Source organism: Pipistrellus kuhlii, unplaced genomic scaffold (genome assembly GCF_014108245.1).
Source record: "Pipistrellus kuhlii isolate mPipKuh1 unplaced genomic scaffold, mPipKuh1.p scaffold_m20_p_12, whole genome shotgun sequence".
NCBI classification, from domain to species: domain Eukaryota; kingdom Metazoa; phylum Chordata; class Mammalia; order Chiroptera; family Vespertilionidae; genus Pipistrellus; species Pipistrellus kuhlii.
The window spans coordinates 14,381,654-14,448,284 of NW_023425427.1; the positions used below are offsets into that span (position 1 = coordinate 14,381,654).

Below are 66,631 nucleotides of genomic sequence, written 5' to 3' on the forward strand. Positions count from 1 at the left end.
GCTTTTATATACAGTAGGTCCTTGGGTTACATCAGAGATCTGTTCCTATGGTGTGATGTAATGCAATTTTTGCCGTAAGTCAGAACCCATCTACACAAACACCTACATCACTCACATGGAGCACATACACAGCAGTAATGAAGTGAAGCAGTAAAAACAATTTAAAAGATAACAATTCCTGACCTTTATTTGTGGTAAATAAATAATAAAAAACATGAAGCACATATGTACACATGTCAAAATGACAGAATTTTTTTTTTTAAATAAAAAAAAGGGAGATGGCAATGTAACCACGAAACGACGTATGTAGAGTCTGATGTAACCCGAGGACTGCCTGTATATAAATTGCCTTTTGACACCTGCACAAACTTGAAATCTGGCTTACCTTCCACCAGGAGCAGGGATTACTAGCAACACACATACACAGTCAGGATGGTATGGAGATGCTTGGGAAAGTCTGGGCGACAGTTTAAGACATGGAGTTTGTTCACCACAGCAAAGAACTGATCCAAGGACACAGCCTCATTTCTGACACGGCCGAAGTGGACGGGACCCATGAAGAGGAAGGACAGGGTACGAGAAAGAACCTTTAATAAGTCTTGCTTTCCAAAAATAACTTGTCCAGTGAAATAGTGAATGCATCCCTGGTCTCTGAAAATGGAAGAACAGTGGGAGTTCCAGAAAGAATGCTGGTGTGCCTGAGTTAGATTACATGGCCAAGGCATTCAGCTCATGTTTTGGGATAACTTGAATATACCAAGGAGCCAGAGTCCAAGAGGAACCAAGCTGCATCTGATTAGCCATCTTGCCTACCCAACCTGTTAGCAGACATTGGATTTGCATATCACACTTATCCATAAAAACCCAGGCCCTGGAATCTAATAAACCAAACTCTTGTACCTTTTTAAAGTAAAGGTTGAAAATATCAACATCCCAGTAAGATCAAAGCAACCTTCATTCACTTATGGGTTTAAAAAGGGAACACAAAACAAAACAAATAAAAACGCCACCGTTATTAGAATTACAAATGTAGTGGGACAGAAAAGACTTCCAAAATCATCTGGTTCACTAAGCTCATACCCTGGACTGCTGTAAATAAGAATTCTTCAATGTAGTTGTGTTGTGGTGTGTGTGTGTTTTGGAAGGCTAATGTAAGAAATAGGAAAGGGGGGTGGTGGTTATATGGTGATATGTACAGGATGTTATCTAGTCAATGCTTAATAAATATGTATTGAGAATGTAAAAATGTTTTTTCACATTAATTTCAATCGAGCTCCAAACTTCCACTTTATTAAAAGTTGCTGGGTTCTAAGGAGAGCCAATTGTTTTAAAGAAAACGACATCAAGTATGAGAAAAATACAGATTAATAAGACAACAGAAGTAGAGCCCTTGCTGGTTTGGCTCAGTGGATAGAGCACTGGCCAGTGGACGGAAAGTTCCCAGGTTCAATTCTGGTCAAGCGCACATACCTCAATCACAGGCCAGATCCCCGGGCCTGGTTGGGGTGTGTGTGTGAGGCCACCAATGGATGTGTCTTTCTCACAGCAATGTTTTTTTCTGTCTCTCCCCTTCCTTTTCACTCTCTCTAAAAACCAATGGAAAAATATCCTCGGGAGAGGATTAACCAAAAAAAGAAAGAGGGAAGCCAGGTCCTCCACCTGGAGAGCCCCAGTGTGAAAGACTTGCTCCTTTAAAGTGAACATCCAGTCCACAGCTGCACTCAGCCCCATTCATGCTCATTTAGGGTTCCTTTAGCAGGATTACCTTCGTTCAAACTCTCCTTGGGCCTGCTCTATCCAAACCCTGGGCTAGGCAAGAGGTTCCCAGAAATGAGTGACAGGTGGTCCCTGCTCTTGGAGTCTTCATTTCCAGCTGCAGAGGCAGGCCTCAGAACCATTCAAGGATACAGAATTTGCATAAGGGCTCAAAGGGAAGCATGTGTACAATATGACATGGCTTAAGAGAGCTACATAGACTCCTTGACAGGGCACCTCAGACATGCCTGGGACCCTAGAAGACAAGGGCCCCAGCCTTTGTTACATCAAATTTTTCTACTCATTTCTCAGAATAGCCCCATTTTGTAAATCCTTGATTAGAAAGCCAAAAAACGTGCAGTTGCCAGATATGTCTAGCAGGCCATATATGGAAAAACACTTTTCCAAATCAGGAAACACCAGAGGCAGAAGACACATATATAAAGCTAATCAAGCTGTTTTTCTGAATCTATGATGTTTTAAAGAAAATGTCAGCTTTTCCTATGAAAAGAAGTGTGTCTTATTTTGAAGAAATAAAAAAACCTTAAGTCCAGTCTTTGAGTTGAAGTGACTAGTCTCTGCTTCTAGGGCAATCTAAACTGCAACCCTCTGTCCCCGCCAGTCAGGGGGTCAAGCACACCTCCTCCAGCAGTTTTTTAAGAATCAAAATAATAATACCGCTCTAACACAAACTTAGCAAACTTGCTGCGTCAGAAGCAAAACAGTTCCCTGCAGACAGGTCCCATCCTGACCACTGGCAGTTCAACAGCCCCCAGCAGATGGGAAGAAGCCAGCAGAGATGCTCCCTGGACAGGCAAGCACTTATCCAACATGTTTCGATATTGTAATTTGTCCTGGGTAGGTATCCAAAGATTCTAGTCTCTAACTTTAGCAACTACATTTCATAACAGCATGGCTCACTAGGACAGACACATTTCATTTTAACCTAGAAGCTCGGTGCACAAAATTCATGCATGGGTAGGGTCCCTAGGCCTGGCCAGTGATCAGGGCTGATTGGGGCCTCCTTACCCCAGCTGCTGGCTGCTGGCTGGGGCCTTTCTTCATCCTGTGCCACCCCCTGATGGGTTAGTGCATGTCATAGTGAGCGATTGGTCTCTTGGTTGAACTCCCATGGAGACAGTTTGCACATTAGGCTTTTATGTGTGTGAGTGTGTGTGTGTGTGTGTGTGTGTGTGTGTGTGTGTGTGTATACATACATATATATATATATATATATATATGGGTGATGCCACTGGCACTTGGGGGAAAAGTAATTTATTTGCATTGCTTCCATTGTTCTACTGTAGTGTTAGGACTTGACATTAAGTATCACTCTTCTACTTCCTATTTACAATTCATTCAAAATATTACTACAAATACAATATACATACTTTAAAAACTTATGAGGAAATGCAGTTTTTGTTTTTCTCTCCTCTTTACAGGTTTCTCAAAATCATTCAAATTAAAGGAAAATTCATATGGACATTTTCTGTACATATCTGAAAGGGCAGAGATTACATGATAAAAGCCAAAAGGATTTTGCACAAATACAATAAAATACAGGAAACAGAAAGTAAGGTGATGTTATTTGGGGTACAAATATAAACAATACAGTACCATTTGAGTAATGTAACAACATAATACTCACACTTTATAGAAATAAAACTGCAAACCTGGAGAATGCTCTGACAAATATTTAAACATATATATACAATGAGGTAAATGTACCTTGGTCTCTTGAGAGGTAATTTAAGTTTAAAGCAATTGACATTTTGAAGCATCTCCTTGACATATAAAGAAATAGCAAATACCCCACTCCATTGGCACAATGTGAAAAAGGGATATCAAAACACAGTTCATCATATTCATTCACAAATCTAGTTAAAAAAATAAAAATAAATTCAATGAAGTTCTTTCTAAGCTTTAAGAAACAGGTTGAATGTTATTAACCACAATTTTAAAGTTTACAATTAAAAATAAGGTTGCATGATGGGATTGAAAACTTTTGAGTGTACTGACAATCCTCAGAATGTTCTAGAAGTCCAGCATTCTTAGACAGAGGGCCCTTGGCTAACCCAGTCTTCCAAACAGACATAAGAAGCTGTACCACATTTCTGGAGCTATTCCTAAGATCTCAAAAATATGTGAACGGACATTTTTTGCCAACTTGTAACAGAATCATAATTTGGAATCTCTATTATCTGGAGCCAAAGCACTGCCACAATCAAGAAACAAACAAACAAACAAAAAGGTGACTTACAATCGTTCTTTCAGTGTGAGGATAAAAATTAACTCTTGATGTGACATGTCTAATGGGATACTGATTCTGTTGTGCATTTTAATTAGCACTTTGCCATCATGTTTTACAAAATTCTCTGTGACAGTTCTCAGAAGTAGAGAGAAATAAAAGGTAACTCACACATAAGCCACAAAGCGGCCCAGTGACCAGTTATATTTTATAGTAAGAACTGAAATTTGGAATTCTTGATGGCATGGCACTCTACACCAACTCAAGGCACTTCCTGAGCACTATTATTACAGCAAAATTATAGACTCAGCTCTTTGGGCTTCACCCTGTCCTATAGGGGATACAACTGGCCATGGCTTCCGGCATATCTCCCACTGCCATAGCTGCCACTCCTTGGCCAAGGCTGAAGTCAAAGTAGGGCAGCCAGCAGGACCATCATCTGCCTGATCTCCAAACTTGGAGACCCTTCTCAGTAACATCTAATATTCAAGGAAATGAAAAATGAAAGTATGTCCCACAACTTCCATCAACCATTTTAGATATTATGATAGATATCAAAATCAGCTATTTAGTTGAAAGGCTGCTGGGAAAGGGGAGAGGAAGGTTGGCAAGATTATGGTCTCTGAGTTAGGGATCAGCGGGAAGGCAGGTTGAAAGAAACAGAGCTGAAGTTATAAAAGGAAGGAGGACCATGCACATCTGTGCCCCAGGAGGCCATACCTCCCGTTCTCATTCCTACAGGGTATTGACAAAATGGATGTGGACAGATAATTAGCCTGAAGGTATATATTAGCCACGTTGAAACTTAAAAGGTGAGCATCTGAATACAGGCAGTATAAATAAAGGCTTAAGTTTTTAAATGACAAGATTAATACTCTAGTCAAACTTAACTACAGTTGATCTGTTTCATTTTTTAAATTAATTTCATTTTCAATATTAGCCAATTGAGGTTTATCAAACTGTCATTAGCCAAACAAGAAACTAACTGCAGTAATACGTACATCAAATTTATAACTAAATTTCAACTTAAAAAAAAAATTCCCTGACTCATGAAAAATACATTTTATCAACTTAAGTATAATTGTAACTCAATCTTTGATTTAATAAACAATATCATCAGCAAAAAATTGATTCCCATGCCGAAACCGGTTTGGCTCAGTGGTAGAGCATCGGTCTGCGGACTGAAAGGTCCCAGGTTCAATTCCAGTCAAGGGCATGTAGGTTGGTTGTGGGCACATCCCCAGTAGGGGGTGTGTAAGAGGCAGCTGGTCGATGTTTCTCTCTCATCGTTTCTAGCTCTCTATCTCTCTCCCTTCCTCTCTGTAAAAAAATCAATAAAATATATATTTTTTAAAATTGATTACCTTGTATGAAAGTGAGTAATTATATATCACAACTTTAAATCAGATAAGAACTTTTGGTAGGTTCTTAAAATTATATAAAAATAGTTTTAGTGATAAAATACATTGGTCCCCTGGATTTCATAAAGCAGATCTGGGTAGATTTAGAAATGGCAGGGAAAAAAAGAGTGCCTAGTCACAGAGCTAGGGATTATTAAACAAATTATGTAACACAATTATAAAAACAAACCTGTCACATATTTGCTTTGATGAAATTACAGAAACTACAAAAATAACTCAAATTTGAAGTCAAAATATTAACCTCTAAGCACATTTCTTCTGACATTTTTAAACACATGAAATTGACACTAAGTTCCTGTGTAATGTCATTCTTTCTAAAATTACTTTGGTTTTAAGACCAAATAGTCTTAAGACATTATCAGAACGCAGTTCAGTCAGAGTCAATGGCCACTATCTCTTACTGACCGTGAATGGCCACCATCTCTTACTGACCTGAATACTGTAAAGGTTATTCTAACCCTTTCACTGGGAATCGACAGCACTGTAAAGTCAGTGTCTTTCTTCACAGCTAAGATAGTTTTGCCCCCTCAGAATAAGATCACAGTGATAAAGAAAACTTTAAAAATTGTAAAAGCTCTGCAAAGACTTCTAGCACTGGAAGTAAAACCAGTTGTTATAAGCTTTTTCAACTTAATGTGAGAAGACCATGACCAGTTTATTTTAAACATTCAATTTAACCAAAAACACCTGTAAATGGAAAACCTTTACTCAGAATATGCTTTAGCTACCTCTCTCCCAAATACCACGAGTATGCTGAATTTACTATAAAACCATGTAAATCAGCAGTTAAAATATCTGCAAACAGAAGGAAAGACTAAATTAAAAGCTGCCTTCCTCAAAATGTAGTGAGATCTCAAAATCACACTAACTCTAACCTCAGCTGCAGACAGAAAAATCCACCAGTGACTCCTACATAACAAATGTGACTCTTGCACATCTGTTATCTACTCAAATTATTAACTACCTTTATCTTCCTAGAAAAAGGCCTATCATTTAACATTAACCATATTCTAACTTTAAACATAATTCATCTTAAAAAATAACACTGTCTTTGATCAAATACAGAACAAAATGGCTTACAAAATGCCACACAACTTTCCACAAGCAGCTAGACAAATTTTCCGTTTTAAAAAAATTAGCCTGTATGCTACCAATTTTAAATTAAAGTACTATAAGCATCTAGAGTGCCACTTGATATTTTTTAAAGTATACTTAGACGACACAACTAAAATGCAAAACCCTGATGAGAGACTATTCAACATGACCATGATAACAATTTACCAATTAATGCCACTTCATTTCTTTAGTGGTTTAAGCACATTCTGGTAGAAAGGCATTTTTAAATTGGAATACTAAATGACATCACAAAAACTCTTAAAAAAAGAAAAAAAAGCAAAAACTAAAATGTCTGGTTTACCCCGATAAACTATCTGAATTGAAACACTACAGGTTTTAACATACAAGCAGACTTTAAGCAATTCTATTCATTTCCATTACAAAGACACAGAAGTGGCACTTACTGGTATAGTACAATCCCATTTGAAGGCATGTAATATTCTGAATATGTGAAAGAACAATAATTATTACAAAATAAAATTGCATAAATTATGTTCTTCACTATTATATGAGGTCATTTTTAGACTCAAGCTAAGAGTTTTTTAAGTGTTAGTTTTAAGATCCTGAAATTTACAGAACAGTACATTCAGCGTCTGAATCAAGGAAACTCTTTAGTGGTTCAGAATCCTCTGAGAATGTACTAACCAGGAGGAAATTTCTTTAAAAAAAAAGAAATGCTTCCGTATGACTCAACTATCCAGCTCCTTTACCCTTAAAGATGATCTTCAGCACAGCAGAGTTGCCTAACGTTAAGACCAGAAATTTTAGCTTTAAAAAACAAAGAGTTTTGTATTAATAAAAAATAAAGGTAGACTATGCAACACTTTGTAACTGTCCTGGGAAAGAAGAGTTCATAGTGCACAGAGAGGGCCCACATGGCTGATTCCTGGGCCCAAAGAAACCCTGGGAAGCTTTAAATTGACCTATGACACTGTTGCAAAAGGAGCAATATCCTTCTGTTCCTCTCAGTGAGGTAGAACAAGTGACCTCCCAAATTAGAGCCCAGGAGCAGATCTGAAGAAAAGGAGAGTTCAGCAAAGCCGCAGAATTACATTTTGATGCCTTCCTGTTGACTGAGTTGTGACAAAGTTTTCTTAATCCGCAAAGCTGTAAGCCTCGCTGCTCCATTGGCATACCAACATTCTCTCATAATTTTAGCCATTACTCTCAAGGCCTACAAGAAAAATAGAAGAAAAAGAATTAATGCATGCAACCCTTTCCATCAATCTAGATAAGGATATAATTTATCTGTGAGTTTTCTTTTCTAAATGACGTTTCTAAATGTACAAGTGTTTTGTTTGAGCATTTGTAATACTGTGTGAATAGAAATAACCTAAATTTCCATCAATGAGGTACTGATGCCAGCAGCTGGAAAGGAGACACAGAGCGACTCACTCTGCACACCTGAAAAAGCTGAATCCTAAACCAGAGCAACATAAGGCAAAGAAAGAACGTGACTCACACTAATTTAGAATGAAATTCAGGCGAAAAATAGGAGCATTAGCCAGAAGAGCTGGAACCCCAGATAACTGCCCCTCCCCCAGTAATAGACTACAGCCGTGGTCAGCAAACTCATTAGTCAACAGAGCCAAATATCAACAGTACAACAATGGAAATTTCTGTTGAGAGCCGAAAACCGACTTCTGCGCATGGGCCACGAAGTTTTAGTTGCACTGTATGTGTGCACCCACACGTGCTATTTTGTGGAAGAGCCACACTCAAGGGGCCAAAGAGCTGCATGTGGCTCTTAAGCTGCAGTTTGCCGACCACTGGGCTAGAGGTTTGTATCTGAGAGAGTGAAATAGCAATTTATGATCGGGGGAACATAGACGAGAAAGTTCCATACTGACAATATACTAAATGCTAAAACCACAGACTTTCTCCCCAAAACACAGTCAGCAACATGTACATTCTACTCCAGGGAAGAGCCTTAAGAGTCTTCCCCGGAGCATGTGAGCAGCCCAAAGGGAGAGACCGGAAGGGACGACATCAGTGGCCCCTGTCAGAGCGCTTCAGGATTTCAGTCAGAAAGCTCCATCCACGTGCACAGAGCTTCCTATAAGCATTCAGCGCCTTGTCCTCAAACAGAATACGAGTCTCATCAAACATCTGAGAAAAGTCTATGAAATGCAGAAGCTGACACAAACAGAAAAAAAGCAGCGTGGAAAAAACGGAAGCTGTATACAGAGGGAAAAAAATCAATAATCTATTACTAACATCCTCAAAGAGGTAAAAAAAAAAAATTTATGGTATTGGATTTATCATTGATAGGTTTTTGTTTCTGAGGTCTAACATTCATAATCAGAGTTGAAAAAAGAAACGAGAGGAAAATGAAAAGAGAAAATCAAATAAAATATTTCAGAAACATTTCCTAGAAACGAACATTTGTTTTCAGATTAAAAAGGACCAAGTGCCCATCACAGACATATATTCATTTAACAAATGCCTACCACGTACCAGATTCCATCCCAGGTACTGGGGATACGACAGTGGACAAACACAAAACCCCTGCCTTCATAAACCTTATATTCTAGAGCAGTGGTTCTCAACCTTTCTAATGCCGCTACCCTTTAATACAGTTCCTCATGTTGTTGTGACCCCCAACCACAAAATTATTTTCGTTGTACTTCATAACTGTAATTTTGCTACTATTATGGATCATAATGTAAATATCTGTGTTTTCCGATGGTCTTAGGCGACCCTGCTAGCAGTTCTCAATCTGTGGGTTGCGACATAATTTGTAAGTTCTTTAAATTTACAACTACAAAAAAGATTTCTAAAACTTTTTGTCAGAGCTAGGGTTGGAAAGCTCACACACTGTGGGGAAAGCATTTCCCCCAAATTTCTGGTGAGTGATCATACGGGCAATGAAATGAATAAGATATAAAACCATCTTTATAATCATCTTATCCAAGTTCTCCATTTTACGAAAAGTCATGCTAAAGTTCATTTGCCCAGCATCACTCTGAAATGGTATCCAGGTTTGACCTAAATACTGGTTTCCTGATTCCTGTCAGCACAATCTCACTGTTTGGGACTGCCCAGATTGAAGGAAAGTATTCATTTAAAATGCAGGTGCTCTGGTTACTGGCAGATCCGAATAAACACTGTTCTCATGGCCGGTGCAAATACATTATGGCCCTTTCAATGTGCTTAAAAATTAACACGAAAAACAAATTATTCTCTTTACTCAGTTTAATTGCTATGAAAAAGAAAGAGAATTTGTGTTTTCCTTAAAGGAAAGTAGCAAATTTGCAGTTACTAAGCAGAAGTAGTTTAGAGAACTGCATAGTATCTAAAAGAAATACTCACTTCACAGCTCTGCCATCTGTTTGGAATATTTGGCCTCAACTTCTGTTCACAAACAACTTTTCTCATTTCTTCAACTGATGGATCAGAAGGTACAAGATCATAATAAGGCAGCTGGTAATCTTCATGAATTCCTATATTGATTTAAAAAAAGAAAAAGAAAAAATTGATTTTATTTGACCAGACACAAAGGAGGTGCTGAGCATGCTACTACAGTGTCCCATTACTAAACTAGGTGAGTGAACAGGGTTCACAGCTTGCTGTCTCATCCCTATCTATATCAACAACCCACCTCCCTAACTTGATTGGGCTCACACCTGGAAATTAAATATTACTGTGGGATCATAAAGGCTATTTGAATGATGATGAATTATGAGCTATGGGGTCTAGATTGACAGTTTCCTCTAGAACTCATAAGAGTTTTAATGGATTTTCCTTCTATGAGTGCACAGCCTCTCACTTGGTATGGGAATATATCCTCTATCACTGAGATGTGAATCCTACAAGACAAGCTTAAGGTACAAATCCTATCCTCTACTTGCATCTGTCAATAACCTGTTCTCTCTGTTACAATGCAGAGACATACTCTGCCTCTCACTGCCTCAAAAACCTAAGACCCTAGACTCAGCCAAGTGTGGGCTCCCAGATAAGAGCTTTTCTCAAGGAAATATAAAAAGTACTCAATCTAAAACTAAATTTAAAAGTTAAAACAAACCTGGTCAGCATGGCTCAGTGGCTAGAGCATCAGCCCACATACCAAAGGGTTTCAGGTTCAATTTCCGATCAAGGGGATGTACCTGGGTTGCAGGTTTGATCCCCGACCGTGTCAGCGAATAAGGAAGGCAACGAATCAATGTTTCTGTCTGTGTCTGTGTGTGTGTCTCTCTCTCTCTCTTCCCTTCTGCTCCCTCTTGAAAAACACACACACACACACACACACACACACACACACACACACAAATGAAAAAATATCCTCACTCCCTGAGGATAAAAAAAAAAAAAAAAAAAAAGTTAAAGCAAACTTACTTTAGAAAGTAATGTAATGGTGGTGTAATTGTATTGTACTCTGTTGAAAAATTTCCAAGTTGGAAAAAATAATCTCAGGGGGGAAAAAATCATTTAGACTCAGGTGCATGCTAGACAGTTTCCTGGGTGGCCACCAAAGCAGTCATCCAGTCAATGTAACTCTATTTCAAGATAATAAAAGGTTAAATTTTGATGCTTTCCAAGATTCAAGAGGAAACAGAAAAAGAATACATTAGGATAAAGCTGTGCATTAGGTAAAGCATGTCATGTTGTTTTCCTCTCATTACAGGTTTTGGCTCCATTATTTTCTTGGCACTCTCCTGGTCACCTGGTGAACATAATTTCAGACCGTTGATGTGTTTAATTTCATTCAATAAAAGAGAAAGCAATTCTTAAACAACTTCTGTTCATGACAAACTGTTGAGGAAAGGGGAAGAAATTTACCACCAATAGAACATCTTCGAGCTATTTCCCAGAATACTAAGCCCATTGCATAGATGTCAGCACGCTTGAAGGATTCAAAGTGTTTCATATTTATGGAATCATCTAGAACTTCAGGGGCCATGTACCTAAAAAAGAATTCAGTACTTTATTTTATTGAATGGTGGCCATATTATTTTTGAACTTTTTCTTTTACCCCTGAGAATTAAAAGAAAATTTTATGGTTCTGCTGATTTTTTTAATGACTATTCTTATAGATATTTTCCCAAAGTACATAAAGTACAAAGTGAAAAATCATTTCATTACTACCACAAAGTGTTAACATTTGATGAATATGCTTTCAGACATTTTTTTTGTCACTAAATCATTATTTATTCATTTATTGAGATTCTCATTTCAGCTTTAGCAAATGTACTCTAAATGTCTAAAAAATGAAAAATGCACCTAACTGAAGCACATCAGATTAAGAAGAAAATGAGAGTAGAAAGCACTTAGCTTTGGTATCAGATTATAAATGTAAAAGCAAGTTAGGGCAAGAGAAAGACCATCAAGTCGTTAAGATGTCTCATATTTTCAGTGCAGCAGAGAGAAGTTATATGCCGCCAAAAACTCAGGAAAATTACAAACTTAGTACTATGAATGTCAGATGTAGTAGTTTGCTACCACTACCATAACAAAATGCTACTGGCTGGGTAGATTCCATAACAGACATGTATTCTTTACAGTTCCGGAGGCTGGAAGTATAACATCAAGATAGTATCAGGAAGTTGGTTTCTCCTGAGGCCTGTCTCCTTACATGTGTTCTCCCTTGCCGTTTGTCTCTGTATTTTTCCCCCCCAGACATTTCTTATTCATACAAATACAATATTATATAACTTAGATCATATTAAATTTAAGAAAAGTATTATATAACCATACTGGTTTTCAAATTAATGATGTCAATTAAATACTAATTGCTATCTTAGTTTTCAATGAAAGCCACAAGAAATAACGGTGACTGTTAACAAATTTCCTAATGCACACCACCTACTCTAGTCATGTACTCTTCAAGAATTACATATTTTAATCTAGAAGCCTCCTCATTAAAATTGGATGGACAACAGGGCAGGGACATATCCCAGGAGAGAAAATAGTAGGTTAAAATGAAAATGAGCCGAAACCGGTTTGGCTCAATGGATAGAGCGTCGGCTTAGGGACTGAAAGGTCCCGGGTTCAATTCCGGTCAAGGGCATGTACCTTGGTTGCGAGCATATCCCCGGTGGGGGGTGTGCAAGAGGCAGCTGATCGATGACTCTCTCTCATCGATGTTTCTAATTCTCTATCTCTCTCCCTTCCTCTCTGTACAAAATCAATAAAATATATTTAAAAAAAAAAAATAAATAAAATGAAAATGAATGCTAATTTTCCTATCGATGCCACATTGTGAAGTTCTGAGGTTTCAAATGCCCTACTAAGGTTACAGATCAAGACCTACAAAGACCTGCGGCAACCACTGTACTGTAACCAGAGTTTAGAATTCTGAGTCCCTGTTGAATCCAGAAGTCATAAATACAACTTAGATAGAATAAAGCTTGGCTCACTTCAAGGCCAAGACGGCAGTTTGAAGATATGTTGTAATACAGAGCAAGTTTGTGTTCACAGGTTCAAATCTCAGCTCTGCAGCTTACCATCCATCTTAAGAGGTTGGCCAATTACATAACCTCTCTGAGGTGTATTCCTCATCTGTGACTTGAGAATAATGACAACTACCTAGTTAGATTATTTTGAGAACTTGTGGATTCAAGAAATATTTACTGAGCATCTACTATGTATTAGGCACTGTGATGGATGCTGGGAATACAGACTACTTCCAACTGGCCTACAACCCAATGGAATATACAGATAAATAAATAATTACACCATTATGTGTTAAGTGCCTTAATGGTCCAATTTCAGCATGCTATGAGAGCTGTTGGCAAGAACACCTAACAGTCCAGAAAAGGATTCCTATGAAAAAGAAAGGGTGAGCACAAGTTATGGAAACAATAGGGGGAGATGGGTTCTAGGTACAGCACATGCAAAAGTTCTAAGGAAGAAAGGCAGGCATATTTTCAGGAACTGAAAATAGTTGGAATAGCTATAGTACAGCATTTGAGGAGGGCATCAAATGAGATAATGTATAAAAAATTTCATTAAAATGATTGGCACACAGTAGGTACCCTATAAACATTAGCTCCTACTGCTATTATAATTAACATAACTAATGAAAATATTTTCTAGCCGGGACCAGTTTGGCTCAGTGGATAGAGCGTCGGCCTGCGGACTGAAAGGTCCCGGGTTCGATTCCGGGCAAGGGCATGTACCTAGTTGCGGGCACATCCCCAGTAGGGGGTGTGCAAGAGGCAGCTGATCGATGATTCTCTCTCGTCGATGTTTCTAACTCTCTATCCCTCTCTCTTCCTCTCTGTAAAAAATCAATAAAATATATTTTTAAAAACAGAAAATATTTTCTGGAAGGACTATCTTTCATCAGCAGGCTTCATTTTAAGTCAGGTAACCTTGCTTTCAGAGCAGACAAAACCATAAGATCTTCCACCTATGGCCAATCTAATAAAGGTCGAGTTTCAGAAAAAATATATATATGCAAATGAGAAGGAAAAGAATTTTGTTTTTAGAACATATTAAATACTATTTATTCGCAAGTATACCGTTTTGTCCCCACTCTGTGGTTTGGAGCAATATCAATTGTATCTGTGGCTGAATCATGCCTTACTGCCAGTCCCAAGTCTGCAATACAACAAGTTCCATTCTTCTTTACCAAGATATTTTTTGATTTCAAATCTCTGTGAGCAATGGCTGGTTTTCCTAAAGAAAATAAACATAATTGCTTAAAAGGTAATACAAATCACAATTTTTACCTGGGTCATTAACAATCTCAAGTGAAACAGATAGCAAGTCAATAATCACTAGACCATAGAGATTCATTGGTGTCTGATATCCTACATGGCACAAGTATCATAGCATAAACATTTCATAACTAAAACATAGTATTTAATTTTTCAACTGTAAAAGGGTCTCATGGAGTCTTATCTCAAAGTCAAATATAATTTTGTTAGATGGCAAGATAACATTTATATAGCATGTTGACATTTATAAAGCATTTTCACTTTCATTTGATAAATAAAACATAATATTTAATGTTTTTGATAAAATGAAAGTGAAAATATAATGAAAAATTAAAAAAAATATCTCTTAGACTTGAATTTTAAAATCAATATCTTTAAAAATCACAAGTAGGAAACTGAATGCTATTTTTAAGAACACACAAAAATATCAGTATTGTTACAACGACTATAGGCTCTCTAAACAAATTCCCAGATTCCATGTGAGATTTTCAACAGAAAGATAACATTTCCAATTAGCCTGACTTCTTACAAAAATGTTCTAAACAGACACTAGATCCATGAAAGTAAAAACAGGATTGCTTCAAGTTACCTTGAGTACCAACAATCTCCATATGAAGATGGGCAAGTCCACTTGCTGTGGACAGAGCAAGTTTTATCATTCCTTCCACAGTAACTGTGTATCTGTTCAAATAATCAAAAAGGGATCCATGCTCATGATAATCTGATACCAACCAGAGCTGAGTCCATGTACCATTGTCTGCAAAGTATAACAATATTTCAGACAGTCTATAGAACATTTTCAATTTATTTGTTCAAAAGTTATCACTTTACTCTCTATCCCAAATCCCACAACAATATGATTGAACCTTACATTTGTAAATATTTCTTTCATATTTTCCTGTATTTTTTGTCTTATACTTTTACATATGTATCCTTTAGTTCCTCAGAGTAAGCCTCATTTCCTGAGATAAGGCTGGATGACTAATCCCATTTAAGAGACAAGTAATCAGTGAAGGGCTGAGGAAGGGGAGTGAGTGAGGTGGAGGGGGCCAATGAGGGGGGAAGGAGACAATTTCTAATGCTTTCAACAATAAACATAAATTTTTTAAAAAGAGAGAAAGACAAGAAATCACAGTTCAAATATGGTAATCTTGAGTCTACACAGACTGTGGTAGAGTTGGGAACTCTTTAGTGCCTAGAAAAATGCCTGGTTCAGGTTAGGTGCTCAATGATTGTTTCTGGGAAGAGGTAAACAATGAAAGAAAGCAGCAGGAAAATAAGAAGTATCAGGATCCTAGTGTGGCCACAGTATGGAATGGAGCAGTATGGAACAAAACTCAAAGTAAGGTGAAATGAAGAAATGCAAGCTTCAATGAGAGGCTCTGAATATAGTTAGTTAACAAAGAAGCCACACAAGATGACTATGACTATAAGGCTTCATAAAAGTATATCACTGACACAATGGAAAAGCTGAGACAGAACTGAAATGTCAGGAGAAGAAAAAGTTGGGACTGAACCCAGTTTTACACATACAAGGTGATTTTAAACGTCAAGAAATAGGAATGTATGTGCCATAAGATCACTTGTAAACTGATGCATGAATTTGCAATGTGTTTTCCCATGGGGATCAAGGTAAAGGTTTTGGATAGGCTGGACCACAAAAGCCTATTTAACCTATAAGTAGCTAGAAATATATGAAAAACCACATTTCATGAAATTGTGAGCCCTAACTGGTTTGGCTTAGGGGGTAGAGCATCAGCATGCGGACTGAAGATCCCAGGTTCAATTCTGGTCAAGGGCATGCACCTTAGTTGCAGGCACATTCGATAGGAGGTGTGCAGGAGGCAGCTGATTGATCTTTCTCTCTCATCGAAGTTTCTAACCTATCCCTCTCCCTTCCTCTCTGTAAAAAATCAATAAAATATATATTTTTTAAAAAGGAATTGTAAGAAAAAGTATTACAATATCAAGAGGCAGCACAATTCAGTAAAAGATGCACACCTGAAGTCATTGTGACTTGAGTTCAAATCCAGAGGCTGTTATTGACTTAGTGACCTCAAACAAGTTTCCTAACCAGTGAGCCACAGTATCTCCCTTTACACAACAAGGATACCTTACTTTGTAAGACCATTAAGAAATTTTAAAAAATAGAATAACCGATTTTTTAAATGCATTTTATACATTAAAGCACTTAGTTCCATAGCATGGAACATTAGAATTTAAAATGTGTTGTTTCTTTCTTCATTGGTTATAATACAAAAAACAAAACCCAAATTGACATAAAACAACTTATATATTTTGAAGGCTGCTATCTGATGGAAAGATCTGATTAGAAGAGATCAAGAAAGATATTTTCAGAAGATCTGGAGGGGATTTTTCAGTACTTTCAAAAGGATTCAGAGACTCATGATACTAGTTCTTTACAAACTTATTCTTCATAAATTGATTCTGTTCAAATTGTACCTTGTCTCTTCCTTGACACAGATATATCACTACTTTATCTGCCTGCTTATTATTATCCATGACTGAATTATGAAATTCAAGAAATAAATAGGAACACAGGCAGATTTTTCTGAGGTAATCGACAAGAAAGGCAGAAGGAAAAAAGGTATATAAAAGGCTGTGCATATATAAAAAGGTGTTTGGGTAGATTTAACTAAATCAGGAGATGAAGATAAAGAAGGGAACTGGGGTAGAGGGGCAAAGGAAGAGCCAGCAAGGTCATTAGTTCCCATGGTGACCACCAGATGACAGCACCAGCTTAGCTGCTGCTTGAGCAAATGCAAAGAGAAAGCTCAGCACACAGCAGCAGGAGCATTTTGTACCAGTTTGCGACTTAGAACATGCCTAACACATGCTGGGCTTGGGTGAGGTTTGAGCCCCAAAGTGCAGATTTGAAAGTCATCACCACAGTAGAGTTTGAAGCCATGAATGTGGGCAAGTTCTTTAAGGGTGTAGTTACTATTTGTAAATTTAGATCCTTCATAAAAATCCGTAAGACAAGTTCCAGAAAACAAAGACAACTATTAAAGTCTAGAATCATAGACCATAATAAAGGTTGTATTAAAAATTGGGGGAGAAGCTAAATGATGTTAGAGACAGAAGAAAATGAAAACTAAGGATTTGGTCAGACTGCTTTTATTTATGTTTTGTTTTTAAATTAAATAACATTCAACTGGGAGTAGCCACTGATAATCACTGCCCATTATTGACTCTTAAACCACACACACACACACACACACACACACACACACACAAACAGATAATCAAACATTATATGTCTCCTATGTGATACAACAGAAAATATAGGATATACAGAAAATATTTTCAGGAAACCAATAAAATGCAATCAGATTCAATCTCTAATTCTAATTACCAGTTTTCAAATAATACAAAAGGAGTAAGTTCAGAGACCGTGTAGGAATTCAATTAGTAAAATCCAGAATGTGATAAGCCCTACAGGACAAACAATCTATTTTCTTCAACAAATAAACTGCAAGAAGAATAAAACAAAAGATGGAGAAGGAACCTAGAGATTTTAAGGGACTTAAGATTAAAACCAACGAAATGCAATGTGTGGACTGTGTATCCTAAAATGAATAGCCATTTATTTAAAAATATTAATAATAGGAGACAGTTGCAGAAATTTAAAATTGACTAGATATTTGATATTTTTTTAAAGTGGCAATCGTAGTATGATTATGTTTCATTAAAAGTGCTTTATAACCTAAAGATACAAATGAGAATGTTTATGGGTAAAAAGATATATTATCTGGAACTGGCTTAAAATAATTTAGTTAAGGGGCAGTGTAGGTGAAATCAGAAATCAATGAAGTAATAATTATTAAAGATGAGGAAGTTCATTATACTATTCTTTTTTATATACTGGAAATTTTCTCTAAATAAAAGTTTAAAAAATAAACAAGTAATAAATGCTTGTTGTATTTAAATTTGAAAATACAGAGAAGCAAAATGAAAAATCAAATCATCCATAATTACCAACTGAGTTTAAACACTTTTAACAGTTTGGAGCAATAGTGTTGGGAGAGAAGGGAAGGGAGAGAAGGAAAAAGATAACTCTGGTTCTGGTCAATCTGTATTATTATTTCACTCAATAACTAACTGTCCAGAAGCAAAATAACAAAGCAGGTGGCTTTTAAAAAAAAAAAGCTGTTATAAAACAATTAGAGATTTAGGAACAGGTTGTCAAGAGTCAAGGAAATCTTTAAGGAGTTCTTGGTTCTAAATATAAGACTTCTAAATATTCCATTTGACCAAATGGGTCTAATCTACTAGTATATGACACACATCTATTTTTGTCATTAAATCTGAAAGTGCTTAGTAGCCATATCTGTAAAAAGGCTTTATTAAGTAGATTTTGTTACACTCAAAGGAGAAGTAAATGTTACTGACCTTTATTGTCTGCTGCTATAAATCCCAAGATGTTTTCATGACGTAACATTACAGTTTGATAAATCTCTGCCTCACGGAACCATGAACGTTCTTCTCTAGAAGAGAATATTTTCACAGCAACTTCTTCTCCTCTCCACTTTCCTCTCCAAACTTCTCCGAACCGACCTTTGCCAATGCTTTCTTGTAACACAATAGTTCTTGCAATTGTTCTCTGAACGAGCAATGGTAAACCTGAAGATAAAAATAACTAGTAGTCAATACAACCAACATCACCATAGGAAGGTTGTAACTCTTTTAAGCTCTACTTTTAAGGAACTTACAATCTCAATGAAATAAAGACCACATTTGCAAACACAGTAATTCATGATAAAAGATAAATAATAAATACAATGAAAGAATTCAGAAACTCCTGCCTAGAGGGTCAAGGTAAACTTTATAAAGTAAGTTGAATTTAGACTGACCTTTGCAGAGAGATAAGACCTAAGGAGAAGAGAAGGAGGTAAGGTATTGAGGTAAGAGGAATATGCGAACATAGGTAAAAGAGGAAATGAATGATACATTTTTAGGGAACCGGCTTAGGTAAACAGAAAGGAGGTGCATGTAGTAAAGCAGTGAAAGAGAAGGTAAACTGTCACCAGTATGTGACAAATACTAGAGATGCCAAGCTCAACATGACCAATGAGAGCTGTGGGTTAATAATTATTAAAAATTTCTAAAAGAAATAATTAAAAACACACACACCTGATTTTAGGAAGATGAATCTGATAACAGTTTTAATTGTGGGAGGAGAAAAATATGTGAATACATATTTTTACACAAAAATAAATTCTAACCCAACTTTTAATAAATCAGTAAAAATTATCACAGAAACCATTTCAAGATAAGCAATTTACTTGCTAGGAACTGGCTGTCTCTGCACTTAAACAAGTGTCTAGCAATTTACTTTGGTAATTTTTTTCACCAATTGAACTTGCCTTACTCTAAAACACATTTTTTGAAATATTGCCACATGTATTTCATTTATAGAAAAGGTTTACTAACTACCTACAGTATTTAAGTAACATTATATTCGGACTATACCAGTTCACCTAAATATCTGACAATTCAGGACCCATGTAAACGGGATGGACAAGATAGGCTAATGGGACAAGAAAAGTTTTTGTCATCCAATCACCCTTAGATTCTAGATGCAGACCTAAAATTAAAAACCACATCTAGATTCATCATATTATCTATATTTGGTTACCATAACCCACATGAATACCTGAGTATTTTCGAAAAGTAACAATTTTTTTCTAAAGACAAATATAAGTCTAATTTAGATCTCTATGTTCTCTGCTTTATTTTTCTGTACCTTGAAAAGAGTAAATTTCAATGGGGAAAATGCTTCAATAGTGAACAGAAATAAGACCTAAATAACAGGCATACATTGTAACAGATCATAAGCATGAACAAGATATAAGGAACACTGGTATGATACTCACTCTCAAACACTGGCACACATATGCATGCTCACACATATTTTACGATCCAATGACAGCTTAAATATGGACACATGCACAACCTGAGATTCAAGTTAATGCAACAGGGATTAGGTTAGCTCTCCACTGTCTTCCTTGCAGTTCCCAAGTTAAAAGTAGTCTCTGAGAGAGATAGGACCTTTCCTCAATTATGGCCACAGTACTGAGTAATAGGCATGTAAATTCATAATATGAAATGTTTGGCTTTACCTTTTCCTTAATGAGTAAAAGAACAAAAAGAAGCATTATGTATACACATTTTATTTACTCACAAGCATGAGTCCCATCCATGAGGTAGCAGGCAACATGGCTTTATAATGAACAGAGGGGAAAGAGATGGCATTCCCTGTTGTCATTCAATAGACAATAGCTTCTGTCTGGATTAATCTGTAGGCCATTAGGCACCCAATGAACTATGACAGGGAAAGGAGGCCTTAAACTAAGCTTTTTTGTACAATGCAGCAATAAATACTGTGTGTCAGATTTTTTCTCCCAATGTATTTTCAGTAAGGGTAAAATTTGAACATACGTTACCATTTACCATGTTTTCACACAAACATCTTTGTCCCATTTGAACCTCACAACAATCTAATTACTTTCATTTTAAAGATGAAATAATTCAGACACGAGACATTAGCTAACCGTCCCAAACCACAGCTACTAGCAAAAAATGTAAACAAGTTTTTGCAGGGTAAGGCATAAAAGAAGAGAGTGAAGCTTTCACAGAGATCACAGAGCTGTAATCCCTGATGAATCTATAACTATAGATAAAATGGGGGAAAATAACAATTCAATTCTTTACTTCATATCTATATCTTTAAGTTAAATTAATGCATTTTAAAAATATATTTTTAATTGATTTTTTACAGAGAGGAAGGAAGAGGAAGAGTTAGAAACATCGCTGAGAGAAAAAGATTGATCAGCTGCCTCCTGCACACTGCCTACTGGGGATGTGCCTGCAACCAAGGTACATGCCCTTGACCGGAATCGAACCTGGGACCTTTCAGTCCGCAGACCAATGCTCTATCCACTGAGCCAAACCAGTTAGAGCTAAATGTATTCTTATTGGAAAATCCAACTGCAATCCAAACAGCAATTTCTTTTGCTCGTTTAGGTAGGCTTGTTCCCCTGGAGCCTATGCCAAGTGGCATGAGCTGCTTTGATTTCCCTGGGTGTAAGTCGGGCAACAAGAGAACAGGCCTAAGGGATTAATTCCAAATGATCTGTAGTCACCCTGATTTCCTGTGACTTTTGGTCCTTGCTTATTATGTTTTGGTCCAGAATAACTTTTAGAATAAGCCAGATCTTCTTTAGGAACTCTTTGGATAACTCAGAATCAATGGGAAATCCCAGGGAAGCCCTAAAATAATCTCCATTCCTCTACCACACCTGCCCAAAGACTGTCTCATCTTTAGTACTAAGGTTACTGCATCTCAATTCAATCTCTCACTGCCTCCTTCCTCACAATGTTCTCAGGGGTCCCTAAAGGCTGCCCTAAGAGATATGGGCTCCGGTGCAAACTACATGTGCCCTAGAAGTCATAACAGCACTCACTTACTAAATATATACACATATAGCCAAATCCTACTGAAGAAGATTTCAGGTCATAAAATCAGTTTCTAAATGAACATAGATATTTGCATATTTCCTGATGTATATACATCAATATATGTTAATTTCCTTAAAATAAATAGGCATTTGACATTTATGTGAACTTTATTAGCAGATGTGATTTTGTGCTTCAAAGTAATATTCTTCCCCTAGTCACAACTTCTGCTTTAACGTTCCTTTAGTCACTTGGTGATAAAATTAGTAAAATTTTCATTATATATTTTCAAATCTTCATTTTATCCATAAATATAGCCCTTATTTGAAGTTGATTTATACCTTTCAAAGGCGATAGTATATCTCATTTAAAGTCCTAACAAAACACTGTAAGTAATATTACCAAAAATATCTGTTCCATATTTCTGATGAAGAAATAGAAGCCCAAAGAGGAAATATGGTTTGACCAAAGTCAGAGAGCCAAGCAGTGACAAAGCATGCACTGGAGTCTAGATCTCTTAATTCCTACCTAAGTATCAAATTACAATACTATAGAGCAGTGTTTCCCAAAGTGTGGTACGCGTACCCCCAGGGGTACGGGAAGAGTTTGGTGGGGGTACGCATTGCACCGGAGTTTGGTGGGGATATGCACTGCACTGCTTAATTCTATGTACGAGGGGTACTCAGCGTTACAAAAATTATAGAAGGGGTACACATATGTCAAAGTTTGGGAAACACTTCCTCTCTTAGTATCCTTCCAAAGCAAGAAATAAAAAATAAATCCCCTTTGGTTTAAACATAGAACAGTACTATGTCAAAATCCACTTCTGAGAATAATTCTGGCAATTTCTTTTTTTTTTTTTTTTAATATATTTTTATTGATTTTTTACAGAAAGGAAGGGAGAGGGATAGAAAGTTAAAGACATTGATGAGAAACATCAATCAGCTGCCTCCTGCACACTCCTTACTTAGGATATGCCTGCAACAAAGGTACATGCCCTTGACCAGAATCGAACCTGGGACCTTCGAATCCGCAGGCTGGCACTCCATCCACTGAGACAAACCGGTTAGGGCAATTCTGAGTTTCTTAGTCTATTTCTGATCCCACAAAAAAATGACCATTACTGAGAAAAGCAAGCATCACAGGGGTCATGGATCCATTCAGTTATTATATTAAATAAACAAGGTGGTTAGACTTTTTCTGAAGTGAGAAAATGACTAAAAATTCATAAAAAAGTAAATAACCTTCACAATTCGAAACACATTTTCTGTCATGCCTGTTTCTGTTCAAAGACAAAAATAAAGCTGTTAATCCTAATAGAATGGGTAGCTGCATATCATTTGAACATCTTTGAACTGAGCCTGACTTGTATGAGAATAACCCTTCTTATTCTTACTACCTCATGGAGTCCTGAGAACATGAGAATACTTTGAAATTTATAAAACGTGAAGCTAATATGCTGACTTATTTCACTAAAAGTAGCTGTAATATATCTGCCAATGGCTAAAATAGCCATTGGCAGATATAGAGCAAGCGTAAGGACCTTTACTAGGCTCAAAATTGGACTAGTATTCACACTATCCCAAGTTTTAACAAACCAAGTCAGGTGGCTCAGCCAACTAATTAAATAATGCAGTTAATTTTTAGATTTCTTAGGAAAAAAAGGAAAAACAATTACATTACCTGATCCAGATCCTGATGTTGTCATATCATAAATTAAATCTTTTAATGTAGTACCCTCTGAAATAAAAGGGCGATCTAATGAAGGGTCCTCTTCATTTGGCACTCGATGGTGAATGACAGTGCGGTTATGGCAGATATAGACCATCAACATAAGTGAGATGCAGACAAAGCAGACTGGTCCAGCAATGACAGCTGCCAGTTCAACGGGACCAAGGCCAGGTGATGGCTTTCCTGAAAAGGGGCAAGTGAAATAAACATAAAAAATACGATAGGTGGCACCTACAATTTCCTAATTCTCCACATTTCCTGTAGTTGGCCATTAGTCATAGAGCCTCATTACAGCAGCTCTCAGGGCTGGAAACCAGAACAAGTGAGTCATTCAGCCTTCTCCCATTGGATCTACTTTTATGATCACCAACTGAGTCAACATTTACTTGTTCTTCCTGCATTTTTCAGCCATCTAAATAAATAACAAGGCCAGCTACCACCAGTATTCTAGGACCTCCCTATTTATTACTCTCATGGTCACTAATAAAAGAACCACATGAGCAAAAGTTTAAAATAAATAAATAAACCTATATACAGCCTCACTACTCCAAAACAATTCCGTTTAGTGTAGGTATGTGTGTGTGTGTGTGTGTGTGTGTGTGTGTATGTGTATATATATCCATAAATTTTGTTCAGGGAAAATACATTCTTTGTTTTTTATAATAAAGTTTGCATGTATATACTTCCTACTCTATTTTAATCACTTGAGTTTTTAATTCAAGAACTTATTTTCTTATCATCTCTTTTAATAATTATTGCTTTACATTGTTTCAGAAAAATATCTATAATAATAAAAGCATAATATGTTAATTAGACCAGACAGCTGAACGACCTTCCACACATCCTTCTGGACAAAGCCATGATGGCAGGGGCTGAGGCAGAGGCAGTTCAGGGCGATGAGGCAGGCAGGCGAGTGGTTAGGGGCAATCAGGTAGGCATGCAGGTAAATGTTTAGGGGCAATGAGGCAGGCAAGCAAGTGGTTAGGGGCGATCAGGTAGGCAGGCAAGTAGTTAGGAGTGATTAGGCAGACAGGCTAGTGGTTAGGAGCTAGCGGTTCCGGATTGTGAGAGTGCAGGCTGGGTTGAGGAAACCCCCACCTCATGCACAAATTTTGTGCACCATGCCTCTAGTTAATTATAATTATTTTGGCATTCATCCTGAGCCTTGCTGGTTTACTGCACACCAACATTTCTTTAATAGCACATCTTCTCCATTCTTGATACCCTTATTTGGATTAATTTCTTATAACATAGAATTCTAATTCTAGTAATTTCTTTCAGGAAGAGTACATGTGTGTCCTTATGTGCTGAGTACTTAATTATCTAAAGATATCTGTTGTCTTTATATGTGAAAATGGCTTGTCTAGAGCATTTTAAGTAACATTCACTATATGATGTTCCACTGCCCTCTAGTATTTAAAAAAAAGTATAAAATCTGAACATTTTTCCCTTTTATAGTCAATCCGTGTTCACTTATGCTTATGCATTTTTTCTTTATTCTTGAAATTGGTATGTCTTTTATTATATATATTTAGATAAGTATTTTTTTCATTAATTTTGCATAGTATTCTTTTCTGTCTGCTCTTATGTCTTTTTTTGGAATATTTATACTAAGCATATTGGATCACCTAGATCTGTCCTCTGTATCTCTTAATTTGCTCACCAACTGTCTTTTTCTCTGAATTGTAACAGTTTTTCAAGCTCATCTTGCCTTAAGCTTGTCTCACACTTGAATATAAAATTATCGTATCCAGTCTGCTGTTCATTTTCAATACTGCATTTTAAGAAATAATTCATCAATCAAGCTTTTCATCTGAAAGCAATTATCAATTGTGAAATATCCCCATTTTACAGTAAACAACTGAAAAATAGACCTTGGTCTGTCTGAAAGTTCTTCCCAATTATGTGGTAATTCTATTTCAAAGGGTGACATCTACTCTGATTTATCCAGTTCTGTTCACTTCTTTTATACCACTGAAGTTTTTCATTTGGTAACTTTTGTTGTTGTTTGAGTTTCAAGACCTGGGAATAAGGACTTTCTACTTTTTTTAGCATTAGAAATGAAGTGAGTCCTTCTGAAGGTTTTGTGAGTTTCCATTAAAATATTTCAAGTCCAAATAATGGAAATAGAGAATTTTGAAATTAACCATATTGTCATATTAGAACTGCAGATGCTTAAAAGAGACAAAAAAGTTAAGTCTGACAGAGCCTGGTCACTGGGAGCTTCCTGGTCATGCTGCAGACTCAGTTGTGCTTTGATGTATCACATGTACCAGGTGAGGGACTGCTGCCCTTCTCTAACTCTAAATTGTCAGGTTTTTCACATGTGTAGGCATGTGGGCAACATTCTTCCATCAATTCTGCTAGCATTGATATAGGTCTCCCTATTTTTATATTCCTTTTGATTTCTACAGTAGAAATTTGATGACAGAATTACATGTGCTTAGATTGCTATTTTAAACCAGAACCTTAATCTAAAATCCTAAGAGTTTATCCTTGGAATTCCTAGCTTTTCTAGGACATTTTAAAATGTAAACTATAGTGAAGGACCTAAAGCTTAGATGGCCTATATAATATTTTAAACATAAAGATCATAAGGCAAGGTGAAATTACAAAATGAAGGCATCTGGACTGTTTAATGCTGCTTTCAATTTCCACCCATTATTGATTGCTTTAAAAGGACAGAGCCTAAACAAGGAAGAAGAAATTCACTCTGAAGACAAAGTATGACATTCTGAGGACATACTGACCGCTATGGTAAGCAGAAAGTATCACTGAATCAACTTCTCAAACAACACACACACTGGAATCAGGATCTTGGCTACTCTTATAACCCTGCCACTGTGGACAAATTTGTTCTTGCCTCTAAATTGAACAACCTGGGGATAGACAATCTCTAAGATCCCTTCCAGTTCTAAAATCAGAGTCTAAGGTTTTCCTTTGTAGTATCAAGAAAAAAACACACACATCTTATGCAATAACTTACCAACAGTTGGAAGTTCTATTTTATTGCAGTGGTCCTGATTGCAGCAGTATGTTGTAGTAACAGACCCCATTTTTGAAGATGGTGCACATACAAATGGCCTGTCTCGAGGAATTAGGTCGGCCTCAGCTATACACATGCTATTGTGTATAATTTTGTCTGTGGTCTCTGTGACAGAGACAAAGCAGAGTCCATCTGTGACACAAGTAAAATTGTCTTTTGTGCAAAGGTGGCAGAAACACTGTAATGCTAGAAAAACAGAACAAGATTTTATTAGAAAAAATTCTCAAGGTTAACATTTTGAAATTATTCCATATTCACTATAATACAGTCCTGATCTTATAGTAATTTCTTTGCACTTTCAAAAAACAAAACTCTTTATTACTCTTAGAAGAGTTGAGAAGCACATATATGTAGGATCTTCTCAAGCAACTGATTCTTGGTTGCTGGCTTCATTAGCATACTTGTCTATTCTATTTCTAGCTCAAAAAAGTTTTACCTTAATCATTACAAAAATTTTTTATTTTTCTTCATAGATAGTTCAACTATTTCAATGATCTCTTCCTAAAAAGAGAATTCAAGTATAAAAGACACTATCATAATCTGACATTTAAAGACTGTTAAGATACAGTAATTACTCATGGTGAGGTTTGGTGGTGGTATAAGTTCCTTCAGTGTAATTTCCTAAGGAGGTATTCTGAACCAGGAATCTATGGACTGGCTTCAGAGCACATGAATCCCATAAAACTGTAGACCAAATCTGCATATATTTATTTGCCTTTTCAAGAAGAAATTTTATAGAATTACAAAAGGTCTGTCACCATAAAAGACTAAAACCACCATCATAGGAGATTGTCATCATTCTCTCCTGAATCATCTTTACCCATAAGTAGTCATTCAACCAAGGTTTTCTAAGTATTAGCTTTTTTATCAGTTACTCTACCAAAATCTTAGTACACAAAGATTAATAACTCATGGTCATAGCCCTTGAAGAGTTCCAAAGACTAGTGAAGGAGAACATTGCAATATAATATGGTAATTGCTATACATAAAACTTCTGCCATGAATACTCTCCTAGTTCTAAGATCTTCATAGCTCCCTTAGAATACATGAAGTAACTGTTCAACACTTGGTCTAACAATTAAAAATTACTTTTGGGTTTTACCTTACCACTCACATTAAAAATGCTATCTAAAGCCACACATCTCACCATTATGATAATCATGTCTTTCATGACTGTGGTCTTTACACATAATCTCTCTCTGCCAGTTTAGACCCATCCTCTGAATCTTTAAGACTCTGTTCAAACAAGACTTTGAACCCTTTCTCTACCCTAAGAAAACTAATTGGGAGCTTCTTTCAGTAAGTTCCCATAGCTCTCTTAGCATACCTTTAGGATAGCTCAAATCAAACTATTTATAGTTTGTTGTTTAAGTGTCTCTCATTACATTAAGAATAGCCAAGTTGCTTTGGCTGGGTGGCTTAATTAGTTGAAGCTTCATCCCGTGGACCAAAATGTTGCGGGTTCAATTCCTAGTCAGGGCACATACCTGGATTACAGATTCGAATCCTAGTTGGGGTACATTGGGAGGCTGCCAATCAATGTCTGTGTCTGTCTCTCTCTCTCTGTCTCTCTCTCTCTCTCTCAATAAATAAATAAATAAATAAATATAAATTAAATTAATAAACATGTCTTCAGGTGGAAAATATATATAGAATGACCAAGGTTTTTTTTTGGTTATTATTTGTTTTCTTATCTTTAAGTCCTAGATTCCTATATAGTGATCAGAAAATATTTTCTAAAGCAGAGTTTCCTAAACAGGAGGTCACAAATATGTCAAGCAAAGAAGGAGTCTAAGAATTGTGTACAATTTTTTTAACATTTAATTTAAAAGATAATCTAAAGTGAATGACATTCTGGGCCTTGAGTAATGACCATCTAATCAAATATTGCCAGTAGGCTTTTCCTGGTGATTCTTCAGTTGTGTTAAGATCTCCTTCACACCAACTATCCTCACAGCACACTATATGAGCAAAAGTTTCATAGTAAGTGTAAAATCAGAGCATATGGCAATACAGGCATGATATATTCAAAAGCCAATAGCTAACAGCCAGTAAGTACCATGGATCCTATCTTTGTAGTACAATTTGCAAAGGTTCATTCACAGTAAATGTGGTTGTCTGAAACAACATTTTTCCATTCTCACACCAAGATTAATTGGTTTAGAGAACCATTTAATAAAGATTTCAGTAATGTCACAATGTTAAACCTCATCTTCAAGACAGGAGACAGTTTATTAAAACTGTCTATTTATTAAACTGTCTATTAAGACAGTTTATTATTTCAGGAATGCTTGCTGGCAAGTGTTTTGCTTAGGTATGTGGTCTAATTATCCTAAACTTACAGAGTCTTAAAGTCATTGATACCATCTTACACAACAGAACTTATGAGAATGGGCACTTGTAGCTTTAGATAATTAAGTTAAAATACAGAAACAGATTTCAAATGGAATCACACCTATTTTTTTTTCTACTGTGAAAACTAAACGTCTTCTGTCATACTGAATAATTGTATTAAAAAGAGGGTTTTTCTCACCAGAGACTAAATTCCAATCTTTTTACCACTCTGTCTTGGCTAGTAATGACCCTTCTTTCCCTTACCCTGCCTATTACAGCACAATTATATTTAACTATCCAGTGAAAATATTTCCAAATATGCACCGGTAGGCAGGTAAAGAGCCCAACATCCACAATGCCCTAGCTACAGTCTGTTTAGCTATAGTTAAAAGCAGATTACAACACTATTGGCAAAGGTGAAGGCCAAAGTTAGAATTATAACAAATCCTTTCAGGTACTAATGTTAACATTTGTTAGTCTATTTCTCCACTCCAGTTCTGAGTAATCTGCCTTCCCTTCTTCTCTCTGATCCCAATACCAAGCCCCAGCTCAAGGAGGCCCGTCCTTGCTTTCCTTCTCCCTATGGGGAAAGAACCTATACCCTATAGGTTCTCTTCTTTTTTAAAAAATACATTGCATATTATTCAAAGAAACTGGAAACACTAATTAAAAACAAAAACAAACCATATGCCTCTATTTTCACTGCAGCGTTATTTACAATAGTCAAGATTTGAAGCAGCTCACATGCCCATCAGCAGATGAGCAGATAAAAGTTATGGTACGTTTACACCAATGAAATATTACTGGGGCATAAAAAGAAAGAAAAATTTACCCTTTGTGACAACATGGATGGGCCTGGAGAACATTAGGCTAAGTGAAAGAAAAACACAAGTGAAAGATGAGTTAGAGGGCCCAAAACATGTTCCCCCCATCAGATCCTCCTCGTGAAATCCTCTTTGCCCTCTCAAACCTGTCCTCAGCCCTTTTCTCTGTCTTCTGACTGCTCTTTCCACCCAGCAGATCATTCCTCTCCATGTGTCTCACTCCCACTGCCCCTTTACAACCCTGCCGCAGAATCCGCACCCCACGCTCTACCTCTGAGAATTCTAACTGCTGCCTTCCCCTGTGCTCTCCCCTAATCTCTGCCCCCGTGATAGCCAGTACCGAATTCACAGGTGGCTGGCCATTCCCTTCTCACTTTCTGATCTTCTCAAATCCTGAGAACGATGAGCCTTTCCCATCTAACACTCATTCTCTGGCCACCCAAAGACTGCCTTCCATAACAGCTTCTTCAATTCCTGTGTCTATTCTACCCCTGAGGGAGGCAGCAGGAACTGAGGGCATACTCTGAGTCCACGTCCCATTCTCTATGTCCAGCCTCACAGCCTGAGGAGGCATTTCAGGTTTCTTTTTCCACTGACCTGACCATCTTTACTCCCCAACATACGGCATAAATTTCAAAAAATAGATGCAGGTCCACAAACCCCTCAAAAAGACCTCGTTAACCTGACCTTTAAGGTCTTTAATAATAGAGACAAGGAGACCCAAATCCAAAATTAAAAGCAAGATCAGGCCAAGGCTGAGGCCCAGTAAGAGGCCTTCCAGCTTCTAGCCACCGCTTTCAAACCGGCTCTCAAAGGAAGTGCCGGTCCTCCAACCGCAGTTAAGTCAGGGGCTAAGCCTCCTCCAGGCTCATGCTTCAAATGCAGCAAGAAAGGACATTGAGCCAAGTCCTGCTCAAATCGGAGACTCCAACCTGGGCCCTGCCTAAGGTTCGGAAGGGAAGGCCACTGGAAATCAGACTTAGTCTGGCTCCTCCAGTTCAGGCTTCAGCCAGTCCAGCATGGCCGCCCTCTAGATCCAGTTTGGAGCTCCCAGACTTCCTGGGACTGGCCACTAAAGAAGCTGCACAGGCCCTGACAGGGCCCCACAGACTCACATCACCAGGACAGAGCCTTGGGTAACAACTGTGGTGGCAGGTAAGCCGATCTCCTTTTAAATTGACACCATGGCTACTTATTCTGCTCTCTCTGAATTCGCTGGGACCCTTGTCCACTCCTCAATCTCTATTATGGGGATTGACAGATTAGTCTCACACCCATTACCCACCTCACATCTACAATGCATCCTATTAAATTCCCCCAACTGATGGATGGAGTATGACATAACCTGCACCTGTGGCCTGGACATTCCTGAGCACCTAACCAGGCACCTTATATGGACTGTACATTGAACCACCAATCCGCACCTGCCAAATACCCTAAGCTTTTGATTCCTAAGTACCTAAGTGCCTAATCATGTGCCTTATATGAAACCACCAATCAGCGTGTGCCGAGTACCCTAAGCCCCATTCCTTCCCATTCCTCCCCTCAAAAAGCGTGTTCACCCCTGCACATGCTGCTGTTCTCCCCTGTGAGGCAGCCCGGCAGGGTCCTTCTCCTCTAATAAAGCCTGTAGTTCTGGTTTTCGAACCTCTGTCTCATCTTTCAACAAGTACCATATGTTTTCACTCATATATGGAATTTAATGAACAAACTGAACTAACAAGCAAAACAGAGACAGTCTCATTGATAGAGACCAGGCAGACAGTTCTGGTGGTGGTGGTGGGTGTTGGTGGGGGTGAAGAATGGAGCAAAAAAGGAAAAAGAGAAAGAATTCATGACACACAGACATCAATGTGGTGATTGCAGGGGTGGGGTGGGGGGGGGGTGGAGCTGGAAGAAGGTATAGGGAGATGAATTGTGATTTGGGGGAGAGGGGAGGGGGAAATTCCCTCCAGCCACTGCTCTGGGTTTTGTTCCTCAAAGGACTCAGGGTTTTTCTCAACTCCACCCATTTTGAGTTACCCTGCAGTGGCAATGTCAAAGGAAGCTTGTCTAAATACCCTGCACCATACAATGTGAAAGTAAATTCTCCAGTAGTCTAGATAACATTTCATTCCCAAATTTAGGGCTTCAAACATAAGTATGATTTATCCAGACATTACTCCAGAAACATTTCATTTACTTCTGCTACCTTTAAGTCATTTAAGAAGCATTATTTAATTCAACACACACCTCCACCTTGGAAGAATAGGGGACACTCTTAAATTCTCAATCACTTCTTTTTCCACAATATCTGCATTTTCTAGTTTCCAAAGCTCCATGAATTAGCTGACAGAATATTGACTGTTATCAGAGCAAAGCACACTAAGAATAGGCTGCCTAAGCGGCAAGATGAGATTTGATAAGGGCAATTAATACAAAGGATTTCATTTAGGTTCAGTATCAAACTGCATAAGTACAGGAATAAGATTTGCTTAGCAGATTTGGGGAATCTGTTTAACAACAGATTTTTTAAAAAGTCAACAGTATTTACTGTTAATTGTAGCCATGGTGATGGGGGAAACAGAGGGAGAACTGGGCACAAAATCTCACAAATGTCCAATATAATAAGTGTTGTTTGAATATCAATCTGCCATGTAAATATGAGTTAGAGATTCAAAGAATTAACTCAACCAAGGCTAATCTGAAAGGTCTCATAGCAGTGGATACAATCACCTCATTTTATAGATGTTGCAACTGAGTTAATTATCTTAACCCTATATATACTAAATCAGACCATGAGGTCAGGATGTGGTAAATTTTGTTTCATAAAAAATCATTTCTTAACTACTGCTCTTCCCTACAAAATGGAAGTGGCTGCCTCAGAAGGTTATGACTTAACTGTCATTAGAGATATTTAAGCAGAATCTTAATGACCAACAATGAGAGTTCAAGAAGTAAGGATGTCTTGTACTAAATGAAAGATTGTTTTAAAACTCTACAATCCTTTAAATGGTAGGATTCTATTATTTTGCAAGTTACATCAAATATTAAATCATCCATGTGTTCATGTTTTGACAAATTCAACTTAAAATCTTTCAAGGCACAACAATTACAGTAAAGCACCTCACTGTCTAATTTTTTTTAACCTATTTCCACCATTAAACTGTGAGCTTCAGTCAGGGGCTGGATTAATACTCTATGCATTTCTGTATCCCTAGGCCTTGGCACGCCAGGAGATCCAGTATGTGTTTCTTTCTTCTCTCTCTCTCTCTCTCTCTCTCTCTCTCTCTCTCTCTCTCTCTCTCTCTCTCAATATTTTTATTGATTTCAGAGAGGAAGGGAGAGTGAGAGAGAAACATCAATGATGAGAAAGTATCATCAATCAGCTGCTTCTTACACACCCCACATTGGGGATCAAGCCCACAACCCAGGCATGTGTCCCCATTGGGAATTGAACCATGATCTCCTGGTTCATAGGTTGATGCTCAACCACTGAGCCATGCCAGCTGGGTCAGTATGTGTTTCTTGAATAAACGTTGAGGAAATATCTCTTTAATATGTTAGTTGTTGCTACCACCAAAGTCCTTTATAAAATGGCCAAGCAAGCCTGGCTGGCATGGGTCAGTGGTTGAGCATAGTCCCAGGAACCAAGAGATCATGGTTTGATTCTGGTCAGGTACATGCACAGGTTGCAGTGTGATCCCCAGAAGGGGGTATGCAGGAGGCAGTTGACTGATGTTTCTCTCTCACTGATGTTTCTCTTTCTTTCTATCCCTCTCCCTTCCTCTCTCTCTAAAAAATCAATAAAAAACATATTAAAATGGCCAACTAAGCACTTTTTTTTAACCCTTTACTACCTTCATTTTTTAAAGTCCCTTTTCCATCTTTCAGTGCTCACCTTTCAACTTTCCAAATTCATACTTAGATGCATCTCTCAAACCCAAATGATGTAAAATATCCCATTGTCCAGAATAACTTAGCTCACTCCAAATAAATGGAGGGCGACCTAGCACTTTCAAAATTACAAATAAACATAACTTCTGACCCAGAAGGAATGTAGCCTATAGATAAAGTGTTTTACACACATGGTTATTAATTTCTTAATGGTTTATACTAGATTGTTTTTAGTCTTTTCTATGCATCTCATCTACCAATACAACTGATAATTGTTATTTTACATAAATTTACAATACAAAATGAAATACCACACAGTATTAAAATACCACACAGCTACTAAAAAAAGATAATGTTTTCTATGTACTAATGTAGACTTTAGCCCCTTGAGATGTATTAAACCAAAGTACATAATGCAGGACAGTGTATTTGATATAATAGCATTTGTGCTAAGGAAGGGAGGGAGAGAGGGAAAGAAGGGAAGGAAAAGGAATACACATTGGCTTGTACTTATTATAAAGTTATCTCCTGGAAGGATACAAAAGAAATAATAACTCTAGCTTCCTAGGAAGGGACCAGGTACCTAGAGGAATAGAGTTACTTATTCAACAAATATTTATCACCTACTATGAGCCAGTCTTTGTCCTAGCACTGGCCAGAGAATTAGAGTAAACCTGCATACAACTCTAGGATATGACTTACACAGTGTGCACATAAAACTATGAATGGTAGCTATTATTCCCTTTCTCCATTCATAGATAACTGCAGAATTTTTTGGCAATATGACTTTCGGAACAGGGCTAGCCCAAGAACTTCATGGTAGTAGCATGAGAGGTAGGAAGTAAATTTTCAGTTCCAAATTAACAAAGTGTTGGAACACATCCAGTGTGTACATTTATATGCAATAATCCTAACTAACAAAGAATCATAACTCATTAACCATAAAATGTTCATGCTGAAAGGAACCTAATAATTACCTGATTCTAATCCCTTATTTTATAGACAAGGAAAGAGAAATTTTCTACAAGAAGTTCTCTATGAGTTACATCAACATAATCTAGACTTATTCTAAAAGCACAGAAAGAAAAAAATGAATTAGATAGTCTCTGGTGATTTCCCCCAAGTAAGACAAGACAGAAGGACTCAGCCCTTTCCCTTTGGGAAAGCAAGAGTGGCTATGCATGTTGTGACTCGGTTGCATAAATACTGAGGTCTACTAACAAACCTAAGTGAAAGTGGCAGATCCTTCTGGCCAGGGGAATGAAGTAGAAAATGTGGTAAGGAAAGGAAGTAGTAACCACCCACCAGCTGCCTTTGAATTAAGAGCAAGAGGAGAGTTACACAGGCCAGCAAACAGCAAAAGAACCATGGGAGCCACAATTGAAGAAATTAGCTGACCGGGCTATGCAATTAGCACTTTTAGAAGCAGCGAGCAAGGCCTGAACACCTTTTACCAGGAAAAAAGTGTACATACCCTGTGTAGAAAGGAAGAATACACCGTTAGGGGGACAGAGATGATTAGGAGGAGATTCCTACTCTCAAAGAGTTCACAATATAGTGCAGAGAACAAACAAGCCACTGATTAGGGGAAATGCAAAGGGAGACTTCGCTCAAAGATTAACTCTACACTGAGGCTTAAGAAAGCCTAAAGAAGAAAGGGAGTTCATTCCAGGTAGATGATATTAAAAAATATTATACAGAGATTCAGGAATAAGAGAGTTAGGCAGTTTAGGAAACTATAAATAGATCATATAATCATCTTGATGTAAGCAAAAAACAAAAACAAAACCCACAAAACTTAATACTTATTCATGATTAAAAGAAAAAGTCACCAGCTTTTCTTAAACCAACAATAATTAGAAAACAAAAAATTCAAAAATATATAATTTACAAAGCATCAAAAAATCCAAAACCTAGGAATAACTCTACCAAGACATGTAAGACCTTCACAGAGAAAGTTTCAAAGCATTCCTCAGCACTGCTATTTCCTGCTCTCCAAAAGTAGAATTACACTTTCTACTCTTAATTGAGTCTCTTGGTGTTTAGCTTTATGTCATTCCCATCCCTTTGTAGGACAAAGAAAAAAGTTAACTGAACTTAGCCAAAAGAAGGATGATAGATATTGTCAGAAATCTCAGAGGCTTGGTGAACAACACATATAGTTAAATAAGCTTTCATTTTCTTGCCTTCCCTAGTCTAAAATGTTCATGTGCCTTGTCAAACAAGATGTCAAACAAGCAGTTCAATTCTGGTTGCAGTCACCTAGATCTGCAGTCGGCAAACTCATTAGACAACAGAGCCAAATATCAACAGTACAACGATGGAAATTTCTTTTGAGAGCCGAAAACCGACTTCGACACATGGGCCACACGTCGTATTTTGTGAAAGAGCCACACTCAAGGGGCCAAAGAGCCACATGTGGCTCACGAGCCGCAGTTTGCCGACCACTGATCTAGATGAACATAGCTGAAACCAAGCAAGGATATTAAAGCCCAGCCAAAACAAAGGGGCTTTCATAGCATTTTATAAAATTTCTAACCATTGAATCCATTGCCTCCCTTGGGGCATAAGTATGCAAGTATCTAGTGGTGTCTGAATTCCTTTCAAAGGAACATTTACCCTTTAAGAATAAACCAGAGCTTGAGATGCTCTGTAACCAATCTAATAAAGTTTTCAAACCTCAGAATCTAGATGTACAGAGATAGCATTAGGAATATGGGTTTCAAATTGCTTGTAGCATTGATGCTAGTGTTCTGGTTATGGAAGAAGGCCTCTAGGGGGGTGAGGTTATTAAAAGGTAAGAGTCTGCCAGGGCTTGATGTTACTTATCCTTCAGAGAATTGAAAATACAGCACAGAATTATGCAGCATTTGTATATGCAGCATAGGATTATGGCATCTACACACAAGTCAATAATTACTAGGTCTTAGCTATGGTTTAGAATGTTTCATAAGTGGCTATATCTATTTACTCCATGAGACTTTCCCCCCAATTTCAGGATCTCTAAGCTAAATTAGATGCAAACAGCCAGTCACTCAAAGCAGCTATTTCCTTAGGGCACACCATCTGCTTGCAACACACAGCTAATTCTTAGTCTGGTGGTCCTTAAAGAGTATCCCTTAAGGTTTATATTTGACTCCTAAAAGCCAATTTATTAAAACTCTCCCCTCCTTCCCCTTCTCCCACCATTACGGCAAGGGAAGGCTGGATTTGACAAAGCTTAAATGACAAATGAGTAGAAAGGCCCTAGCTAAAAGAATATCTATTAATATATGGCCTTAAAATAAAAAATAAAAAAATTTGTCCTAACCGTTTTGCTCAGTGGATAGAGCGTCGGTCTGCGGACTGAAGGGTCCCAGGTTCGAGACCAGTCAAGGGCATGTGCCTTGCTTTCGGGCACATCCCGGGTGTGTGTGTGTGTGTGTGTGTGTGTGTGTGTGTGTGTGTATGTGTGTGTGTACGCAGAAGGCAGCTGATCAATGTTTCTCTCTCATCCATGTTTCTAGCTCTCTATCCCTCTCCCTTCCTCTTTGTAAAAAATCAATAAATGTGTTAAAAAAGTAAAAAAATAAGGAAGAGGACAAAATTAAAATTTACCACAGGAAAATAGAAAGCAAAACAACGAAAAGAAAAATAAGTTAGAGCATTTGTTCATGGGATCAGGATCTACAGTGCTAATTGGCTTGTTTGTTGTGGGTTAGGGAATTTCAAATCTGCAACGCACAACTATCATTTGTAAATTTTTTTTTTTTTTAAGGCGAGAGAAAAGAAAGAAGAGGACAAGAAAAAGTCAAGTTAGACCTGGAGTTCTTACTCCCTCAAGAATGTCAAGGAAAGGCCCTAAAATGTGCACTCCCAGAGGCTCCAGCTCCAGGATTGTTTTACTTCCCTTGGCTGTAGCAAGTACTGCTGCTTTGTCTGTGTTTAAATCAGTAAAAGAAACACTCTGGGGTAAGGAGATTTTTTTCAATTGCCCCCAATCCCAACATTTTATTATGAACATTTCAAACATTCAGAAAAAAATGACAGAACTGTGAACACCTATACACCTATCACCTACTTTCTATAATAGTTACTATTTTGCTACATTAATAATATTGTCATTTATCCATCTATGCTTCCATCTGTTAGATGGTCTTCAATAAATTTAGGCAATTTTCAAAAACTCACTTTCCCTAAAAGAGGCTTGAATCAGAAAAGGGATGCTAGATGAAGTTCTAAAGTGAGGAGGAAGCCAGATTCCTGTTCAGTCATTAGCTGAACTGTTATCCTGAAATGCCACATGACTTCTGAGCCCCAATTTCCTCACCTGTAAAAAAGTCAGATGATATGATAGTCATCTGAGGTTCTTTTTTTCTAGTCTAAAAATTCTATGAAAAACTATCTTCTTCATAACAACTATCATTTACTTCATGTTTTCTATGTACCAGATATATGTCACAGTTTTATGTGCACATCTCATTTAGTCTTTACAGGTCCCTTAAATTTTTTGAGATACCATATTCATGAAAACTATTATCTGTTTTCAGTAGCAGTAGCCACTCTCCATGCTCCTTCCCATATTTTCAGTACCCTTCATTAGCATCAATTTTACACTGCTTTGGTGGAACTAGATGAAACTAGCAATCAGAATTATATTTCCTCATTGAGAAACATGAGCAAACTCTGGCCCCTGGTTTGTAATTTTTTTCCAAATGGGAAATGGCATAAAAGAGCTAAAACTACTTTAACTTGTTTATTTGGGTAAAATAATTACATATAATTATTGTTTAAGAAAATCTACAATACACAATCTTGGTGTTTTTATTTAAATCTGTTGCAGATTAAATAACAAAATTAAAAATGTCAGTTTTCGACTGGAGAAAATACTCAAATCAACAGCCATGTGCTAAACAAAGAGACTCAATTAGAGCACATTATGGTTCAATTTGGAAATGAATACATCAAGCAAAAAACCCCCAGAAACCCTCCATACATAGACTCTGTGTGTGTGTGTGTGTGTGTGTGTGTGTGTGTGTTTGTACAGATTGAAAAGCCAGTTACTGCTTTTCCATCTCTATATTCCACCTCAGGTTTAACTATCTCCTCCATGTTCAGTGATCCCGAATATGTGTATAAGACTTCACTTCCAGTAGAAAAAGCCATTTATTTGTTTTTGCTTTTTTCCATGGGAGCTATTTGTATTTTATTGCATATTTAAACATCTTATATTGTAGATGTAACAGGATGCCTGCACAAGGTGTCCTAGAACTATAAATATACACTATTATGTAATCAGTGAGGTTCACACCTAGGAAATCTAGATGGAATGGTTATCCTGAAGCAAGTGAACAAAAATAAGGAGGTGCAGCCCAGCCAGCATGGCTCAGTGGTTGAGTGTCGACCCCTTTGATTACCGATCCCCAGAAGGGGACTGTCTGTCTGCCTGTCTCTCTCTCTCCCACCCTACCCACCCCTCCCTTCTTCTCTGAAATCAATAAAAGTATATCTTTTTTGAAGATTTTTTTAAAGTATATTTTATTGATTTTTCTTACAGAGAGGAAGGGATTGAGATAGAGAGCTAGAAACGTCAATGAGAGAGAAACATTGACCAGCTGCCTCTTGCACACCCCCTACCGGGAATGTGCCCACAACCAATGTACATGCCCTTGACTGGACTCGAACCTGGGACCCTTCAGTCTGCAGGCCGACGCTCTACTGCTGAGCCAAAACGGTTTCGGCAATAAAAGTATATCTTTAAAAAAAAAAAATGAGGAGGTTCAGCCCTGTTGGGTATAACAAGAATACACAGGAACAGGCCTGAAGTAGCTCAGTAACTGCAGAATAAGAAAAGAAAATGAATCCATAAAGTTATGAAGAGTGATAAACCCAAATTCTTCACTTTATTTCCCAATGCCCCTTATACAAAGACTTCTACAATAGATTCTGCTTAAGAGTAGAATGAACCACATTTCTACTTTCCCACACTGCCCATAGGCCCGGAGTGGCTGGGGTGGTTCAGCATGCCTGTGTTGCCCTGCCCAGCCCCCAGCGGCTCAGCGCCTGTGTATGCAAATTAACCTCCCATATTTGTTGGGTTAATTTGCATAATCACTCCTGGTTGGTTGGTAGGTGTTGCAAAGGTATGGTTAATTTGCATCTTACTCTTTTATTAGTGTAGATTGGGGTTACTAAAGAAACTAGATATGTAGGACCACTCTTTTTGAGTAAAGGAAGTCATCAATCCCAACATCAATTACCCACATAGAAGGCAGCTCTTTAAACAAGAAACTAAAGCAGACACCCTCTGGACCTTGCTATATTGTGCCTGTTTGCTGAAAGGTATATGTCTGGCTCTGTTCGCCTTTGGTTGAAGTACCCAGATGATGTCTGCCAAATGGAGACAAGCCAAAAGATAAGGACATGAGGAAAATGTCTTTGTAAAGCAGGTTGATCAGTTTCACGTTGCTCTCTATTCATTATCCCCTCTAGCTTTTAGCAAAGCTTGATTTAAATGTTCCAGCCTTACATCAGCTGTTCTGTTGGCATTAGGTTAAAACTAGTGTGTTCATACTTGGATCAGAGCCTTAGAGGAAGAAGAAAAATGGCAGCAGCAGCACTAAATTGAACCCTCAAATACGTGTTAAAGATGAAGTCTAAGAAAATAAGAATCAGGGCAGCCAGGTCCAAGAACCCTTACCACTTGGAGATTCTTCATGCATTGCAACCTTCCTGTTTGGAGTTCCATATTACTAATTAAAGAAGATGGCAGCCTCCTCATAAATTTTCAGTAACAGGCAATGAGATCTATGTAAACTATCAGGTTCCCTTATTACTTTCACTGCTAGAAAACTCAGAGCTAAGCATTGTGCTCAACTTCTAAAGTTTTCTTCAGCTAAAAGGTATAGATAATTGTTCTCTTTCTTTTCCCTTTTTGCTTATTGATTCTTCTCTTTCTGATTATTAGTTTTGATCTTATGTTTTATTTCACACTTCCTAAATCCGGTTTTGAAAAATGATCAAAGTATACAAGCCAATCTATAAATAAGTAATAGATTGCCCAATATAAAGATGTCAATCATATTACATTAAGAAAGTTACAAAATAATGCTCATCTCTAAAGCTAGGGAGATTGAAAGCCTGTATACCAGCTAAAAACGATGAGCAAGGAAGCTTGGATTACACCTAAAAGTACAGAATTCTAGAGTAGAAACAGAACTTGAAGTTAATCAATTCCAACCTCCTACCTAATACCAGAAATTCCGTCTACAACTTCTCAGAAGGCAATCCAGCCTCTGCCCACTTTTTGACAGTTCCCACTGATAGAAAGTCCTTCCTTATTTAAGTGAAATCTGCCTCTCAGTCTACCAGTTAATCATAGTTTATTATTACAAATATATTTCTTCCAAAAGACAGTCCTTCAGTTATTTAAATATATAGTAAATCTTATTTATTAATTATTTACTGGTATCAGGCTATGTGTTAGGTCAGTGGTCAGCAAACCTCAGCTCGTGAGCCACATGAGGCTCTTTGGCCCCTTGAGTGTGGCTCTTCCACAAAATACCATGTACCCTAATTATGTTAATAACAATGTACCTACATATATAGTTTAAGTTTAAAAAATTTGGCTCTCAAAAGAAATTTCAGTCGTTGTACTGTTGATATTTGGCTCTGTGACTAATGAGTTTGCCGACCACTGTGCTAGGTATTTTGTAAACACTGCATTATCTTCACAACTATCATTTAAGTTAAGTGTTATCCTCCTATGAGAAACGAGTCCCAGAGAGATACACTAATTAGAATCTAATTCCAGGCAAATATATGGGGGTTCTTATATTTACTACTATAAACAAAGATTTTATTAAATTTCTGGCAACCAAGTCACATGATTTGAATGCCTTCAAAACTGGAAGAAAAACAAGTGAAATCAATCCAAAGAGAAAAATAAATATGGTCTAGAAATACAACTGCACCAATGTTTGGTCCATAAAGAAAAACAATAGCATGAAAAGCATTTAACAGGGAGCTCCAGAAGACAGTTTGAGATTAGACCTATGAAATCACAACCACGACCTAAAGCAATGGTATAAATGCAGGCCAGAAACCAGAGCAGATTCCTAAGAGGTCAATCATATTACTGCACAGAAAGCAGCAAAAACTAAAGGCTAATTTCAGAACAACCAGAAGATCACAAATACTAACTATATACTTCTATGGTGCTGGGGTGGAGGGGGGGCAGCAGCAAGGGCACAGCATGGACATGAAATCCAGGAGGGAAGTATATCACAGTGAAATGAACAAGGCTCCAGATCTAAGCTAGGAGTTTGGGGTCAAAATAAATACTAGTCCATTTAAGGTGGCAAAGAATGAGGTGGAAAGTGAAAGATGATAATTATTTCCTGACGTAAGATTCTCTCTCATTTCCAATTATGTTCCAGTCTTCTATGTTTGCTGCCTACTGAACAATCCTATTTGGCTATCCTATCACCTCAACTTCAACATGCTCAAACTAGAATTCATTTCCCCTTGATCTTTCTCTTGCCAAATTCCTTACTACTTAAAGGCATTATCCAGGAGTAAAAATCCTAGGGTCATTCTTTTTCTTTTTTTATTTCATGGAGTCCTTCTTAATTTTTATACTCCATTTTATAGCTAACAGGTATTGCCATTCAGCTAAAAGCACTCAGGCAAGGGAGCAGCGATGCAATATTACCAGCTCTTCCAAGTTCATTTTTAAATATCATAAAGCCACCCTTCTACTCCATTCCCAATGCCATCATACCAATCTCCAAATCTCCTACACAGCCATCTTGCTCCATGTTCTCTATGGTACATTTAGACTTCTTTTTCTACTTTAAAACCATCTTCCTGATTTCAAGACTCATAATTCTCTGAACTCACTTTTTATGTGCTGAACTTCCTAAAATTCTTGAAACTAGCATGCTTCTTCTTCACACAATAAACTCTAGGCATCCTGCAAGGCATGAAGCACAAGCCCTGCCATCCCTAAAAAGTAGTCCCTGTGGTCGCTAGTATTGAATATGTATTCATATTTCCACAGCATATTATTTCTTGAAAGCAAGCGGGCTTCTTTTCCTATACTTCCCATGTGTTGATCACTACTAAAGATTTGCTGACTGAGATTAAATGAATTATTTCTCCTGAAGCTCTTTACCAACTTACAAACACTTTTATTAGTTTTGATAACTACTGAAAGAGGCAGAATGATTAAAGAATGGTCTTATTATACTAATAAAAAATGCACAGGGGGTAGAATAAGCCAAAATATTATTCACAGATAGTGACAGTTCTTTTCTTTTCTCTAATTCAAATGTTCAGATCATTATTACTTTGGGAAGCAAGGAGTTTGCTACGAATCTGCATAAAACAATACAAATACTGAGTGATCAACTATTATGGTACTAGACTCATCAGACAGATTCAAATAAAAACTGCAAGCATCTGAGTAACTTGCAGTTGCAAAGAGGCAAACTATAATTAAGACAAACTAAAGCAAATTCTCATGGTTTAAAACAAAAAAGAAAATCTTCCTGATTAAGAAGTAACCATAACAAAGTATCCTATATAATAAAGAGCTAATATGCTAATTAGACCAAACAGCAGAACCACCAGAGGACCTTCCGGACAAAGCTGGAGCTGTGAGGGCTGGCCAAGGCTGCAAGGGGCTGCGAGAGGAGCTGGGGCTGCGAGAGCTGACCCCCTTGCACAAATTTCATGCATCAGGCCTCTAGTTGACTATATATGAAAGCAGCATGATGTACAGAAGAGTACACACTCTGGAATACTCAAATGCAGGCTCCACCATTCAATATGACCTCAATTTCCTGGTCTGTAAAATGAAAACAGAAGCCCTTCTATTTACAAACTTTCAGATACAATTTTCCAATCTGAGCAGAATCCTGCCAACTCTGCTTACCGAGGTAGATGGGGTTAATGGTAATGCACAACCACTTGAGTCCTCAGTGGTTAGTCTAGCCATCTGTTTGGTCTGAAGCAGTGCTCTTCTTTTATAAATGTATTCATAATTAAAAGATAAAAAACAAAATTTAACATTTTTGGATAATGTAAGAGAAGTGAAAAGAATCCTAGGTTAGAACAAATGACATAAAAATCTAGTTATATCCTAAGCATTGGTCATCTGAACCTAGGAACAAATAGACTTGTAAAGTCTTAGAAATTAACTGGTACATAAGTAAGAAGCACTTGTACTATTATACAGCCACCACACAGGGTTGTTTATGAGCATGGCACATCCTTATAATGTACTCCTTTCAGATTGATAGAGTGGTGCAAGGATCACTGAATCTTCAAGAAGTGTCAAAGCAGTAAAAAAAAAAAAATTTTTTTTAAAGTTATACATCATTCTTTATAATGTATAATCCTCTCAAATTGTCAAAATGAGAAAGCAACTTTACAAGAGGCCAGATCTGATATATAAAATTAGGCCCATAAAACCAATCAAACTTATTTCAATCACTAGTGTTTGAAAAAGTGTTTATCTAAAGAAAAAAATTTTAAAAAAAATGCAAGTCAACCAGTTATATAAGTTCATATAAAAAAGGGATAACCATAAGAAATCTACCTGCATTATCTGAGCCAAAACCATACTGGATTAAATTCAGAGCAGCAGTACATCTTAAAGCTGACGGAGCTGCTTGCATTTTATATTGAGAAAATTCAGTTTTAAAAGGTCATTAAATGTTATCCTAAGTATTAAAGATAGGCTGGGTCAAGGTAGACCATACATTTTGAGAAGATTCCAAAAGTTTTCTTGAGCCAGTCCTATGGATCAAAGCATGAAAATCCCTGAGAAGTATGCCAGCATCTGCCCTCAATTCCAGAAGCAGGAAACAAAGATGTGACCCAATCACATGACATCAAACCACAGTCCATCTGTTCTTAAAACTTGTACTATGTAAGACACCACCAAGAAAGAACAGCAAAAGCCATGCAGTTAGACAACATGTGCAGAGAGCTCTGTGGTTTGAAGAGACACATTCTTTCTCACATCAAAAAGGCCATCCACAGGACAATGACATTTTCAAAACCCACCCCATTAAACATAAGCATATCTGATACAACATAACAGTTCAAGAATGGTGACAAGTTCAGGTAACTATTTTAACTCGGTCTAGATGAACTTTTCAAAATGGGCCTTCCTCACAGGAACAAGATTAGTCTTCCTCTTGATTATTTCTATTATGTCAGTTCACCATTTAATTTCAATAACAAAGTAAATCATCTAAAATTCTAAACCTGACCATGTACCGCAAGGCCTTTCAATTACATCCCATTTCAATTAAACTCAAAACTGTTTTTCTCTACCAATAAACGCTATACCAGGTCCTTTTATCAGCAATATATTGTAGAAAAGAGACTGATCTCTTGCAGACTTTATATTTTGTAATCATTCCCCTCTCCCTCCTACCTACAAAGCCACTTTTCTTAAGTTCTCTAAAATTCAAGATTACTTCACTTAGGTAAGTCACCCTGTGGTAGGTAGTTAAACAGATATGTGCAGAGCAAGCAAGGACAATAGGCCAGATAGAGACAGTCACCAGGGCTGAAAACCCAAGCAACAGACAAAACAGAAAACAAGGACCTACCCACAGGGTAACCTTTCCTCCCCTAGCATATCACTGGTCATTTGGTTTAGACCCCCTAATCTTTCATATCACTGGCTGTGCGGTTTGGACACTCCCGCACACTCAACATCTTTCCTTCCCTGACATGTCATTAGTTATATGGCTCAGACCCTTAGATGGGGATGAACAAAGGGGCTGGAGAATAATCTTTAAGCATTAAGCTCCCCCCCTACCCCAGGGCAGTGAAGTTCTGACCAGCATCAAATACACCTAAGCCTCAGTTGTGTTTCAGCTCCAGGCCCAGAAAAGCCAGACAAGCAAAGCCATGACTGACCTCAGCACCAGATGCATTGACTAATAACTCCCTGCCACAGGGCCCACCAATCAGTGGAGGCCAGGACCCCGAAAGGAGACACCTGGAAAGCTGATGGATATTCTATTGAAATCCCCTTCTGGGACCTCCCCTAAAATCTCCATCCTTAAAAGCCCTAGGACAGAAGACCCAGCAAGCTCCTCCTCTCCCCTTTCCTCATCTCTCTCCTCCCCTGACCCCCAGCACACTGTCTTTACCCTTCTCTCTTCTAAGCTCCAAGGTTCCCCCCCCTTTTCTTTTTGCCTCATTAGCTTGTTGTTTGAGCCCATTTCTTCTATAGCTCACTTCTACTTCTGTGACTTTCAATCTATCTTATTTATTTATTTACTTATTTACTTACTTACTTATTTATTTATTTATTTTACTTCTGTGACTTTCTAAATAAACTTTCTCTTATAGTTTGAGTCTTGGCTCTGAAATCTTTCTTAGCCAGAACTCAAGTACCAAGGTTGGTGAACCTTGTTTGGGTCTGGCTCCACTGGTCTAACACCTGTTGCCATTTTCACTGCCAACAACTCCGTTAACCTTGTTCCTCCCCACACCATTCCGTGCCCCAAGTCATTCATATTTTAAAGTGCCATATAGAGCACAAGATTTGGAATCAGAAAATCAAAGTTCCTATCTTGGTTCTGCCAACCCTGAGATAATCACCTTACCTCTCTCAGTCATGTTTTCCACCTATAAACTGAAGTGACTTCATGACTTTCACCGATAGAATGCCTATTCCTGATGGACATCCCATAATATTATTCTCCCTTACTTGCAATATCTTTTTGATTTGTTTCCAATCACATATTATAGAGGTTTTAGAATTGCAAAAAGAAAAAAAATTTTTTTTAAATGACAGTAAAGAATAAGAAACTTAACTCAAAAGAATAACTTGCCAGCCAGTTATTGAAAAGCTTTGGTTTCTGCACTGGGGTAGGCCCTGGAACAGTTGAGGGACACAGTTTGCAAAGACAGCTTAACACTCATCAAATCCCTCTTTCTGCCCACCTGAATTCTAGCCACCTTTCAAAGTCAGTTTAAGTCCTAAAGCGTCCAGGAAACCTCCCCCATCACTTCAGCTTACATTAATCACTCCCCTCTTTGAATTCTGATGCCTCTCTAATGGGAGTTAATATAAAAATATTTATCAACTGGCACCACAATAGTACTAACCAGTCAGAGAAAGATATCTGACCAATCAAAACACACATGGCCAATGGGAATTGCTGGTGGAACATCAGTCCAATCTATTAATACCAATACCAAATAGCAACCTCAAACTCTAACACAACTTTCTCTTGATCTTCATGATCTCATGAATTAGGAAAAGTAGATGTCAAACTCATTTTCTATTTAACTAGAGTTAAAGTTGGGACTAATAACCAAACGTAAGAACCAATTGCTTATTTCACCACATCAAACTGCTTATTTCATACGACTTATTCTGAATACCCATAGTTAATATTGCTTAACTATTAATATAACAATATATTACATGAATGCTCAAATGGAATGCATTTAATCAACAAGCATTTAAGTGGATCAGAATATAAAACACAGTGCTAGGTTCTGAGAGCATAAAGAAAATAGAAGGCATAACCCTGGCCCTCTGATTACCTATAACATGTTCAAGAGTATAGTTAAATAGTACAGGATGGTAGAAACAGGCAACAAAATCTGAAGTGCTATATACGATTCAGGGGAATAGAGAACAGGAAGGAAGTCAACACTGAGAACTTCTCACACTCCCAAAAGGGGCAAAATTAAGTATGTAATTTTGAAAAGGCTGAAAAGCCAGGAGCCAGTAGGAAAACAGAAATCGCTGGAATTGAGGGTGTGCAATAGTGAGAAGTGTTGGACAATCAGAGATGGCCGTAATCATAAGCCTCAGGTGTTGGTCTAAGTGCTGAATACAAATGGGAAATCTTGTAAAACCTTTGTAGGGATGACTGAGGATGATGAGCTCAGCAGTAGCCTATAGAAAAGCCTGGAAGAGAGAAACACTGGAAAGCAACTAGATTTTGAGGGATGACACAGGCAGGAGGACTAAACTGACAGATGGATACAAAGAAGGGAAGAGACATCCAACAAAAACATGGTTTGGGGGCATGTTTGCAAAGAAAAAAGTTATGAATTGGCAGAAAGGAAACAAGCAGCACTCTCACATGACATACATGTAGATATATAGTGGTACTAAACTGTGGGTCAGGGACAGGGAACCTTAGAGAAATCTATGTTGGAGACAGCATTAGCTGAGAAATACAAAACGGATACCCAGACAACAAGGAACTGTGAGCTCTTAAAAAGGAAGTCAAGTTATAAACTTAGAAAAAGCATTGAGCTTCTTCAGAATGTATGAAAGGATGGACCGAAGCATCAACATACCCAACAAGGGCAGGCAGAACAGTAGTCTATACTTCAGTGCATTAGCACCCGAATCAGCTTTGCATTATAACATATGCCACCATCTGGAAACTCCTCCAGAGCCTGGACTGGGCAATGTTCTGTACACCAATTACCCCATTATTATTTGATTCCATGAAAACTTTGTGTGCCAAGTTAGGTGAAAAAGAATGAACTGTTATTTGAGTTAGTAGTGGTGTGGACATGTAATTTATGCTTGAGGAGTAACTATATTGATTGTCCCACCTGTCCACCCATTTATCTTGCCCTCCACCACCTCTTTAGACCAATGTCAAAAATGGATTGTTTCCCCTAATGTAGGCCCAGTGAGAGGAGACTCCAGGAATGTATTAGGAGACAGAAAGGCAATCTGATTTTCAAACTGTGAGGGCAAAAAAAATCTAAAAGTGAATAATAAAGCTCATGCTCATTAGAAGACTGAAAAAAGACAAGAGGGCCAACTAGGAGTATGTATTCAAGTGTACAGGCTTAGGAAGCACTAAACCCTGGGTGCAAATCCTAACTCCAGCTCTCAGTAACTGAGTAAAAACAGAAACATACAAAAAACACCTCTCCACACTGCAGTTTTACGTGTACGAAATGGGGCAAATGCTCCTAGCCCTGAGGACTCGGTTAGGAGGATCAGATAAGGTACTCCGGTGTACTTTTTATGCATCCACATCACAGTAAGCTCTTGGTAAACAGCCGCTATTGCTAATCACTGGCACCCTGAGTCCTGAGTTTTTGTTTCGGAAACAGAAACGTGCTTTCACTGTATCTTGGTTGCTAACACTAAGGCTCTCTAATTCAGTGTTTAGTATTTTCGTGTGAATGCTAACAAAGTTTTCCACACTCCTCGGTGGTAGGCAATGACCAGATACCCAGTCCTGATTTAATATTTTGGAAAAAACGAAGCGAACATCTCCCCCCCCCCCCCCCCCCAATTGAAAACCGCTACACAAGACGATTGACTCAAACTAACTGTCACTCAAGAAAAGGAGCCTCACTAGCGATGTTCCTTCGAGGAAAGAAAAGCGGTTTGATCAATTGAGAGCCACCACCCCCATTCAAATTCACACGTTCCGAACCCCGCAGAGTGAACAAAAAGTTCAAGTTTCTACGGCGAAAACAATCTGTAGCCTTCCGATTGCCGGGTTCCCTTCCACGTCTCCCAGACGCTCATCTTCGCGTCCCCCGCTCCGCACACAAAGCCCCGCGGCCCCCCTTCCAAGCCGCCGCCGGCTGGCGAGGGGCCCCTCTCGGCAGGGTCGCCCTGCTGACCCCGGGGTCGCCGCCCCCTCCACCGCCCCGGGAAGCCTGGCGACTCGGACCCCAATCTTGCCCCCCCCCCCCCCGGGAGCCTCTCGGGCCCAGCCCACTCCGGGTGGGGTGCCCGGGACAGCGCCACACAGCGCCCCGACGGAGGCCGGCCTCACACCCCTCCGCCCGCGCCCAGAGGGCAGCCCCCGTTCTCCGACGGGCCGGGCACATCCCCTTCCCCGCGGGGCCGAGCGCCGGGCCGGCCGCCGGCCGCCGGCCGCCAGGCACGTCCCGCCGCGCTCGGACACACGCCCCCGCCCCGCCTTCCCTCTCCGCCCGCGGCTCGCGTGGCGGCGGCGGCCCGGCCAGCAAAGCCCGGGCCCTTGCCCGGGCGCCGCCACCTGCGCCCCCGGCCCCGCGCCATGTTTGAGAAAGAGAAGGAGCGAGCCAGAGGCCCGGCCCGGCCCGCGCGCCCCGCCGCCGCCCCCGCCGCTCACCCGTCGCCCCCGGGACCAGGGTCACTGCCGCCGCCGCCGCCAGCACGAAGAGGAACAGCCAGGGACGCGGAGCGGCGACCGCTGCTTCCATGGTCCCTCCGCCGCTACCGCCGCCGCCGCCGCCTGTGGCCCGGCCCGGCCCGGCCACTGCCTCGCCTCAGCAAGCCCGCCTCGCCCCACCTCCCCCGCCGCGGCGGCGGCCTGGCTCCGGCCCTTTGTAACTGCTCGGGGGCCGCGCGCCCATTGGCTGATGGCTCCCGCCGGCCCCGCCTCCCAGCCGTCTGCGAGCCGCTGAGCGGGACCCAGCCCGGAGCCCCGCCCGCGGGTCCTCGGGACAGCCAATCCGGAGCCGCGGGTGCCAGGCCGCTGGCCACGCCCCCAGGCTCCCCGGGAGCAGCGCTTGCAGAGACCCCTGCCCCAGCCAGAGCTGCGGCTCCGCGCTCGCTGGAGACCGAGTGGGGGCAGGGTCCACACTAAGCTTGGTTCCTGCCAACCCCACAGTTCAGGAGGCCCCGGGCTGGACGATGGGTGTGTCTGGGTGTGAGTCACTTTCGGAAAAAGAAAAAGGCTGTCTGTGGTCACTGGACGCTCTTTTCTTCTTCTGGCCTCCTCGAGGAACCTAAGATCTGGTACTGATCCCAAAACCTCGCCGACCCCATTCACAGTCCGACGCTACTGGTCTCCAACGCATTCATCCAAATCCGCTTCAACTTCCCTCCGCAGATCCGAGCCTCTGCTTTCAACATTCCTAAGATCCTCCCTCAGTGCCCTTCGTATATGACTCAGTCCCCTGACTCCCGCGGTCATCTACCCCCCAACCTGGGCACCCCTTCCCCCCAAATTTCAGGTCCAGCAAATCCCCAAATCTTGGCCTCATATTCCAGCCTCAGACTTCAGATCCTGAACTAAGACATATCCCTATAGCCTCCCGCCTCCCTCCGGAACTCAGAGGGGACTCCAAACCACACACCTTCCCTCCCACCCATTTCTGACTCAGGAAAGGGAAGGTACCTTCACCTCCCAAACAGGAGGATTCCCTTTCTCGGCACGCTGCACCCCTGGGGCGGAAGGGAAGCGTTCATTCCGTTGAGCTGTCTCTGACAAGCCTGCACAATAATTCTGAGGTGTCACTAGAAACCCAAATAAACTCGACTACGTTTTCATTCTGAATTTCTAATTGACTGTGAGACTGTGAAGGCGCTCCACCCACCTTCCCTCTGGGAGGCCAAAATGAGCTCCAGATTTGTAATTCTTCCTGTAAGACTAGTCCTCGGTTCAGACACAAACAACAGCCTAGGAAGCTGTAACGTAGTACAGGGGACACATTTTCCCACAGAACCGTTTAAGGAGAAAACTGTTTTCTGTATGATTTGAACATGGAATGAAATAAACCTTGGTAGCAGGAATCAAAGCCAGCCTCCAGTATTGGCTTGTAAATTACTTTTAACCTACCTGTGAAGACTTCTCTCCTGAACTGTAGAGGGGCAGGGAGGGTGGGAGTGTTGGAGCTGGGATCCCAAGCCTGCCCTGTTTCTTTCTTGGCTAGGACACTTACTTGAGTGTCAGTTAACCCTCCTGAAACTCCATGTCTTCATTTATAAAATGGAAATAATACCGTGTTTCCCCGAAAATAAGACATCCTCCGAAAATAAGACCTAGCGCAACTTTGGGAGAAAAAAATTAATATAAGACACGGTCTTATTTTCGGGGAAACAGGGTATCTACCTTTAAAGGTTAGTGAGAGACTATAAGATATGGGGGTTCTGCTCTTTCAAGTTCTTGTTCTAGGCTCTCTCTCCAGAACCCCCATCTGCCTCTCTCTTCTCAACAGGCAAGGGCCTGGTGTACACTGAGCACCTTAACAAGGGAGGCAGCTGCTGCTAAAACCAAGGACCTTCTGTTACCAGCAGCAAGCGCTCCTCTTGCTCCCTGCAGCAGGCAAAGCAAACCTGGAGAGACTGCTTCTGGCAGGCTCTAGTCCCAAGTGGCTGTTACATTTCCATTTTTTTTTTTTTTTCAATGGACACTTGGTGGGTAAGTCAGGGCCTTGTGAAACCTGCGGTCTCTAGACCGCTTTTTCGCTGCTCTATTCTCAGTACCTTACACAAGAGATATTGATTGAATGAGTGAATGATTCAGCTCAGACAAACGACTGTTTTTCTCTCATCATTAGGTTTTTCATCTCTAAAGTGGAAATATAATAGTACCTATCCCATTTATAAATAAAAGGGATTTGGACCACTTACGTGACATAAAGAGTCTTGGAACAGTATCTGGAACAACAACATTTAGTTAATGTCATTTCCTTTGCCCACCCCCTTCCAGCTCTGAATGATTCTTTTTTTTTTTTTTCCTGTATGTTTCTAATCGGCGTTCATGTTCATGATAATCTGTGCCTTACAGAGCCTCAATTAATCAGTGTTAGGATATCTCCTATGACACACTTGAAGTTTCTTAACATTTTCCATGGAATTGAGTGTCTTCGTTAGGAAACCAAGGAACAGGAAAAAGAAACAAACTATTTTTAAATTTTATTTTCCTAATATTAGGAGGAAATTTCCATGAGCCACAGCTCCATAAGTAAACTCCATTAAAATGCAAGAAAAAGCCCTAACCGGTTTGGCTCAGTGGATAAAGCATCGGCCTGCTGACTGAAGGGTCTTAGGTTGGATTCCCGTTAAGGGCATGGACCTTGGTTGCCGGCACTTCCCCTGTGGGGAGTGTGTAGGAGGCAACTGATGATGTTTCTCTCTCATCTATGTTTCTAACTGTCTATCACTCCCCCTTCCTCTCTGTAAAAAATCAATAAAATATATTTAAAAATAAATAAATAAATGCAAAAAAAATTAAGTTTTAAATCATGGTTCTCAAACTTCAAAATTTCTTCCCATTCTCTGGGAAGCTTTCAAAAATGCAGATTCCTAGCTAGTTTGCTTCAGCTCATCTGAAGCAGGTCCAGGAGTCTGCATTTGTAATAAATACCCCAGGTGATTCTGCTGCAGATGTTACCGGACCACACTTTGAAAGGCACAGTTTAAGAAATGTGACCTTAAAATTCAATAGATAAAGACGCATGTGCTTACTTCACCTGTTGAGAAAGGGTGGGCAATGGAAGAAGCTCTTGACTTTGGAGGCCTGCGGCCCCCAGTTGAAATTCTGCCATTTACCAGATCTAGGATATGTGCACACTACTTAATCTTTCTGAAATTTCACATTCCCTCATGTAAAGTGGGATAATGGCTCATATATTTGTTATAAGAACTAAATGAGCTATTGCACAAGAAGAATCTATAATAATAAAAATGTAATATGCTAATTAGACTGGATGACCTTCCAGATGTGGGCTTAGAGAGGGAAGCTGGTGCTGGCAGCTGCTGGGCGGGGCGGGGTGGGATGGGAGGGAGGAGAGGAAGGCTTACTCTTGCATGAATTTCATGCATTAGGCCTCTAGTCTATCATAAATTCCCTTCACGGTCTCTAGGGTCTCTCCAAAATGCTTACAGATGTTAACTCCAACATCTTGATTTAAAGGAGAAAAGAGGTGAGAACTAGTCCCCAGCTTATCAGCTGCAGAGCCCGGATTAGGAGGCTCTCATACCAGTGTCTTGCTCCCTGCACCCTACTGCTTCTCAGTCTTTATGCCAAGTACATTGATTCCTTTTCCTTTTGGCTTATTCCTTTGAGTAAGAAGGTCTTATTTTCCAAATAGAGAGCAGAGAATGACTGCTAGTTGCCTAACTTATATCCATTCCAACATTTACTTTATAACAGAATTCTTATTTCCTTTGGGAAAGCAGTTCACCTACGTTAAAAACAAAAACAAAAAATAAACAAAAAAACCCCTCAATTTTCCAGGCTCCAGGCACCTAGGTATGGCCACATGATAGAGTTCTGGTTAGTGAAATAGAAATAGAAATATACCAGAGCTTGTGGGAAAGACATCATTTTCCCCATAAAGAAGAGAGACTCGTCACCTTCTCACCTTCTTTCTGCCTGGAACACAGTTGCAATGCCTGGAGATGCAGCAGCTAACTTGTGAACTTAAGGATAATGATGACCATCACTAGAAACAGCAGAAATAAAAAATGGAGAGAGCCTGGGCCTTGATAAACACCATGAACAACTCTCAAGGTCTTACTCCTGGAGTTCTTAATATATGAGAAAAATAAATGTGGTGTGTTTTGGTTTCTTTTTAACTTTAGACACTTCAATTCTAGTCATATGCTAACTATTGTAAATTTTATTTCTATCTTATTTTTTAACCACAATATATTATTGATTTACACCATTATTATCTATTGCTAACTCTTGGTGCTCCTAACTGAATGCCAAATCACCTCAGAATTTAGTGGCTTCGAATAAAGACCATGTATTATTGCTCATGAGACTGTGGTAGGCTTTTCCTGGGCAGGTTTTCCTGGTCTAGGGCAATTTAATTTCAGCTGAGCTCACATATGAGGCTGCAGTCAGGTGGCAGATCAACTGGGAGCTGAACAGATCTCTAAAGGCCTAGAGCACTTCCTCTGTGTAGTTTTTCATTCTCAACACGCTAATCTGGGTTTATTAAAGTGATAGTTTGGGGGGGGCAAGATAATGAATGGAAGTTTACAACTGGTACAACATCATTTCTGCCACATCCCATTTGTTTGGGCATGAATTGGGTCAAGGCCAAATTCAAAGAGTGGGGAAATAGCTCTAGCCGGTTTGGCTCAGTGGATAGAGCACTGGCCTGCGAACTGAATGATCTCAGGTTCAATTCCGGTCAAGGGTACATGCCTATCCCCAGTAGGGGGTGTGCAGTAGACAGCCGATCAATGATTCTCTTTCATCATTGGTGTTTCTCTCTCTCTCTTCTGCTCCCTTACTCTTTGAAATTAATATGTGTGTGTGTGTGTGTGTGTGTGTGTGTGTGTGTGTGTATATATATATATATATATATATATATATATATGGAAATAGACTCCATCTCTTGACAGAAACCACATTGCAAAGGGGAGTGGAGACCAAGAGAGTTACTAAATGTGTCCTATTTGCAAACAATTTTTACTACTTTTTTTTTTAACCTCTAGACATTACATCTCAAGTCACTTTCATGCTGCCTGAATATCTTTTAAAAAATGTTTTTATTGACTTTGCGAGAGAGGGGGATAGAGACAAAACCATTGATGAGAGGGAAACATCTTTGATTGGCTGCCTCCTGCAGGCTCCCTACTGGGGATCAAGCCCAAAACTCAGGCATGTGCCCCCACCAGAGTCTTGAACTTTTTCTGGCAGTGAGTTAGGCACTTCAGATTCATTCAATCCTTTTGAGGCTTCTTTTAAAAATCCTTTAGGGCAAGTCTTCAGCAGCCATTATTCTAAGACTAATTTTGCCTCACTTGTAAGGTATGGCCTTTCTGGTATCTCTGCTAAATGCTCTATATATTCAACAAGGTCTCTATACTCTGGCTGGGGAGAATTCAAATGATTCCTGACCTAGTCTGAACTCTGAGAATTGTCTATTGAATATTTTATACCTTCTCAGTTACTATTCTTTCCTCCAAAGTTGTGCTTGCTGGCTTTATGAGGTTTCACTCTAAGCATGCATAAATTAGTATTCAGCCAAAGACTCGAAAGGACTCCTACGCAGATTTATAAAGCTCGGCATAGCTCCTTTTTCTCTAGAACTCTGCCTTCCAAATTTTAGCAGTTGCAGGCTCCCTGAGCACTAACCTCTATCTTCTTAACTCAGAAGAAATATTGAGCATTGTTATTCATTTGCATATCATCTTTTGTGAATGTCCATCAAAGTATTTTACTCTAGTCTTTTATTAATGATTTAATCTGGTTATGAGTTCTTTGCAGATGTGTGTATAGTAAATATTTTTGTTCTGTTACTTTATTATGTTATTTCCAAAGAGCAGTACTTTTAAAAATATATTTTTATTGATTTCAGAGAGAAGGAGAGAGAGATGGAAATATCAATGATGAGAGAGAATCACTGATCAGCTGCCTCCTGCTTGCCCCACACTGGGGATCAAGCCCACAACCTGAGTATGTGCCCTGACTGGGAATTGAACCGTGACTTCCTGGTTTATAAGAAGATGCTCAAACACCAGCAGGCCAAGGAACAGTAGTTTTATGTTATTTTATAGTTAGTTCTTTTTGTGTTCTGTCCAGAAAATATTTGTCTACCCTCAATCATAAAGATATTCTCCTACATGGTCTTCTAGCTGCTCTATAATTGTAGCTATTACATTTAATTCTTAAGGCCATCTTGAATTAACTCTTGTATAAGATGTGATGTATGAAACAGGGTTCAATTTTTTCCATACTGATATTCAGTAAATCCATACTGATTTGTTGAAAATCTTTACTTTCTCCATAAAACTACATTGGTATCTTTGTCAAAAATGATTGACTGCATACTTGTAGGTTTTTTTTCTGGACTCTCTTTTCCTTTACATTGGTCTATGTATCTTAATGCCAATATCACTGACCTAATTACTGTACTTTATGATAAGTCTTAAAATCAGGTAGAGTAAGCCTTCCAACTTTGTTCTTCTTCTTTGCCTAGTCTATGACCCTTACCATTCTCAGTAAATTTTACTGATATTTTGTCAATATCTATAAGAATTTTGAGAAAATTGAAAACTTTATAACATTGATTATTCTAATCCATGTGCACAATCTATTTCTCCATCTATTCAGGTCTTTCATTTCTCTCAGCAATGCTTTGTAGTTTTTAATTGGCAGAAGTCTTTCATAAGGTTTGTTAATTTATATCTGGATAAGTTTTTATGTTATTGTAATTGGAATTAATTTTCAAATTTTATTTTCTCGTTTGTTGTTTCCATTATGTTTTAATTTCAATTATTTTATTTTTCATTTGTAGAAGTTTATTTGGATCTTTTCCAAATCTGCTTGGTCTTCCTTTATAGTTTATTTTTTTCAACCTGTATATTTTAATTGGTCCTTTTTAAAAAACAACAACATAGCAATCAATTATTTTATAGTCATGTTTGTATATAAAAATTCCAGCACTTGAATCCCTGAGGGTCTATTTTTGCTCTGTATTGTTTGCCATTTACAGCCCCTCTGTGTAAGTATAGTTATTTCTTATTTAAAGCTGTGCAATTATTTTTAGGACATTTTTTAAGGTCTGGGATAAAAGTAGGGATTTCTATCAAGGATTTGCATTTATTCTTGTAATCTGTACCACTACCCATCTCAGATGACTCTAACTTAAATGATCGACTTGAGGGTTTTTTTTGTTTTTTTGTTTTTTGTCTTTAATTTGTCTATTGTTTAGAACACATAGGTAACATGAGTTTGAGCTTCAAACTACATGAGGATAGATTGTGATTCCTGATTCATAATGATATTATTCTCTCTTTCTTACTCAACACCTAGGTTTTTGAAATTCCCCGGTGGGTGACAGGGTTAGTACTTACCTTGTTCACTGTTTTACTGGGAATGCAGAGCTTTGGAGTCTTATCCTTATGGAGGAGGTGTCCCTGATCTTTGTTCTCTGTGGTTCTCTCCACTCTGTGAGGCCAGGCAACAGAAGCTCAAATTCATTTGATTCAATAAATGTCCCCAGAGCAACAGCCAGCTGTGGAATGCCAGTTACCCCACTGAGTTCCTTCTTTCACTTAGTATTTTGGCCTGAGAATCTCTTACTTTCTTGCCAGCTTATAAGTGCATTTAGAAAGATGTGTTTCCCCAGCAATTTTTAGGTTTTTTTTCAATGGGAGTGTCAATCCACCAATTATGAAGAATGGCACTCCTACCACCTAACCTCCTCCATTCCCAGACATCCCACTGTCACACTGTCTGTGACAGCAGAATGCCATTGTAACTGTTATAGGTATCAAATGGAACTAAAACAAAAGCTATTTGCCAAGAGAAATTCAGCTCCTGGCATTGTCTCTGCTGCTTTTCCAACATTAAAAACAACTTCACAAGCTGTCTACCCCCGCTTGCCTCTGTCAAGCTGTTTTTCCCAAATGCTTGGGCTGCTTTAAGAAAATGTTTTGTTTTGTGTTTTGTATTGTTTTTGTTTTCTCTTAGACTTTTGTTATGAATGTCTCATTTTTAAGCACACTATGGATAAATACTTTTATCTGCTTTGGGGACTTTATTTACTAATTTTTGATTAATTTTACAAATGCCCCATGGCTACTAGAAAGCAGAAGTAGACTCCTTTTTTGTACATGCAAACTTGTAAGTGTGTGTATGTGTGTGTATGTTTGATCCTGGGAGTTAATCTTTGCTTAATTTTGACAGCTTGATGGCAAAGACAGAGGTGCATTAAACTCTCCTCACAGCTTTCCCCATTTCTCTGAAGACACATCCTGTGGCCTTTACCACTCTCCTCACATCATCATAGACCTAAAGAGTAATGCTGGCTTCCTTGGCCCTCTTAGTGCTGAGGGCTACTAGGCTTGAGCCATCTTCTCTCTGGCCCTGAAAAGTAGTCCCACAGCTATACACTGTGGCTCTGTTTGCACTAGTCCTGCCCTCAGACAGTTGACCTTTACCCAGTCCCAGCCTTGCTCTCTGGGACTCATCCTCCAGTGGGCTGACAACTAGGTTCCATCCATGTTCCCATATCTAGGCTGGACACTTGTGTCCACTTGTTGTCTACAATTCCTCCATCTGGCCCAACCTTCTTCTTATTATTCCCACTTGCAAGACTGAATGAATCTCTGGCCCAAACTGAGCCAGTGGCTGAGTGTTTGCTCTGTGCAGATCAGCCTCCTAAGGCGGTTGTTTCTGCTTTGGAAGCACCCCTGGCTACTCTCTATCTGTCTCAACATCTTGTTCCTTGTTAGAATCTCCGGAGCTGACTGCCTGCGTGTCACCTGTCACTCTTTCTTTGGTTGCAGCCTGACTAGTCTCATTGTCTCACTATGGTCCTATACCCCTTCTCCTATTGGTCTGCCCTATCCAGTTGCATTACAGCCTAGCTTTCCCCCGGTCAGCCAGGAAGTTCCCTGTGGTCAAGGCAAATTGATGGTATTCAATAGGTTGCCACTACCCTTTCCCCTTGGTTCAAATTTTTCTTTAATCACATGTTTTGAAAAGGTAAAAATTAAAATAAAAAAAAAGACTAGAAGACATGAAACACACACCCATTTGGCCTCTTTGTAGGAGACCTGCATAAGTTTAATTTTAAACACACACACACACACACACACACACACACACACACACTCACACACACACACACTCACTCACAGGTTCACAGGCACAAACAGCAGAGCCTAGTTCTGTTTTCCAGTATCCATCGGACATTTACAAAACTGACCATAAATTAAGAAGCCTGAAGAAATTCCTCCAAAGCAGAAACAGGAGAGGATAAGTCCTGTGTCCCTCATGTGTTTGACGTTGGACATTCCTAACAAAAGTTCGAATGAATGCAAAACAAAAGAAAATATTCAAAAACACTTTTGAGCATGTCCTAAACAACCCAAGCATTTGGAAAAAATCAGCTTGAAAGAGGGAGGAAGAGAGACAGCCTGCGAGCATATTCTCACCGTTAGAGAAGTTGAGATAACATCAGAAGCTGTATTTCTCTGGTATTGTATTGCCAATAGCTTTTGTTTGGATCCCCTTTGATATTTATAGTGACTAGGACTGCTGGAAACTGCCAGGGAGAACTGACAGTTACTTTCAGTCTATCTGTGTAGCAGGTGTGGAGGTGGAGGGTGGGAAGGTAGAGGTGCAGGGTGGATAGTGGGCGTTCCGGAGGATCAGGCCTCCCAACAGCTCTGGGTCAGGGCTAGCACGTGAAGCGAGCAGGCTCCTCACTGCCCCCAGTGCAGCCTCCACCCGCCTAAATCAGGCAAGCACCAGCCTTGCATCAATCCTTCCTACCTACAGAGGAGGGGCAAAGGGTCCCAGCTCCATTTAATTATAGTGTCTTGGCCACAAGGAGCCTCTACAAATTCTCTGGACCAAAGAGAGACACCGACTGTCTCCTAATGGTCTTTTGAGGAGAAAATGGGAGATCGTAGAGCACCATCACATTATCTGAACTGGAAGTAGGAAGGAGTATGAGCCTTAGCAGCCTTGGCATTCGCTGCCCCTTAGCTTTATTATTTGAGCATTGTTATAAATGCTCCATATGCATATCCGCTTTTTATTTTATTTTAATATATTTTTATTGATTTCAAAGAGGAAGGGGAGGGAGAGATATAGAAACATCAAGGAAGAGAAATAATCACTAATTGGCTGCTTCTTCCATGTCCCACACTGGGGAGCCTGCAACCCGGGTCTGTGCCCTGACTGGGAATAGAACCATGACCTCCTGGCTCATAGGTTGACCCTCAACCATTGAGCCACGCAGGCTGGGCTTCATATCCCACATTTTAAACCAAATCTACAGGATCCAGGACAGCCCCACCCAGCTTGAAAGTTCCCAGAGGACCTGGGCCTCGCCTTTGCGAATCTCAGCATTCCCCTACATGCCCAATGTTGTGTTAAGGACATAATTGCACCCCCACCTCAAGGATAAGAACTTACATTTGATCTTATTAATTGAGAGTAGACTGTTCATTCTGAGCTCCAAGGCAGGAGACCTGACCTCTAGTTGCTCTGTGGCCCTTCTATGCGTCTGTTTCCTTATTTGTAGAAAATATGGAGGGATGTTTGGGAAGAATAGCGAGAAAGTTGAAGCTGCTTTCTAAATCTGATCCCCTATGTTGGTGGCCAGGGTGATTGGAAATTTGGGTTATAAGAGAAAGGAACCCAATTCAAAAGAGCTTAAGCAAAAAAGAAAAAACAATCCTCTTTAAGCTGGCATCAAGGCCCTCTGATTCCTGGTGCTTTTTACCTCTTCGCCTGCACTCTGAACTTTGACCACTAAGAAGGTCAAGATTCCTTACGTCCCCCGTCAGCACCAACAGTCAGCTGGATTAAACTTGCTAGACAGAAGGAGAACCCGGGAAGGAGGTTTTGTAAACTGATTCTACCCAGGGCAAGTGCTGTTTCCCACTCATGAGCTCATCAGAACTAGGTCACATCGTGCTTCCCGGAAAGAACAGAGGCCGAGAGCCCAGCCATCTTTGGAGTTCTGAGAAAGAGGGCTGTTTCTTGAACAATCTCGGTGCTTTCATAGCTCCATTTGCTGAACTGAGCTGAGCTGATGAAGCATGAAGCTACAGGAGTCTGGTTCTGGGAAACATCTCATGTGAGTCAAAAGCAAAGACCAGGACACATTTTTAGGAGAGATTTCAGAGAAGCTGAGCACTGGATGAGCACTGCTCAGAGAGGGACAGCCTGCCCCCTGAGCCAACACACCCAGCTCCCCAGAGGACAGTGGTAGACTCCTCCTTCAGGCCCCAGAATGTAGCTCAGACTCCTTTTTCATTTCCAGTAAAATAGTACTTTTCAAAGAAATGTAACTGAGAAGTTAAGTGAAGAGAAAAAAATGTTGAAAGTCTCCCAAACTTGAAGAATCTGTGTTCTCAGCTTCTGGAAGATTCTGCTCCACACTCTATGTGAGAGTTCCATTTATGCATGAATCCACATTATTTCTGAGGCGGGGTCCTTGTTCTCAATTCCAACAAAAAGCCAGTGTGCAGTTGGGTCCCCTGGATACCCTGCTTTCCTTCTCCTTGCTCTCATGGGCAGGGCTTGGGTAGGAAGGGGAGGTGCCGAGGGAGGGGAAAACTATAGCATGAGGTCTTTCCACTCAACTGTTCTTTCCTTCTTCAGACATGGGTAGGTCATTATGTCTCAGCTCAGCCTTTTTTTGTCTAGTTGCTCATAGCTGAGTGAGGGAGATGACCCCATACAATGAATTATCTCTCATAGCATTATAATCCCAATATAGCTGGACCATCTTCAAAGCCCCTTAATGTTTCATCAAAACAATTGTCTAACTACCCCCCCCAAACACACACACACACACACACACACACACACACACACACACAGAGAGAGAGAGAGAGAGAAAACAAAAAAAACCCCTCTTTTTAAAAATATATTTTATTGATTTTATTACAGAGAGGAAGGGAGAAGGATTGAGAGTTAGAAACATCTATGAGAGAGAAACATCCATCAGCTGCCTCCTGCACTCCCCCTACTGGGGATGTGCCCACAACCAAGGAACATGCCCTTGACTGGTATCGAACCCGGGACCCCTCAGTCCACAGGCCAACACTCTATCAATTGAGCCAAACTGGTCAGAGCACAAACAAAGTCTTAAAAGTTTTTATTGCAAAGAAAATGTCTAATGGTGCAGCAAGGACTACCCTTCAATCTCTCACAATAAGACTCGTGCCGCTCCATCCTCTTCCATCCTACTGAGGGCCCTCTGTCCTTTCTCACATACACCCAGCTAGCCTTCTCCCTCCGCTTCCCCCACCACCCAGATCTCTAACCCCAAAGCCCTGAGAGTTTGGTGGGAGAATGGAGTCCAGGGCTGGGTAGGTTGCCAGACATGGCAGAAGGGCCCACAGCTCCTGTTTGTATGACCACAATGCAACAGAACAAGTGAGGTGGCGATGGTCTTCCTTCTTACCTCTCTGTCCACCTCCAAGCACTACTGTTCCTTGGGGACTGTCCCAGATCTTCTTAGCCTGACTCAATGCGTCCCTCTTTCTGGACAAGCTCAAATGTTCCCCTGGCTTCCCCTGCCGCAGAGATGCTGAGGACTCCCAAATCCCTGTTTCCCCAGGAATTCAGCCTCCTAAGTACCCAGGTCTCCCAATATGTAAACTACTTCTTGGGGCCCCTAGAGCTTGAGAGGGACCTGTGGCCACTACAAAGCTCTCTTTAGAGCAGCAAAACCATGACTTTTATAAGTAGGTTATTGATGATGTAACCTGGAAATTACCCAGTGACTTATTTGTTTGTTCTTTTTGGCCTTTTCCTCTTCCTCTGCAGCAAGCTCTGGCCTGGGTGGGGGTGGGGTGGACAGTGAATAGTCTTCTTGTGTTTCATAGGAGGGAGCAAGTGAGCTTGGGGCTCTCCAAAGCATTTATTTGTAAAGTTTGCAGACCCATGAAAGGATTTGGTTGAGTTTTCTGACAGAGTTCTAGGTTAATTGGGTCATGTTCCCCCCACATGTTCTTCCTGGTTGGCTAGGCCAAGGATTAGTGCCCATTTCAGAACCAATCATAGTGTTAACTGAGTTGTAATTATGATTATTAATTTAGGTCAATCATGGGCATTCCTAAGGCCCATCCAAACCATGAGTTTATCCCATGACAGGGGACAGAGCGAATAGATCTTGAGTAGTGGCTCACTAGCAAACAGTTTTAGAACATGATCCATAGTAGGAAATTCATTTTATACTGTGACCCAGTACACACACACACACACACACACACACACAGCTGGAGCAAAACTTTCACAAAATAATATTTACCCCAAACTCTGATATTTTGTAATCTTGGCTTCTTGACCAGGCAAAGCCCAATTCTATTTAAAATCTTTAAAATCCTGGACTGAGTTCACTTAGATCGACTTCAAACCTGTGGGTCATGGCCCACAGCTTTATAAAATGCCACTCTTAAAGCCTGCCTAAACTGCTTGCATTGTTTAAGTAGTTGGTAAAATGTACCATAAATTCTCCAGGAATTTAAAAGGGAAGTGTGGAAGGAAGTGGAACTGGGTTAATGGAGGGCACAGGGTCGTTAAGAACGTAGGATGGTGCTTGCCACTTGTGACTTAGAAGGAAGGCCCTAAGAGAAGAGATTTTTGAACTCTAAGGTGAGGCTCCAGCTCCCAGCAATAAGGCAGTCCTCAGAATTTGCCCCCGAATAGATCAGATTTGTGGCTATTAGGGACTCCTCTGGAGCGTCAGCATGGGGACCAGGTGGGTGCCCGGAGATGTGTTGTTCTGTGGTTTTGGAGACCCAGAACCCACCTGCAACCTCTGTCTAGACTTTTTAAGCCCTTTATCAGTCACAGGGAGCAGACAGATGCTTTTTGGTCATGCTAAAGCCAGGCTAGGCTAAGCACCTACTGTGTGCAGGACAGTGTCTGTGTATGTGGAAGGTGTGTGTGTGGGAGGAGTGGGGATAAATAGACCATGTGTTCGTTTATATGACATACACAGTTAAATGACAGACACAAGTAAATAATATATTTTTGAGGCTACAACAAATTATAAAGACAAAATTCAGAGTAGTGGTTAGGGGGAGAGAGAAAGTTACAGAGAAAAGACAGTTACGGGAACATTTTATTTCTAATCTAAGGGGTGGCCCAGTGGCTGTTCAATTATTCATTAAACGTTAAAGAAGCAGTGTGTGCACAAATAAACATCCACACATCTATTGGTATGTATGACAAAAATATAATAAGCCATGGACTGTAAGCTTAATGAGCTCACAGACTCAAGTGGAAGACAGCCATAATCACAACGAATATATTGCACAATGAGATCATAAGTCATGTAAAGAAGCAACTTATTTGCTAGTTATATGACCTTGGGTAAGTCATTTTCCTTCTTGAAGCCCCAGGTTCTTCAGATACATTTTGGATGGCAGATAGAAAGATAAACACACACATATAGCACAGGTTTACTGTGAGAATCGATTGCTATGAAATGCATGAGAAAATGTCTGATAAACTGTGAAACACTGTAAAAATGTGAGATATTGCTATCATTTTGGGTATCTTTGCAACTGTCTATTTCTCCTGTGAAACTGCTGTCCCACACAGTTTTGTGCTCAAGTGCCAGTCTGAAGGAAGCAGGTTGCAAGCGACTGTAAATTATTCTCAGTCTAACATATTTTGTGTCTAGCACAAGGAAGGAAAGAAATGAAGACACTGGCACCTACTGAATCGCTTGTGATTGTCGGAATGGGGGGTGGGAGGGTCGGGAGGAGGACTGGGAACTAATGGGCTGCTGGTAGGGGTGGGAGGGTCCTTAGTGCGGAGAGGAGAGTAACATGCTCCATCTTCCCTAGGGGCTCCTGGCAGGGGCTGCCCCTCCCGAGTGTTCTGGCCTAAGTGGACACATATCCCTTCCCGCAGCTCTCACCAGCCTAGGAAAGCACAGGGACACTCTGGCTTCTGATGCTGCCAGAGGAGGTTCTCCTGCAGGACTGCCATTCCCTGTGAGACACCTAACTCCGGCCCAGACAGCAGGCCCAGTTCTGCAGGCTCCTTGCTCAAGGTCCTCATTTCTGGTGCCTTGCCGTCTCCATGCGACCAGTCCCACCTTAAGGACTTGGAGGCTTATTCTCAGGAATAAGGTGAGAATTCGCTGTTAGGGCTTAGGAGTCCAGGTTAAAGGGCCCTCTACATAAACTGACTTCTGAACTTGGGCTCTAAATATTGTCTCTCTGGGAGAGAGTATGTCCCTGAGCTGAGGGCAGATTAAGACAGGTTGGAGCCAAGTAGTTCATCAATCAGAGTCCCAGCTGAACACCGAAATGGAGTAATTGGAAGAGCCTTTAGTAAAGTGATTATTTTTAAAGGGATGCAGGATTTGGAGATACCACAAGAGAGAATGGAGAATCCCAAGGGCTCATGCTGTTACCAGCCCAGGCCTGAACTACAGGGAGAGAGAGTTCTGTAAAGGGAGCTGATTAACAGGAGATGAGCTTTTCAGTGGAGGAATGTAGCCAGCCCTTGGAGATCCCACAGAGAGGAACCCTAGCAAATAGGTACCCTGCCCTCACTCTCCCCCCTCCCTCTCATTCAGCGAAGTGGCCTCACCTAATTTGGAGCCAAAGGGCAAGGGGACCACTGCTGTATCCTGGCTGATCAAGTGGCAGGGCACAGAGGCTGGTGCATCTGATGGAGCAATTGAGCCACACAGCCTCATTGTGAACGTGAGGGACAGACTGACAGGGACCAGTCTTGAGCAGCACAGCCTAACAGCCAAATGGGGAAACTCAGAGGTACCAGAGATGATAAAGACACAGTCAAGCAGTCCATTCAGGAAGACAACCTTCACACCACAGGAATTCAGAGACAGCAATCAGGAGGGAAGATCACATCCCCGAGGGCTGCATTCAAATGTGTCTAAACCAGGACAAAGTCACATCTTTGCAGAGATACTTTTGGCATGCAAGAATGGAATTCATTTAGCAATTCCACTTGCAGTAGCAGGTTGAAATTTCACATCAACTACTTGCAAGGACATTTAGAAGTAAATCTGTAGCAGGCACTCCCTTATTTACTTTATTAAGCATCCGTGAGTGACCTCATGGAAAGATCGTTGTGCAAGAATCAGAAGACCTCAGTGCTAGACTTCACTCAGCCTCTAATGCACTGGGTCCTTCAAACAACTTTCTTCCCCTCTCTGGGCATTGATATTGGTATTATTTTTCTTGGTATTATGAGAGGGTTGGCTGTGATTTCTAAGACCCCTTCTGATTCTGGCATGCCAAGGTTTTAATATAAACTATCTGATCAGGACAAGTTTTGACAAATTGCTCTTGGCGATGATTTTTTTTTTTTTTTTTTTTTTGGAGGGGTTGGTTTAGGAAACCAGACAACAAAGCTAAAATAAACAAGTGGGACAGCATCAAACCAAAAAAACATCTGCACAGCCAACAAAATGAAAATGCAACTTACAGAATAGGAGAAAATATTTGCAAACCATGTATCTGATAGGGGTTAATATCCACAATATATAAGGAACTCTAAGAACTCAAGAGAAAAAAAAAAAAAAAAACAACCCAAATTTTAAAGTGAGAAGAATAGGTCTTTTTCCAAAGAAGATATAGAAATGGACAACAGGTACATGAAAAGATGTTCGACATTACCAACCATCAAGGAAATGCAAATTAAAAACCACAATGAGATATCACCTTATCCCTATTAGAATGGTTATTATTTAAAAAAAAAAAAGATAACTAGTATTGGAGAGGATGTAAGGAAAAGGGAAGCCTTGTACACTGTTGGTGGGAATGTAAATTGGTACAATCATTATGGAAAATAGTATGGAGGTTCCTTAAAAATTAAAAACAACTACCATATCATACAAAATAATGGGTCCATATCCAAAATAAATGAAATCAATACCTCCAAGAGATAGCTGAGCTCCCATATTGACTTCAGGATTATTCACAATAGCCAAGACAA

At 39.6% G+C, this 66,631-nt stretch overlaps 1 protein-coding gene across 4 annotated transcripts; it reads right to left on the reverse strand.

Moving 5' to 3' along the window:
• Positions 1 to 6,458: 6,458 nt before the first annotated feature.
• TGFBR1 (transforming growth factor beta receptor 1) lies at positions 6,459 to 50,289 on the reverse strand. 4 transcript variants are annotated; one of them, XM_045579963.1, is made up of 9 exons: positions 50,269 to 50,289; positions 26,398 to 26,643; positions 23,364 to 23,594; positions 18,615 to 18,845; positions 14,791 to 14,958; positions 14,004 to 14,160; positions 11,320 to 11,444; positions 9,853 to 9,983; positions 6,459 to 7,714 (listed from the first exon to the last, which is right to left on the reverse strand). In XM_045579963.1, the coding sequence occupies exons 2-9, from the start codon at positions 26,531 to 26,533 to the stop codon at positions 7,589 to 7,591; spliced, it is 1,305 nt and encodes a 434-aa protein (XP_045435919.1). In that variant the 5' UTR covers positions 26,534 to 26,643; positions 50,269 to 50,289; the 3' UTR covers positions 6,459 to 7,588. The 4 variants fall into 4 exon arrangements, with proteins under 4 accessions (XP_045435919.1, XP_045435918.1, XP_036289108.1 ...); XM_045579962.1 differs by lacking the exon at positions 50,269 to 50,289 and adding an exon at positions 49,598 to 49,796 and having other exon boundaries at positions 6,459 to 7,308; XM_036433215.2 differs by lacking the exon at positions 50,269 to 50,289 and adding an exon at positions 49,598 to 49,795.
• Between the last annotated feature and the right edge of the window lie 16,342 nt (positions 50,290 to 66,631).

What these genes read in the sequence shown, in the direction of transcription:
- TGFBR1 (XM_036433215.2), bottom strand. Translation starts at nt 49,688, where the DNA reads ATGGAAGCAGCGGTCGCCGCTCCGCGTCCCTGGCTGTTCCTCTTCGTG. An exon ending in CACAGAGTGGGGACAAAACG is followed by an intron (nt 11,445 to 14,003) that starts GTATACTTGCGA and finishes ATTCTTTTTTAG; the next exon opens with GTACATGGCCCCTGAAGTTC. An exon ending in ACAGATGGCAGAGCTGTGAA is followed by an intron (nt 7,715 to 9,852) that starts GTGAGTATTTCT and finishes TTTTTCTTGTAG; the next exon opens with GCCTTGAGAGTAATGGCTAA.